At 41.9% G+C, this 72,089-nt stretch overlaps 2 protein-coding genes across 5 annotated transcripts in view; one reads left to right on the top strand and one right to left on the bottom strand.

Annotated features, from left to right (window-relative positions):
* The window catches only part of hook3 (hook microtubule-tethering protein 3), a 79,964-nt gene extending 66,851 nt beyond the window's left edge, over window positions 1–13,113 (top strand). Inside the window, exons 18-23 of one of the 3 annotated variants that reach the window (XM_055642662.1) lie at window positions 2,856–2,938; window positions 3,235–3,335; window positions 4,084–4,188; window positions 7,105–7,176; window positions 7,755–7,898; window positions 12,015–13,113. In XM_055642662.1, coding sequence (XP_055498637.1) covers window positions 2,856–2,938; window positions 3,235–3,335; window positions 4,084–4,188; window positions 7,105–7,176; window positions 7,755–7,895 — 502 coding nt within the window. In that variant the 3' untranslated portion in view covers window positions 7,896–7,898; window positions 12,015–13,113. Of the gene's footprint in view, window positions 1–2,855; window positions 2,939–3,234; window positions 3,336–4,083; window positions 4,189–7,104; window positions 7,177–7,754 lie in introns of all 3 variants that reach the window. The other 2 variants (XM_055642646.1, XM_055642656.1) reach the window with 2 other exon arrangements.
* Window positions 13,114–16,940: 3,827 nt separating this feature from the next.
* On the bottom strand, window positions 16,941–52,113 carry pigg (phosphatidylinositol glycan anchor biosynthesis class G). Of its 2 annotated transcripts, none has more exons than XM_055642758.1 (13): window positions 51,892–52,113; window positions 48,454–48,659; window positions 47,662–47,871; window positions 45,099–45,287; window positions 44,425–44,563; window positions 40,650–40,859; window positions 38,465–38,682; window positions 36,308–36,589; window positions 29,214–29,671; window positions 27,651–27,830; window positions 23,713–24,022; window positions 23,076–23,239; window positions 16,941–21,600 (listed from the first exon to the last, which is right to left on the bottom strand). In XM_055642758.1, the coding sequence occupies exons 1-13, from the start codon at window positions 52,043–52,045 to the stop codon at window positions 21,372–21,374; spliced, it is 2,949 nt and encodes a 982-aa protein (XP_055498733.1). In that variant the 5' UTR covers window positions 52,046–52,113; the 3' UTR covers window positions 16,941–21,371. The 2 variants fall into 2 exon arrangements, with proteins under 2 accessions (XP_055498733.1, XP_055498722.1); XM_055642747.1 differs by having other exon boundaries at window positions 27,639–27,830.
* Between the last annotated feature and the right edge of the window lie 19,976 nt (window positions 52,114–72,089).

Consider the following 72,089-nt stretch of genomic DNA (forward strand, 5'->3'; position numbering starts at 1 on the left):
CCTTGTGCACCTACGCTGCGTTCCCTCAATAGCAAGAATGTACTTCCTCAAATTTGGAGACCAAAACTGCACACAATACTTCAGGTGTGGTCTCACTAGGGCCCTGTACAACTGCAGAAGGACCCCTTTGCTCCTATACTCAACTCCTCTTGTTATGAAGGCCAACATGCCATTCGCTTTCTTCACTGCCTGCTGTACCTGCATGCTTACTTTCAGTAACTGATGAACAAGGACCCCCCCAGATCCCGTTGTACTTCCTCTTTTCCCAACTTGACGCCATTTAGATAATAATCTGCCTTCCTGTTTTTGCTACCAAAGTGGATAACCTCACATTTATCCACATTAAACTGCATCTGCCATGCATCTGCCCACTCACCCAACCTGTCCAAATCACCCTGCATTCTCATAGCATCCTCCTCACAGTTCACACTGCCACCCAGCTTTGTGTCATCTGCAAATTTGCTAATGTTACTTTGAATCCCTTCATCTAAATCATTGATGCATATTGTAAATAGCTGCGGTCCCAGCACCAAGCCTTGCGGCACCCAACTAGTCACTGCCTGCCATTCTGAAAGGGACCCATTAATCCCTCCTCTTTGTTTCCTGTCTGCCAACCAATTTTCTATCCATGTCAGCACTCTACCCCCAATACCATGTGCCCTAATTTTGCCCACTAATCTCCTATGTGGGACCTTATCAAAGGCTTTCTGAAATGGAACCAGCGTAGTTGAAAGTCGGACTCAGTGGGTATTTGGTATGCCTAGGAATCATTTTTACATGCGTATGTCACCCCTGCAGAAGAGTGCTGGATCATTGCGCATTGAAGGTCGTTTTGGTAACAGTAATGGTGTTTAAAGATGCAAGGAAGGATTGTTGTTCAATTTGAGCAGTATGCAGAGTTAAGGGCCTGTCCCACTGTGGCGATCTAATTCGCGAGTTTAGAAGAGTTTGCCCTCAACTCATACTCGCAGCATGGTCGACACGAGGCCCTAGGAGGTCTTTGCAACTCTCCTTCATGCTCGAGTGTAGTCCCTGCATACTCGAGACCTCAGCTAGGTTGCGGCGTTTTTTTTCAACATGCTGAAAATGCCCGCGAGTAAAAAAAGGACTTCATGGATGATTTTTTTACTCGTAGGTTTAGTCGACCTAGGTCACAGTAGGTCATAATGCTATCGTAGGTAATCAAAGGCAATCAAAAGTAAAGCTCATTGAGAAAAGAAAGATAAATAAACCGACTGGTAATGTTAAATGCCCGCTAAACTTTATTAAAAGTTGGCTGGCTTCTTAAAAGTGTCTCCACTCCTTCTCTCCCCTTCTCTCCCCTTTTCTCCCCTTTGCCAGCCGTCCTTTACCTTCCTGTTCATCGCGGGTGTGAATTTCAGGCAGCACTCACCCGCTTTCCCTGGCCCCCGCCTTTGCGATGTGTTTGTGTATGTGTGCAGACGGTCGATCTGGCTCGCGGTTTCATCGCTGACGGTCGATCCAGCTCAAGGTTTTTCAGGCATGTGCCCTCGAGCTTGAATGTTGAAGACAGTCGCTGAAACGTCGCGTTAGTGGGACAGGCCCTTTAATAAACTTTTAACATTGTGATAAATAGCCATCCCTGTAAATTCAGGTTTATACCGTTTAAAATAAACTCATTCAGTTTGTACCTCTAGTCAGTGAATGAACATTACATGATATTATTTGGAACAATATTGGATTGGATTGGATTCAATTTATTGTCATGATCTCATAAGAGACAACAAAATGGATTTTCCTTACAGTCATAAAAAAAACCCCACAAACACAGAAGCCCATGACACAACATCCCCACAGCGGCACAAAAGTTAGGGAAGGAACCAAAGTCGAGTCAGCCTCCTCGCTGATCTTCCCAGATGTTCACCCATGGTCGGGGGCTCCCAAGCACCCCGTAGTCGCCGCAACGGGTGGCCCGATGTTCAGGCTCTCTCGCCGGGAATGATTGAACCCCGACGGAGAACATCCTCAGCAGCCCGGGCCTCCAAATCAGCCACCTCCCACTGGAGTCCGCGGCTCCCGAAGTCCACAGGCCGAGCCGGGCGGAGACCCACGCTGGCGACCCCCGACAAAGGGTCGCAGGTCTCCGCGATGTTGGTCGGCGCCGCCCGCGTTGGGAGCTCCGCGAACAACAGCTCCGCGATGTCGATGCAGCAGGCCCAACACTCCGGAGCTCCAAACGGCGACCCCCAGTAAGGCATCGCCCGCCCCGCGATGTATCCAGCTCTGCGCCGCCGCTGCAGGAACTCTGGTCGGTCCAGGCAGGAAAGGCCACGCCAATCCAGTAGGTAGGCCGCGGCAGGAGGGGGAGCGAACAATAGTCACATCCTCTCCAGGAAGTGACTGAAGGACGGTACCCCCCTTACCGTACCCTCTTCCCCACCCCCCCACATAAAAGACAAATAAACCCCAAAAAAACGCACTTCAAACATAGCAGTGTTTATGTTTGAAGTGGACTTCAAGGCGGAGGCAGCCATGACAGCGCCACCGGATGTCCTCACCAATGTGACTGAAAATTTGGGAAATTGCAATTTGGATATTGCAATACTCTTGCAATACTCTTGCAATATAGACTAGATGGACACTGGAAGGTCAGTGTCAAGGAAGAAGAAAATCTTACACCAAAATGATGAAAAGCACATTAATGGTTGTTGGTAATATTTTCACTTGTGCAAGATGTGTTTTTTTTTTCTGGTGTACAAGCTCCTAGTGGTTGCTTCGCTTTCAAATACATTGTCAAGCCTATTCACAGTCTATTTATATATTTAAAAAGTCTGTTTTTCAACACCTTTGTTGTGTAATGTATGAGTGTTGAATTAATATGTTGGCTGTTTCAGGGAGAAGCTACATGAAGCTCATACGGAGCTTCAGAAGAAACGAGCCTATATTGATGACTTGGAACCAAAATACAATAACAGCTGTAAGTTTTTAAAGATGTAACCAAAACTGCTCTTTAAAAAAATATGACCATACTAACATTATTAAAGCACGATCTTCCTAAGATAAACGCCAGACATGTTGTTGCATCATCTATCTCTCGTATGCCATACTAATCTTAAAGTTGCCTCTGTACTCTTTCAGCACTGGCGAGCTAGATATGATTTCCTGCCTACTCTAGACGATGATAAGTAATTTAGTTTTAAAATGCTGTAATTTTGCGATGACTTAAAAATCAATTTAATCAGTTAATCATTTATACTCCCCTACTGTGTACAGCTCAAAAGATTGAAGAGCTTCAGGAAGCCCTAAGAAAGAAGGATGAAGATATGAAACAAATGGAGGACAGATATAAAAAGTACCTAGAAAAAGCAAAGAGTGTAAGTTCAATATTTCTAAATTTACCTGAAGTAATATGCAATCCTAAAAAAGAATATTTATTCATTTAAGAGGATTGTTAATGCAGTTTTGATTGTTCTCCGAATGTTTGTTTTGATGGGATTATAAAATAAGATTGTCCGGCTGTAAAATACATAACCAGGTTTCAGTTATATTGATGCAGCAGACTTATGCCCCTGTCCCACTTAGGAAACCTGAACGGAACCTCTGGAGACTTTGTGCCCCACCCAAGGTTTCCGTGCAGTTCCCGGAGGTTTTTGTCAGTCTCCCTACCTGCTTCCACTACCTGCAGCTTCCGGGAACCGCACGGAAACCGCACGCAAAGTCTCCAGAGGTTTCCGTTCAGGTTTCCTAATTGGGACAGGGGCATAAGTTTCCCAATCTTAAAATCAGAAGAGAGCAAGTGATCATTAACTTGCCTTTGGTCACTTGCAGATGATAATGTGATTGAGTGACAGAAGAATTAAAAGGCGTTGAGCTAGAACTGTATCATGTGGAGGGGAAATTGTGACACTGGTCAATGAGATAAGCAGAAGGAACTGGCAAGTGGCAGAAACTGTATTATCACATATTGGCTTGCATAGTCATGTGTATCGTTAACATGCTTCCTCTGTGGTTAGCCTTAATTCTGCTTCAGTAAGGTGCTTCTTTACCATTGAAATGAAATCCTTTCGCTGAACTAATGTCGCCAGGAAACAAAATGTTTTAATAAAATTATTCTCTCTTTAGGTTATCAGAACGTTGGACCCTAAACAGAACCAAGGAGCAGCCCCGGAAGTTCAGTCTTTGAAAAATCAGCTGCAAGAAAAGGAAAGAATGTTACATTCCTTATCGGTATGCTACTTTACTTTCTCCTAAATGCTATCAATTAACCGAACATTAAGTGTATTTCCATTTTCTTATCCGGCAGCAGCAGTGCACTGCAGACTACCTCTTGCACTTCCATGGACTTGCTTTCTAATTATGTATTTGTTGCACAATTGTGCTGTTCTCTTTGCAGATTTTTTTTATCTTTTCACTGTTTTGTAGAAATAATGTCATTTATCACAATTTTTTTTTGCATGTTGGTTGAGTCTGTTACTGAGATGCTGTTGCAAGAAAGATTTTAATTGTACTTGTACCTCACCGTACCTGTGCATATGTAAAAACTCAATCTTGATTTGACTTGACTTCTGTTCAGAAATTCTACAAACAACACCAAAAACAAACTAATTGATTAGTTTTTAAGAAGGAACTGCAGATGCTAGAAAATCGAAGGTACACAAAAATGCTGGAGAAACTCAGCGGGTGAAGCAGCATCTATGGAGCGAAGGAAATAGGCAACGTTTCGGGCCGAAACGTTGCCTATTTCCTTTGCTCCGTAGATGCTGCTGCACCCGCTGAGTTTCTCCAGCATTTTTGTGTACCTAGTTGATTATTTTATTGTCTCGTGTACCGGGGGTACAGTGAAAAGCTTTTGTTGATGATTACAGTCGAGCCATTTACATTATATAGATACATGATAAGGGAATAACATTTAGAGTCAGAGAGTCAATTTAATTGTCATTTGGACCCCTGGATGTCCAAACGAAATGCCGTTTCTGCAGCCATACATTACATACAAATAGACCCCAGACACAACAATAATTACATTTAACATAAACATCCATCACATAGCTGTGATGGAAGGCCAAATAAACTTATCTCTCCACTGCACTCTCCCCCCCCCCCCCCGATGTCAGAGTCAACGTCAAAGCCCCCCGGCTGGCGATGGCGATTGTCCCGCGCCCATCAAAGCCCCGCCCGGTGGTGCGGGGTCGCACACCGGGTCTTGGTTTTAGAGCCCCCGGTGTGCGCTCGCAGAGTCCGCGGCCATTCCAGCCGCGCGGGGCAGTGGTGTCAGGCCCCGCTCCAGGAGCTCTTCGACCCCGCAACTCGGGCAGGAGAAGTCGCCGTTGCAGGAGCCCTGAGAAGCGGTCTCCCTCCAGGGAGCCGTGGGCTCCCGGTGCCGTCGTCCACAGACCCGTCGTTGGAGCCTCCGACTCTCCGGTAGCAGCAGCAGCAGCAGCAGCAGCAGCAGCAACGACAGCAGCAGCAGCAGCGCTCCTCCTCACCGCTCCACCCGCTCCGGACTCGGCCAGCTCCGCGACGGCAACGGTGAGTCGACACCTGAGTCCCCGGCTTCTTCCTGTTGGAGGCCGCTCCTCGTTGCGGCCTCAATGACACCTGAGACCCGACGAGAAAAGGTCGGGTCTCCAGTGCAGGGAGAGATTCAAAAAGTTTCCCCCCCCACCCCCGCCCCCCCACACACACACCCCAACATAAAATAACAAAAACTACATAAAAACACAGACAAAAAATAATAAAACGCGGACAGGCTGCAGAGGCTGCTGCTGGCCAGAGCCGCGCCGCCTACCGGATGATAGTGCAAGGTAAAGCCAGCAAAGTCCGATCAAGGATAGTCCAAAGGTCACCGAAGAGGTCGATAGTAGTTCAGCACCGTTCTCCGATTGTGGTAGGAAGATTCAGTTGCCTGATAACCACTGGGAAGAAACTGTCCCTGAATCTGGAGGTGTGTGTTTTCACATTTCTATACCTTTTGCCTGATGGAGTAGGGGAGAATAGGGAGTGGCCAGAGTGCGACGTTTTGGATTATGCTGCTGGCCTTGCTGAGGCATAAATGGAGGGAGGTTGGATTGTGTGATGGTTTGGGCTGCGTCCACAATTCTCTGATTTCTTGCGGTCTTGGATGGAACTGTTCCCAAACCAATCTGTGATGCATTCTGATAAAATGCTATTTATGGTCCATCTGTAGAAATTGGTGAGAGTTGCAGGGGACATGCCGAACTTCCTAAGCCGTCTAAGGAAGTGGAAGGGTTGGTGTGCTTTCTTGATCGCTGCTTCAAAATGGGTGGTCCAGGAGAAGTTGTTGGTGATAATGACTCCGACTCCTAGGAAGTTGAAGTTTTCAACAGCCTCTACTTCGGCACTGTCAATGCAAACTGGAGTATGTTACCATTTTGCTTCCTGAAGTCGATCACTATCTCCTTTGTCTTGCTGACAATAAGAGAGGTTGTTTTCTCGACACCAGGACACAAGGTTCTTGATCTCCTTCCTATACTCCTTCTCATCATTATTATATATCCGGCCCACAATGGCGGTGTCGTCTGCAAATTTGAAAATTGAATTAGATTTGTACTTGGCTGCACAGTCGTGGGTGTACAAGGAGTAAAGGAGGGGGCTGAGAACGCCATTTGATTATTTGTTTTGTTCACCTTTGTCTACTATTGTTTGTATGACTTTTTTGCAGAATGGTATCTACATTTTTGTATGTATGTATATATATGTATATATATGTATATATGTGTATATATGTATGTGTATATATATATGTGTATATATGTGTGTATATATATGTATATGTGTGTATATGTATGTATGTGTGTATATATGTGTGTGTATGTATATATGCATGTATATATATATATTGTATTTGAAGAACAATTCATAATTTGAGGCATACCTAAATAAATAGTTCTATCTTTCTTTCCTCCCTTTCACTAAATGTGTCCTAACATTGTATTCAGTTAGAAAACTAATGTTTTCAATGATCTAGCGGATTGTATGCAGAATTCTTTCAGTTAAGGTACCTCATTTACCTTTGCTTGTGACTTATCAGTGCTTTAAATCAAGTATTTTGCCATTTAGAATGAGTCAAATATGTGTATTTGAACAAAATGCTATCATCTTTCAAATCATTTTGTTTTTTAGAAAGAATATGAGAAGACAAAGATTCAGAGAGAACATGAAGAGAAGTTAATTGTCAGTGCTTGGTATAACATGGTAAGAATACCAAAATGGAACATGTTTTGACAATAGACAATGGAAAAAAGATATATGAATGATGAATTCTCATCTTGGGAGATAGAGGGAGCATAAGGTGAAAAAGCTGAAAGCTGCAGCCCTTTTGTGCTCCTTAAAAACCAATGCATTTCATTTGCTCACATTCTCAAATATTTATCTAATTTTCCCTTAAATTTAACCACGACTATCTTACATTGCATTCCATTTCATGCTTCCATCCTCAATTTTCAAATCTTTTGCCTGCCATGTTTATTTTTTCTACTCTTTCTCAAGTGCATGGACCATCATTCCACAGTGTAGCTCTACCAGTACCTTTCACATAAAATGTTGGAAACACCCAGCAGATCAGGTAGCATTTTCGTAAAGAGAAAGGGTTAACTTTTCAGGTTGAAGTCTTTTTGTCAGAGCATAGTCACTGAACAGCCTGAGCCCAGTCAGTGACTCAGAAAGTGAAACATTAACTCTTTCTCTATCCAAAGATGCTGCACGACCTGCTGACTATTTCCAGCATTTTCTGTTTTTCATTCTACAGTTTGTTGATTTGTATTTGTTAATAGGGTATGGCACTTCACAAGAAAGCAGCAGAAGAAAGACTTACAAGCACTGGTTCAGGACAGTCCTTCCTTGCTAGACAGAGACAGGCAACAAGCGCACGGCGACCATACCCTGGACATGTTCAACCAGCTACAGCAAGGTAGAAGGTAAAACCAATGGCTTATGCACAAATCATATGCCGCACCATTTAACCCAACATCTTCAGCTACTTGTAAACTTCTGTTCACTTTCAGTTTATAAAACTTTTGAGCTAATATTTGTACTAAATTTGTTTATTTTATCCATGTGACATTTTATGCCACAATTGTAATATAAAATGATCAGTGGAATAATGTGAATGTTTCATGTTCTCATAAGGATAATTTATTCAGAAATGATTGAGAATACTTTTCTGTTTAACTTTATTTCCACATTTGTAACCTGACTTTGTCAGTATAAATGTTCATCCTTTTATTGACATTTGAAATATTTACCTTAAAATGAAGAGACTGTTAACTTTGTTGTTCTGTGAGGTAGGAATTCAAAATAAAGTAGGATGGTCAAGCCAGGGAACATATGATCTGTGATGGAATCATACATACCCTTTACTTGTTATTAGCATGACTGATTAAATGGCCTTTTCTCATTCTTACAACTTTGTCATGTTTATGTTGTGGTAAGCCTATTATGTAGAGATTAAACAAATAATACATTTTTTAACAATAAATGAATGCAATAACTAACTAGCTCATATGGTTAGCAAGTTGTCCGTTCCAACTCTAGACTCCATGTCTTACCAAAATGGAAACGTTAGTCATACTTGACCCAGCTCTTTTACATTGTGTGAACAGATCAGCACACCTACAATTCATCAGTAAACTGATGTTCTCATCAGTGTGATTGAGAAGAGCTGGGGTGGGAAATAGTTACATTCCCACCAGTCTAAGGATGTTATCAGACAAAATATCCTTTCCAGAGTAAAATGAACAACTTTATTATTTATTAAAACTGAAGACTATTGATACTTCTCAACATTGATGTATTTTGCATTGATATTGACTTAACAGATTTAAAGTATTAGTTCAATTGTTCTTGTTTTTAAATTGACAATGTTAAAGTACACATAATTAGTCATGGTACCTTTCTGGTACCTCATAGGAAGGTCTGTAGTCTTTAACATTTTTAACTTGTTAAATATCAATGATCACTTTCCCATTTTGAACCTATGACAAGTGCCAGGAAGCAGAGAAGGACAAAGTTGCTCTAAATAGCAAATCCATGCTTCTACTGAAGGATTAACATTTATGATGCATCTATTGGCTCATTATAATATTAATCAACCATGGATTATTCAAAGTTAATTTATTGAAAAGAATAATTGAAAACCTGACTCAACTTTCATGATAAACAATGTGTGTGAACTTGTTTCTTATTGTGCTGTACAGCACCATTTAGCCTTTCCTTTAGGTGTGATAACATTCTCAGTCTGTCAAAAAATTATGAAACCATTGTAACACTTCAGAATAAACCATCTGGTTCCAGAAGATGTTCTGCCTTTTAGTCAGTTCATCTCCATATCTTGCCTTTCACCTCTGCCTTTTCGTTAGAATCTTTCAATCTTTGATCTGATGTTTTCAATTGATCAAATCAGAACAATGTTTTTGCAGAGTTCTGTATTTCAAGTATCCTGAATGTAATGTAGTGTTGGCAGGGATCACAAATTACTGTTCAGCTCTAAAAATTGAAAGGATACTTTGCCAAACAATTGATAACTAATTCCTGGAAAAGTTTACAGTTTAAAATATGTTCTCTCATTTTAATCAACCCTTGAATACCACCATTTTCTATCATCTGTGGTTTCTATCATGAGAAAAGATCTTTGGAACAGCAGCAATCAAATCTATTACATGGCCCATTACAGTTCTGTTTGAAACAAGCAACATTTGTTGATGTTCTACCATGCCTGGTTGTTCTGAATATTAGCATTATTTAAAAGAACTTCTACTTGTACCTATTAAAATCATTTGTATTCATCTACTTTTTTTCTCTGTGGACACTTCTTTGTGACAATTCATTTTACACATGAACTATTCCTGCTTTGATCCTGGGCAAAATAATTAGTTTGGATAAGCTTGAAGGGACATGGGGGCTACACCTATTTACTAAGTATTATGTTCACTGAGTGAAAATGTGAATGTACCTTTCAGCACTGTTTCCCATGTTGAATACTATGTGACCTCTATCTCCTGCATCTGCATCTTTCCAACACAAGCACATCCTTTTTTTGTGTTGTGCTGCTGATTATTAATGTAATTTAAATACACAGACAGAAATTGTTTTGAAGACCTCAGCAAGTCGAGGCCCATCGGTAAAGAGAAATACAATTGATATACCAGTCGATATCCTTTCATGAGAACAAGATTTCAGATTTTCAGCATCATTGGTGATTTGCACATGCTTAACCACAGTGTAAATTGTCATTCTACCAGCATGTTATAAACCTTTATATCTTCCAAAATAATCTTGAATCTATCTTTTAAATGTTTGGTCACATCTGTAGATTGAACTGACATACCACTCATTAGTCTTAGATACATTTTGAAAAACCTTTTGTTAATTAATTTTCTGTTATTTCATACTAATACATTTGCAACAAGGTAATTTGCAAATTTTGAGTAATGTTTTCATTGCTTTTACTCATTGCCATAACAAATTATTATGTCTATGGCTTGTAATCTGATTTTATGGATGAATTTACAAGTCTCTAATTCTATACCTTGCACCGTCCCTCAATCTGATGTCATACCTCTTTCAATACTCTTCCTTTCTGGACAGTTTCTTCCTAGAACCCTGTTCTATCATGGATTTTGAAAAGTGCAGGATCAGTAAGAACTCTACCCCATCTTAGGTGGTCCCACAAAATGAAATAAATTATTTGTCAAATATTTCAGCTAAATTTGTAGCATCTTCAAAAAGGTTCATCTGATAGTTTCAGAGAATTAAATTATAGGCATACAGATTATCTTCAAGCCTACTTTAATTACATGTTCAAATAAAATCATTATAGTCTGAGAGATTTCAATAGCATTAGATAGTAGGGGAGGTTTCATACTTAACAATAAACTTAATCCAAAACAAATATGCAAAATAATTTTCAAAATATAAATAGGAGAAGCTATTCTTTCTGCCTCGTCATAACATAGCATTCAATTGTATTCAGAATTAATTTTGTACACAATTTAACATAATCTAACCACTCTTAATAGACAGACTCTTTCTTATTTTACAAATTACTGGCAACAATGATCTAGAGTGAAGTGTTCCAAATCCTACTTGCTCATTTAAAACAAACTACAAATATTTCTTTGATTTCATCTGTTTTTGAATTTGACCTTACTTTCATGAATCCTAGTTTAATTATGCAAGAACTACATAAATTCATCACTTGTATGAATTATATAAATTCCAAACTTAATTACATATTTGACTTCAATAATTTATTTTGACAGTCAAGCATACAATGATTTTATATGTTCTAAGGTTATAAAACTTAAATTACATGCTTGACTGTCATAAAATAAATTGACCGTTAAATATGTAATTTACGATTTGCATAATTCAACTTTAGGTTTCTTGAATGTAATGACATGTTCAAAAAGACACCATGTCAAATAAATATTTTCTAGTTTTAAGTAAACAAGTAAGAACTCCTATTTAAATGTAGAAAGATTTCCTGTTTTTCTTACAGAATTTAACGGTTAAGATATTTCAAGCTTTATGTTAAATCATTACTTTATTTTACAAATATACTTTTTAATTATGTATTACAATATTACTTAATTTCAGTTAGCCGAAAATATTAACTTGAAATGTATTAACATTTACATTATGAAAATATGTTTATGCTCTTCAATAGATGCATAATTCAAACAAAGTTATCTTCTGTAAGTTACTGATGTTAATTACTGATAAATGTCAGTAATAATTTTCATATCAACTAATTGAACCAATTAATTTTTGAACTAATAGTGATGACTATTTAGACAGCATATTAATACCAAAGAATGAAATAACAAGCATGAGCTAGATAGTGTGCACTGCAATAACTTAGTTATTGTCAGCATTGTCTTAACTATTTATGACATTTTATAGCAATGCCTAATAACAGTGTTTAGCAAACTCGGTTACAGTAGAACCTTCCAGTTTACATTTTTTTAGATTTTATTTCTAAATGATTTAGTTTCCTTTTCCTTTATTAATATATTTTTGTTCTTTGTTTCCAGTGACGTGATTGCATGATCTGCAGCATGACTTTCCAGCATTGACTATTCATTTGCATGAATTGAGCTTGAATGCATAATTTATTAACGTTCTGCTGATTGTTTTGTAACCCACCAACACTATGGATGTAATAGCCCCAGTCCTCCAATTTGTAAATTTGGATGTATGAATAGACTGAACTGGAAGGCACTGTGGATTAGCACACTGCCTTCTTCGAAATTTGCTATCAGACTAACAAGTCTATGCATGGTGGTTTTAAGTTTGGACATGCTGAATATGTTTAAATGGGCATAGGTTCATGGTGTACCAGGTCATTTATATTTGCTATTGGGGCAATTTAAGGTGCTATAAACCTGTTTGGCATAAGAAATTGAATGCTTTAATTGATCCTTTAGCATAGTGGTGTTCAGTTTGGGCAAATTAAAACAGTGGTTTCTCCAAATGATCTGGGATCGCTTGATGGACGGACGCATCAGCTATCCAAAGTGAACCCATGATTGTACAAATGCAATATTATTGTTCACCCTGAACTCAAAAATACTAGCTATTTTATAATAATGGACCTCTGATACCACTTTGTTATTTGCAAACCTGTTACTAATTACTTAATTATATTGACTATGGGCTCTCCATAATTACGCTTATTTAGTTTAATAACAAGTTCCTGTTTACCATCCAGTTTATTTTTTACTTGATTCTGCAAATGGAAAGAAAAGCCACATAATGCAAAATTTAAAGCTTTGCACAATATAGTATTATATTTATTTATCTTTTTGTATTTAGACGCAGTATTTCAGGACATAATCCATCAGGGAAACCTGTATTTCTGTGTCAAAAATATTTGAATCATTACATGGTTCATTATGTATATGAGTTGTCACAATGTTCTCCGTTTTGACCCCATTGTGTAGCTGGCAATCTATAAGCTGCTTATATAAATTATGTATATACCATAAACCAAAACTAAATTACATCTTCAGGAAAAGTTAAGTGAACTGTAAGATACAGTGAGTCTTTCCACAAAGTATCTTTGAATGCTACATGTGTTGAAAAGAAATGTACAGTTCGATATATTGTAAATAAAAACCTGGCAAGAGTTTGTGTTAATGTCCATGTTTTATCATTAATGCCACAGAGCATACAACTGTGGGAAGCAGAGTTAATTGTCTGATTGCTGGCTTAACAAGCATAATAACTCTTTAAGACAAACCAGAACATTGAATTAGAAGTGAGGAGAAAGTAATGCCTATATGAGTTGTCACAATGTTCTCCGTTTTGACCCCATTGTGTAGCTGGCAATCTATAGTTTCACTTAGCATTTACCAGAAACCACTGGGATTAAACCGCCTTCAGTCAATGCTCTGCGAAAATGGATATTTTTGATAACGTGGGATATCCTGTGTTGAATTGCTTTGTGTCAAAGAAGCACGTAAATATTCCAATTGATGTCATCCATCTATGAGGGGTGATCAGGTTAAGCAGTTTACTGTAAATCAAATGAGTCAACACTCCAGATAACATTGAACATTGGTTCCCAAAGGCCAAGTGCCTGCTGCACAATATTAGCAATTCAATAATCTCCCAACATTTAAATGCATAAATATCAGGAAACTTCAAACTTTTGTACATTTGAATCCAAATATCTATCGTGTGTTGACCGATTTCTAACAAATTTGTCACTACACTCTGCTAGATCTCATGCAGATTACAGCAGTGCATCATTAAATACCTGGAATTCCCCTGCATGTGGAACTGTGGAAGTGCCTTCAGAAGGACTGCAGCAATTCAAGGTGATTCACCACCATCAATTATGGATAATTTGAAAAATAGCTGTAAAAATGAATTAAAACATCAGATACAGTTGGTTTTGGAAATGGACAGGTCTAGATTCAGTTAGTTTTGAGCACCGATGCGGATGTTAATTAAATCATAAAGCCAAAGTGAAGCCCTTTAACTCCAATCAATCATTTTTTTTGTAAAATGGATAATGTGATGGTGTAGGTTTTTACATTTTCAGGTGATTACTATAGTGCAGCAGATTTCAAGAGAGTTAGATTTAGCTCTAAAGGAATCAAGGGATTTGGGGAAAAAGCAGGAACGGGGTACTGATTTTAGATGACCAGCCATGTTCATATTGAATGACGGTTCTGGCTTGAAGGGCCGAATGGCCTACTCCTGCACCTATTTTTCTGTTACTTCCACTGTTGCATGCAGAAATCACTGCAGATTTAGTCATACAGCACAGTAGGCCCTTCATTGAATACTATACGGACGCAAGTCACAATGAAATTCTTTGCTTGCAAGTCACCACATAAAAAGCGCTGACAAAGTTAAAATATCCTGGGCCAGGTCCACCCTTGTCCTTCCCCCCCCACCCCACAGCAGTTCCCCAACCATGCCCTCCTTTGTTCTCCCCGTTCCTGGCCATTCCCCCTCGCCAGGTCTTCCTTTATTCTTCTGCCCCCTCCTCCCTCGCCAGGTCTTCCTTTGTTCCCAGTGGCACATTCTCTGACTCCCATGTGGCATGTCCTTGACCGCCGGCGCCCTCTTCGATCGCCGCCGCCACCGTGTCCCCTCCTGATGCCACCGCGCCACTGACCCAGGCTCCTTCAGCCCAGGCTCCGCTGACTTGCAAGGCTCATCGACACACAAGACTCGGGCTCCAACCCGCAAGGTTCGCCTGCAAGTTCAGCCCAGCTTGTCTATGCCAACTAAGATGTCCCATCCAGACTAGTCCAATTTATCCACACCAGGCCCATAGCTCTCTAAACCTTTCCTATCCATGCACCTGCCCAAATGCATTTTAAATGTTATTGTTCCTCCCTCCACTATTTCATATGCATCTTATTCCTTCTCTCCACCACCTGCGTCAAAAAAGTTAATGTTTTACCTTTTAAACAGTCCTCTAGCCTCATTTTCTCTCATCATCCAGGGCACTTTACTCCTACCTGCATTGTTCTTAGCTCTAACTATCACACTTAAACATCCCACTTGCCAGATGTCCCTTTGCCTGCAAACAAGCTACTCCAATCACCTTTTGCAAGCTTCCACCCAATACCAGTTGGTCTTGCCTCTGTTTAGAACTTTAACTTGCAGATCAGCCTTCCATACCCATAACTAATTTAAACCTAATATACTGAAAGTGTATTCACTGGGTCCAAAAGCCCCAACCACTGACACTTCAATCACGTGCCTTGCCCAGTTCCTAACTAGGTAAAACTTTTTCCTCTCCCTTAATATTGCCCAGGGAAACTTTCCTGAATCCACTTAAATTCCTTCCCCATTTAAACCCTTGGGACTATGACAGTCCCACTCTATATCAATAAAGTTAAAACCCCTTACTATAACAACCGTATTGATCTTGCAGCTGTCTGCAACGTCCCAGCATATTTGTTCCTCTAATTCTCAGTGACTATTTGGATTGGATTGGATTCAATTTATTGTCATTGCACTTTTCAGTGCAACAAAATGGTTTAGCCTGCAGTCATTACATAGAATAAATAACAAACACTCAACACAGTTTAAAGTCCCAAAGTCATTGTCTCTTCCCTCCTTGCTCTCGCTCTGCGCTGAGGCAATCCAAGCTTCCGATGTTGTGACCCGGCCGGGTGATGGTAGGTAAGTCCCGCGGCTGAATCCGTACTCCGCGAGGTCGGTCGCAGTTGGAGGCCGTCAGCTCCGCGATAGGCCTCAGCGCAGACGGACATGGAGACGGGGGATACGGCAGGAAAGGTCACATCCACCCCCGAAGCCTACTTGGGGCCTACAGTACAATTCCAACATTCCCGTATAATTTTTCAGCTCCACCCATGTAGTCTCATTGGACAATTCCTAAGTAATATCATCTCAGACTAATTTAACTGTCCTTCCTCACTCCCTGCTGTGCCTGCCTTGTTTACTTAACATGCTGTCTTTGACTTGTATCAACTTCCCACCCACATCACTACTACATTGGATCCAGTCCTGCTGCCAATTTAGCACATGTAAGCCTGCCTGTCAGAACATTAGTCCGCCTCCGGTTCAGCTGCAACGCATCCTCACTTCTGTCCCAATGTGTAGGAAGGAACTGCAGATGCTAGTTTAAACCGAAGAAAGACACAAAATGTTGGAGTAACTCAGTGGGACAGGCAACATCTCTGGAGAGAAGGAAGAAGAGATGCTGCCTGTTCCATTGAGCTATTCCAGCATTTTGTGTCTATCTTCACTTCTGTCTTAGATGGAATCCCAATGGTCCCAAAATCGGAATTTCTGCTCCCAGCACAACTCGGCCACACATTAATTTGTCCTATCCTCACTAGCATTTCTTAGTGATTCCATATAGATGATGGACAGAGGCATCCTTATTCCTTACGATAGGATTACAATGTTAAAAAGAAATCAGTTCCCCAACTTGATGAATTTGTTCCTTAACATTGTTAATTCATGCTGCTAAATTAAATTTATAAACTTCAAACCGAGTGTCATATTGATAAAACTAAATTTAGTTTTAACTGGTTCATGTTCCCAGATAATGTGCCACAAATTTGAACGATCATCTTCAGAAGTAGGAAAATTTGCTGCAGTCAGCAATTTAAGTTTATTCCCTTGACTACTGCTGAAGTCTATAACCCTTATTTATTATATTGCAGGATTCAAAGTCTAAATTGGCCCTTATCTTTGATCATACCTTGTCAATCATTTCCCAAAGATTAATTTATAACCTTTCAGTTGACATTAACCTCAGACTGGCAATTGTTAGTTCCAAAGTGGATGCTGCTGTATGCTCTTTCAGGATATGGAACAAGTTATGAAAACAAATTGATTGTCAATCTGACCCAAAATGAAGGGTTTAACCGAAAATGGTCACAGGTGCTTTTTAATGCATCTTATTGTCAAATATTACAATTCATAATAGTGGCATTGATTATAGGCATGCAAAGAAAACACAATTCTGAAAAATAAGTCACTTTATTCCTCTGCATTAAAAAATAGATCAAATAATTGGTGTCATTATCAAGTAGTAAATTGGAAGAACAGATAAGATGCGTTTAGTGACCATCAATTCCCACCATCCAGTCTGAACACAGTATAGGTAGTTCTGCTAAAATCTGCATTTCCATTAACATGCATTGGATATAACGTATTATGAATTAGAGAACTCCATAACAAGAGAACCATTAAAAAGTTACCTTGGAAATTAACAAGAAGAAAAGCTAAAACATTAATCAGACAGTGTCTCTTAAGATAGCTGCTATTTTAACTGTGGTCGGCCACTGAAATTGACAAGTAGTCACTTTGATTGTGCAAAGATACTCTATTAATCAATGTAACATTATTTTTAAACAACAAAAATAATTATTGCTATTGAAAAGATCTTTAGTTTTGAATTTCCTGTGGGGAAAAATATCTTTGTTATTTTGAGTCTGAAACTCTCTAGCCCCAACTCCCTTTTCCCCCATTGACAATTGTCTTGAGATTTTCTATAACACGAGGTATCTTAGGAACGTAACTAACGTGTTATTGCACAACTACCAAGATTTGAAAGGAGTGTCTAAAATTTGTTTTAAATTTTTATAAAGTCTATAAAAATAATCATAAGGAATGCAAAGGGGACTGCAGATGGTGGAATCTTGAGCAAAATACAGTGCTGGAAGAACTCAGCAACCAGACAGGATGGATCTGAAACTTCTTGTCCATTTCCTTACACAGATGCAATCTGACCTGCTGAGTTCTGTCAGCACTCTAAGATTTTTGCAGAGACAATGTCACTGTGGTCCATCTACAAGCTCCAGTGTTTGGAAACTACAATCAATCACACCACAATCAAATCTATAACAAAATAAATCAGTCACCTTTGGATTTTATGGGACTACGTTTAAAATTATGGCTTTCAAAGTAAGAGGTCAGGTATATAGACAATAGGTGCAGGAGTAGGCCATTTAGCCCTTCGAGCCAGCACCGCCATTCAATGTGATCATGGCTGATCATCCCCAATCAGTACTCCGTTCCTGCCTTCTCCCCATGTCCTGACTCTGCTATTTTTAAGAGCCCTATCTTGAAAGCATCCAGAGAAACTGCCTCCACCACCCTCTGAAGCAGATAATTCCACAGACCCACCACTCTCTGTGAGAAAAAGTGTTTCCTCGTCTCCGTTCTAAATGGCTTACTACTTATTCCTTATTCTTAAACTGTGGCCCCTGGTTCTGGACTCCAACATCAGGAACATGTTTCTTGCCTCTAGTGTGTCCAAGCCCTTAACAATCTTATATGTTTCAATGAGATCCCCTCTCCACATCCACTGGCTCTCCCTTGTCCATTTTCTTAGTTACATCTTCAAAAAATTCCAGAAGATTAGTCAAGCTTGATTTCCCCTTCGTAAATCCATGCTGACTCGGACCGATCCTGTTACTGCTATCCAAATGTGCGGCTATCTCATCTTTTATAATCGACTCCAGCATCTTCCCCACCACCGATGTCAGGCTAACTGGTCTATAATTCCCCATTTTCTCCCGCCTTTCTTAAAAAGTGGGATAACATTAGCCACCCTCCAATCCACAGGAACTGATCCCGAGTCTATAGATCATTGGAAAATTATCACCAATGCATTCACGATTTCTAGAGCCACTTCCTTAAGTACCCTGGGATGCAGACCATCAGGCCCTGGGGATTTATCAGCCTTCAGTCCCATCAGTCTATCCAACATCATTTCCTGCCTAATGTGGATTTCCTTCAGTTCCTCCATCACCCCAGATCCTCTGGTCACTACTATATCAGGAAGATTGTTTGTGTCCTCCTTAGTGAAGACAGATCCAAAGTACCTGTTCAACTCATCTGCCATTTCCTTGTTCCCCATAATAAATTTACCTTTTTCGGTCTTCAAGGGTCCAACTTTGGTCTTAACTAATTTTTTCCTCTTCACATACCTAAAGAAGCTTTTACTATCCTGCTTTATATTCTTGGCTAGCTTACCTTCGTACCTCATCTTTTCTCCCCGTATTGTCTTTTTGGTTATCTTCTGTTGTTCTTTAAACATTACCCAATCCTCTTGCTTCCCGCTCATCTTTGCTACGTTGTACTTCTTCGCTTTAATTTTTATACTGTCCCTGACGTCCCTTGTCAGCCATGGTCGTCCCTTTCTCCCCTTGGAATCTTTCTTCCTCCTAGGAATGAACTGATCCTGCACCTTCTGTATTATTCCTAGAAACACCTGCCATTTTTGTTCCACTGTCATCCCTGCTAGTGTATCTTTCCAGTCAACTTTGGCCAGCTCCTCCCTCATGGCCCCATAGTCCCCTTTATTCAACTGCAACACTGACACCTCCGATCTACTCTTCTCCCTCTCCAATTGTAGATTAAACCTGACCATGTTATGGTCACTGCCTCCTAATGGCTCATTAACCTTGAGGTCCTTCATCAAATCCGGTTCATTACATAACACTAAATCCAGAATTGCCTTCTCCCTGGTCGGCTACAATACAAGCTGTTCAAAGAATCCATCATGAAGGCACTCTACAATGTCCCTTTCTTGGGGTCCAGTACCAACCTGATTTTCCCAGTCTACCTGCATGTTGAAATGTCCCATAACAACCACAGCATTGCTTTTACTACATGCCAATTTTAACTCGATTCAACTTGCGCCTTATGTCCAGGCTACAGTTTGGGGGGCCTGTAGATTAGTCCCATTAAGGTCTTTTTACCCTTACAATTCCTTAGTTCTATCCATACTGACTCCACATCTCCTGCTTCAATGTCATCCCTTGCAAGGGACTGAATTTCATTCCTCACCAAAAGGGCAACCCCACCCCCTCTGCCCACCTCACCTGTCTGTCTTTTCGATAGGAGGTATACCCTTGAATATTCAGTTCCCAGCCCTGGCCCTCTTGCAGCCATGTCTCAGTAATTCCAACATCATACTTGCCAGTTTCTAACTGGCCCATCCAGGAAAACGAGAGTTTGCTGGACAGGACCCACAGTGAGGTGGTCACGCCAAGGTTAGGGGAAGAACCAAGGTGTGTGACGGAGAGAAAGGGAGGAAATCGTGGAGTGCAGAAGACCCAGGTGGCTGTGCCTAATGAAAACAGGTACGCCCTCTTGGGCACTGTCCGGGGAGACGATGTTTCCAGTCCGAGCGGCGGACATGTCGGTGGCTCCAATCCTGGAAATGGGACTCGACCGGTGAGACCAACGTAGGGCAGAGCCCTAGTGGTGGGTGACTCCATTGTCCGAGGAGCAGACAGAAGATTCTGTGGCGGCAGACGAGATGCGAGGATGGTTTGTTGCCTCCCTGCTGCTGGGTTCAGGATGTCACGAGCCAAATTCTGAACATTCTCGAGAGAGAGGTGTTCTGTTCTCGAGAGACAGTGCCCCAACACGGTCATTTAGGAGCTGAAGCTGGACGCACTTGCCACAGTTGTAGCAGCTAGAGGCTCCACCTGTGTCCCTGGGCTCCCACATTCTGTCTATGTCTAACTAAGTTCAAGATTACTTTATAGAATCTTTCTTTTTGTATCCCTGTTTTTCATCAATCTCAATAGGACAGCATCAACTGTGTGTAATGTTCCATCAACACTGCACTACATCAGCCTTCAATGTTGCCTCAAAGCTCCAAAGTTGGACATGAACCCACAGCTATTTGACCTCGTATGGCCATTGTTAACGGACACCAAGCACAGTCAAAATGAACCCATCAAAATAATGACTGACATTTTATAAAACGATTCTTAGTTAACATTTAGTTAACTCGGTTAATAAAAACGACTTGGGAAATCTTCGAGAAACATTAAAACTATTGGTTTAAAATCACTAAAGACACAAATTTACATTGTTATTCAAATTCAGACTGATTATAGAAGCACATCATTCAATGGGCAGGAAACCAACCTTTGATAGCACGAACGGTCAACAGCTATTTAGCAGTCTGCTTTGCACTAACATAAATAAACTACAGCAGAGGTAGTAATGAAGAAAATGGAGACAATTCAACTGTAGCATGTAAAAGGGAACAGGATAGGTAACTAAAAGGAAATAATTTGCAGACCCAATGAGGACAGGGGGACACGGGCAAAGGTGGATTTCTCAAAACAACACAGACATCTGGATTGTGACCAGACAAAAGATATAGAATTGTGATTGTAAAGATGTGTGATAGACCAATCTGTTGTTGTCTTTTTAATGCTTAAAAGAGAAACTCCATCCACTCCTGACCATCTCTTTATGCCCCTACCCCAAGCACAGGGGTATATTTGTGAATTATAAAAACAGTAGAAAAGTGTAGGTTTCATTTGCATCACCATCAATTCAAATGTTTTCCTTTACAACAATTTGTTACATTACAGATTTTTTTGAAAAACACCACAAGCAAATTCAGTGCAATACAGTTTTTAAGATAAAGTTTTAAACATTCTTTTCTGATCCATTGCTGTGAACATGATACAAGCTGCTGCTGTCACTAGCGTGTGCATTCCTTCATAGAGTAATTTAGGTGAGAAAACACTCCATATAAATAGATGATAGCGTAGAGAGGTAATTAGAATAATGTAAACTGCTGCTGGAATGGCCCGCAACAGAATAAAACAGTAACAGCTGTGTCCAACTGAAGCAGAAGAATACCTGCCAGAAAAGATACAAGGATAAGAATAACATCTGAAATAAAACGACATTTTTTTTTAAAGTGGCACTATGAATAAAAACTTTACTCTTTTAATGTAATTATCCAAAAATGCAAAAAGCCACAAAGTGCTGTAGTAACCCAGCAGATCAAGCAGCATCTCTGAAGAAAAAGAATGGGAGATGTTTTGGGTCGAAATGTCATCCATCCATTTTCTCCAGAGACATTGCCTGACCTGCTGAGTTACTCCTGCACTTTTTTAAATCTTCTATCTAACTAAAAATGCACTTTGTTTTATAATAAGTATGTGTTTTCCTTTGATGCCAGGATCTTAAATCACCACAGGAAAAATCATAGCACTGATCCCAAATTCCAAAAGGCAATAGACAACAAATATTAGTCTACTTATTGTAATTGCACATTCTCCACCTGCTCCACAAATGAAATTCATGGATATCAAGAAAGCTTCAGTACACAGCGGGAGACACAGCAATAAAGCTGCTGCCTTACAGCACCAGAGACCTGGTTTTGATCCTAACTGCGGGTGCTTTCTGTATGGATTTTGTACACTCTCCCTGTGACCACGTTGCGTTTCTCCAGGCGCTCCAGTTTCCTCCCACATTCCATAGGCATGCTGTTGGTAGGTTCATTGGCAGATTTGGTAGGCCGAAGGGCCTGTTTCCAATCTGTAACTCTTAAACTAAACTACAATGGAAGGAACATTTGCTCTCAAGGACTAGTGTGAAAACATTTATAATTGAACTGAAGCCACTAAACTCCAGCAGGAACATTGAAAGGATGTCTCTGCCACAGAGGGTAGTTGAGGCCAGTTCGTTGGCTATATTTAAGAGGGAGTTAGATGTGGCCCTTGTGGCTAAGGGGATCAGGGGGTATGGAGAGAAGGCAGGTACGGGATACTGAGTAGGATGATCAGCCATGATCATATTGAATGGCGGTGCAGACTCGAAGGGCCGAATGGCCTACTCCTGCACCTAATTTCTATGTTTCTATGTTACTGATCTGAATTCAATTATGATCACCTCTGTTCAGTTTGGTTCGATCCAGTGGAGGATTTTCTCATCAGGATCCTACTCACTAAGTGATGATCAACATTGAAAATATTTTTCCAGTGGATAAATAAATGCCATCATATGGATCATATGTTCTGCTCATTAATGATCTTGGAGTTTTTAAAAAAATGAATGTATTGAATGGTGATAGTGTCAATGCATTTTAAATGCTCTATTGCAAAGGAAAAATAGCTCCACTGAAGATGGTTATAGTATTTAAAATTCAACCATTCATAAATGCACATTTAAACAAACTCAAAATTATAAAAAAACTATCCCAAAGAGAACCAGAATTAAATTACTCAATTTTGATGCCTGTAAAGTTCCAATTTGCAAATGAAAACTACTTAAATAACGTGAATGATGTTTGTTTCTTATCAATGCAAGAAAATCAAATAAGTCAGTACCTGCTTCTTTCTGAGCTCATATAACAGGTGAGGTGCACTGCCCACAGCAGAGGGCCAATATAAGTACCAAATATCGTTAGGAAGATTGCCGGTAGCTTCACATAGTCCTCAAAACCCACAAAACCAGCTGAAATATCCACAGTTGCGATGCTGTTTGAATTTCCCTGCAGAGAATTTTATGCAATTTTCATTTTAGCAAATAGGATTTTTATATCTCCACGTAAACCCACGGAATTTTTATTCTACTAATGACCTACTTTGGTGTCATAACATTGACATTGAAAAATTGCAACAACTGAAATAACACTTATCTGCATACTTTCAAAATGAAAAGCAATATTATAAATAAAGAATAGTGCACGTCACAAAGCCCTATTTTTAAAAATCTTCATATGTAGAAGCCTTACAATCTTTGAAATATAATTTCAAGTCAGGACTACTCACTGAACAGAGAGAAGGTACTACCTGAAATTAGTTCCACATTTCCAAAATGAAATTCCTTTTGTAATTAACAATAGGTACTAAATGTTCTGCTAATTCTGCTTTCTAAAACCCTAACGTTCATATCATCTTATTGGATCAGTATAAAACATTAGACTTGAAGGTCAGGATTAATAAAATAGCAAGAAACAGTTACCTGAAAATAAAAGGAGGCCTGGCCAAACCAGTAATATATGATGGTAATTTGTGCTGCATCATAATCCAATATCCGCCAAATAAATCTGGTCAAAATCATTTGAACCAAAAGGATAAACAATAACACTGGCAGGTTGTGAGGGCGCAGTAGTAATGCAGCCAAGAGCACGAGTCCATTGTATATTTCCCAGAGTCCCCGACTGTTTGTCACTGTGTCAGATGAAACAACTCCAGATTTCAGAAGGTCTTTAACTCCCGTGAAAAGTATGCCAAGTATAAATACGTAAACAAAACGTGCTTCGATAATACCCCTAACAAAAGAAACATGAATAAAGTGTTATATTTATACAATGTATGCTATAGTGAACGGCATATTCTCCTTACACAATTGTGTAATAAGACGATGACTTAGATTGAAACTTTCAAATTATTAACAGGTGAATAACCTATACATATAAAACCAGTATTGTTTCTTTAATGAAGGAAATGTGAGAAATCATAGGTGCTGTCAAATGATCCAGAAGATACACAAAATGCTGGAATTACTCAGTATCTCTGGAGAAAAGGAATAGGTGATGTGTCAAGATGTTGGGATGAGTCGAGTCTGAAGAAGGGCCTCAGTCCGAAATATCACCTATTCCTTCTCTCCAGAGATGCTGCATGACCCGCTGAGTTCTCCGATGACCTCTCTTGGACCCACAATACCTCTACTCTGATCAAAAAGGCTCATCAGCGTCTCTTCTTCCTGAGGAGACTGAAGAAGGTCCATCTGTCTCCTCAGATCCTGGTGAACTTCTACCGCTGCACCATCGAGAGCATCCTTACCAACTGCATCACAGTATGGTATGGCAACTGCTCTGTCTCCGACCGGAAGGCACTGCAGAGGGTGGTGAAAATTGCCCAACGCATCACCGGTTCCACGCTCCCCTCCATTGAGTCTGTCCAAAGCAAGCGCTGTCTGCGGAGGGCGCTCAGCATCGCCAAGGACTGCTCTCACCCCAACCATGGACTGTTTACCCTCCTACCATCCGGGAGGCGCTACAGGTCTCTCCGTTGCCGAACCAGCAGGTCGAGGAACAGCTTCTTTCCGGCGGCTGTCACTCTACTAAACAACGTACCTCGGTGACTGCCAATCACCCCCCCCCCCCCCCCCGGACACTTATTATTTATTTTTTATTCAAATCGTTTGCTATGTCGCTCTTCAAGGGAGATGCTAAATGCATTTCGTTGTCTCTGTACTGTACACTGACAATGACAATTAAAATTGAATCTGAATCTGAATCTGAGTTACTCCAGCATTTAGAGTCTGTCTATGGCTAGAAGATTCTTTACTTACTCAGACTCTGGAGAAACGGGACTGAACTCAAACTCAGCTGTATAGAATTAGCAAAGGAATTTAACAAACTAAAATCCTACAGGATGCCAGCAGGAAGAAGTGAAACTTCCAGCTACCCATGCAAACAGCTTTTCCTCTCCCAGTAGAACATTGGTTAGTTAGGTTATCCAGGCAGAGTAGAGTACCCTGGCCTTTGATGACATTCTCCATTAATGCACCACAATGGCATTCACTCTAACGGCCTATTAACACACCCAGATTGTTTTGTGGTTTGAGACATTTTCCATGCCTTCACATATTTTGCCCTGTGGGTTTACACTGAAGCAAGATTTTTAACAGTGTTAGTGCTGTGTGCTGCTTTACAGCACAACACAGTTTTAAATGCAGTGCCAAGTAATCAAAAATGCTCAACTTCAAAAAGTGACATTACGCATATACACACCTTGCCTGTTTTTATAGATAATGTGTCTATGACACCATATGAAAGGTTGTTCTCATGACCAGCTGATTATCCAGTTGCACTATTTCCACTCTACACAGAACAATCCTATTCCACTAGAGAATGTCAATTGTCCCATACCCCTTCACCCCACATTGAAAGCCCTTTTTAAGGAACATTTATTTCCTTCCCCTGGATATTAGTGTATTTTAGTCAGTCATACAGTAAAGAAACAGATTCTTCAGCCCAATTTGCCCATGCCGACCAAGCTGCCCCATCTACACTAGTCCCATCTGCCCATGTTTGGCCCATATCCCTCTAAAACATTCCTGTCCATGAATTTATCCAAATGTCTTTTAAATGTTGTTATCGTATCTGCCTCAACTACCCCTTTGGCAGCTCATTCCATATATCTCTAACCCTCTGCATGAAAACGTTGCCCCTCAGATTCCTGTTAAATCTTTCCCTCTCAGCTAAAACTCATGTCCTGTGGTTCTTGATTCACCTACACTGGGTAAATGACTGTACACCCACTCTATCTATTCCTCTTGTGCACTTCATCCTCTTGCGCTCCAAGAAATAAAGTCCTAACCTGCCCAACCACTCCCCATAGCTCAGGCACCTCAAGTGCTGGCAACATCCTCCTCTCCTGGAGCACCCATATTGAAGCAACGACCAAGAAAGCACATCAATGCCTCTACTTCTTTAAAAGGCTGAGGAAGTTCGGCATGTCACCAACTTCTACAGACGCACTATAGAAAGCATTTTATCAGGATGCATCACAGCTTGGTTTGGGAACAGCTTCATACAAGATCGCAAGATATTGCAGCAAATTGTGGATGCAGCCCAGACCATCACACAAACCAACCTCTCTTCCATTGACTCCATTTATACCTCACGCTGCCTTGGCAAGGCCAGCAGCATAATCAAGGACGAGTCGCACCCTGGCCACTCCCTCTTCTCCCCTCTCCCATCAGGCAAAAGTAATAGAAGTGTGAAAACGCACAGCTCCATATTCAGGGATAGTTTCTTCACAGCTGTTATCAAGCAAATGAATCATCCAACCACAACCAGAGAGCAGTGCTGAACTACTATCTACCTCATTGGTGACCCTCGGACCATCCTTGTTTGGACTTTGCTGGCTTTACCTTGCACTAAACGTTATTCCCTTATCATGTATCTATACACTGCAAATGGCCTGATTGTAATCATGTACTGTCTTTCTGCTCACTGGATAGAATGCAACAAAAGCTTTCCACTCTACCTCGATGCACGTGACAATAAGCTAAACTAAACATCCTCGTAAATATTTCAGCATTCTTTCCAGCTTTCCTATAGCAAGCTCAGATAATCAAAATTCCAAGCTTGATTTTTAGAATTTCTCTAAATCAACAGTGCATCAACCTATTAATCACTACCTTGGAGTTCGATCAATAAGATATTGGAGTAAAATCACCATTGACACAGGGCAGCACGCTGGCACAGCGGTAGAGTTGCTGCCTTACAGCACCACATAATCGGCTTTGATCCTATATGCTGGTGCTTGCCTGTACAGAGTTTGTATGTTCACCCCGTGACCTGAATGGGTTTTCTCCGGTTTCCCCCCACACTCCAAAGACGTACAGGTTTGTAGGTTAATTGGCTTGGTATAATTGTAAAATTGTCCCTAGTGTGTAGGATAGTGTTGGTGTGCGGGGATCGCTGGTCGGCGCGGACTCGATGGACCAAAGGGCCTGTTTCCACGCTGTATCTCTAAACTAAACGAAAGTTAAACACAAATGGCCTCCAATGTCTTTTTGTCCGAGTGGTCTATAACAGTATATGCAGATGTAAATCTTGTCAACTTAGCAAAATTGATTTTACTGCCAAGGATAATGCTGGGCAGTACACTGAAGCAATGAGTGTAGAATCAATTCAAGCCGCAAATGTGCTTAGTTTTGGTCTGGAATTTATCCGAATTATATAATTTCTATATCCTTATAATTCAATGAATTTTAAAAAAGCAACCTAAAACATCTCCCCATGATGACAAAAGGCTACATTATGCTCAATTTCAATTATGATTGTACATGGCTAATATATTTTTACAAAACACATTGAATTAGCACACATGGCTCAAGGCACACAGCAAATACCTGCTACAAGTACGTACTTGGACACATACTGTTTATCCAGCTTCCATGGAAAAACCACATTCCCAACTGCTGCACGATAGCAGTAAATTCCCACCAGCCCCAATGCAAGAGCTGCTTTGGAAACAAAGGAACCCTTCTTCTGAACCAAGACAAAGATCAAAAGCAGGGAAATTGCTGTCAATGTGGAGAGTTCTATTCTGTGATTGGAGCTGCAAAAGAAAAAGCATATCAATCATCAGTAAAATGTGTGATTGGAATTAATAATGGCCATTCTTAATCTCACGTTTCGTAAATTATTTGAATTTTTATTATTGAACTAGGCTTCTATTTTCATTCACAATATTGCAAGATTTCAAAAGGCCCTCATCTAACCTCTGACTGTGTGGTTGCATAAAATACCTAACATATGCTTTTACCGTGAAATAAGCTACTACTACAAAATGGAAAATGCTACTTCATTGTACCAGACTTATGAAACAATCAAAGATAGACACAAAATGCTGGAGTAACTCATCAGGACAAGCAGCATCACTGGATAGAAGGAATGGGTGACGTTTTGGATCGAGACCCTTCTTCAGACCACAGAAGGACCCGTCAGAAGAGTCTCGATCCGAAACGTCACCCATTCCTTCTATCCAGAGATGCTGCCTGTCCCGCTGAGTTACTCCAGCATTTTGTGTCTATCTTGGGTTAGAGTTAATATTGTTTTTAAGCCACTAACCAATGTTCGACATGTAAAATAAGGCAATGTCATTTGGTGCTATTTTTTGAACTGGATAAGAAATTGAAGGAAATTGCCCTGCACCTGTTGGATGAGTGACAACATAATGGGGATGGGTACAGAGCAGGAATTCAAGGATGATGGTGAAAATATTCATCATGCTTCTAATTTACTAGCAATTTCAACTTGGGTTGTGCAAATCAGCCAAGGCAAAACTAAACCAGAGGGAACAATGGCAGTGAAAGGCAAATTATAAATGGCAGAATGAGGTAGATCAAATAAAGTGTGCAGATGAACTACAAGATAGAAATGTATAATATAACACGTTGCAAGGAAATATAGATAATGCAAATGCTCCATGAATTTTGATAAGCAAATGGTTGGAACAAAGGCCAGACATTAAAATAGAAGGTGTGCGACAAAAGCTTCGAAGAGCTGTGAATTGTGAAGCCAGAGGAAGGAATGTGGGGAGGGCGAGGGGAGAAAAAGGTGCAAGCATGGGGGAAAGGAGGGGTGGCTTGAGATTTACAGGTCACCGAAAATTGAAGAATTCAATATGGGATTAGGTGGACATGGAATGGGGACTTCTGGTCACATGGAGGATAAACACTGATATGGACTATTTGCGTGAACAATGTGTTTCAACTCCATAATTAATACAAATAATAAATGTAATTATTAGTCCAGCACTAAGCACCCATGCATCAGATGTTTAAACTGTAACTATTCTGGATCGTCGAACCACTAATCATTATTAATCGCCACTTCTATCCTGTACAGTAGTTTTGTTATATACTATGGTTTTTAATAAAATTATTTACAAAGACTTATTAACCCAGAGAAGAATTCAGTATATTTTACATGTACCTACCTTGTCAGCCAGTGGCCGATGTCGGGCTTCTCAGCATATTTGATCCCTGTCTGATTTAGACTGCGGAGCAGCCGACAAAACACAAGGATAACCCAGGGACTCGATAATACCAACAATTTTTCAAAATTTCTATCGGACCGTGTATAACTTTTTGATTTATCATCTTTTGGGTCAAGATCGGAAGTTTCAAATAAGCCATGGATTGCGGTCTGCTGTTCATTGCAATCAATATCTTCTGGATTCCATTTTGTGGCTTTACCTTTTGGGTCACTGACAGCAAAATATTTCCGGCAGGTGTCTTGAAAGAACACCAGTAAAAGTGTGTTGACTAAAAAGAACCATGTTTGATGTTCTTCTTCTATAAAACTGCTGGAGGCCAGACTCACAGTGTGTCCAATGCTCCCAAGCAATAGGACCAGGTTCAGCTCTGACCAGCTGGAACAATCTACCGCACAACTCTGAGGGAAAGAAAACGCACTGGTCAGTATTAAATTATTGTGGATTTATTCAACAACTGTTGTTCAGAAATCAAAACAAATATCGTTCAAAATGAGCTAAGCTTTAGGTTTCATTATAGAAATTTGCGGGGGAAACTTGAAATAGTTTCAAGTTAAAATTAAAAATACTTTTAGCAAAGATGCTAAAAATCTGAAATAAAAGCAGAAAATGTCAGAAAAATTCAGATCAGTCAACACCTGTGGGACGAGAAACAGTTCATGCTTCAGGAGTTGAAGATCCTTTGTCAGAAATGGGAAAGAGAGAAAACTCAAGAGGGATAAAAAAATAAAGGAAAATCTCAAGGAGAGCGAGGTCAGGTTCGCAATGACGATACAGTGGGTCAAGTAGTCCCTGTGGAGGATGACGTTCAGTCTGAAGAAGGGTCCAGACCCAAAACCTCAGAGGCCCATTCCCTCCAGAGATGCTGCCTAACTCGAGTTCCTCCAACAATTTGTTTACTGCTTAAGACTGCAGCATCTGCAGTCTCGTGGTGTCACCATAGGGACAAGTTGTACAGGTCATCCAGCTGATGAGTTCATGAGGCAAGTAAGAGATATATTATAACAAAATCTACGAGACAGAAAAAGTTTGAGCGAGAATACAGACATAGGAATGTGAAAGGAAAGATAGGACGTGCTCAGCTGGGTAGGCATTGCTAAATGGGGGAGAGAGAGAGGAAAACAGATCCTATATCACAGAAGGGTGATATTACAGAAAAAGCCATCTCTGAAACAAAGATCGCTATACATATGTCTCCAGTTCCTGGAGAAAGTAAGTGGAATTGGAGGAGTTGTTCAATAAAAGGACAAGTTCAGCCAAGTGTGGGTTGGCAGAAGGATGCTGGTTGGGGTCTCCATTCAAGGAAGAAACTAAAGGTGTTCAGACCATCCTGATCGAGGATGGTAATGTGACTGGATGGTACGTCTGTGGCAAAGATGAGTTTGCTGGGGGCCAGGGAATTGGAAACTGTCAACGTTGCGGAGGAATGTCATGAATGTCGGTGGGAAGGCACTGGATCACTGAAGAAAAGATGGAATCGTGGTAGGAGGAAGCAAATTTAATGGGCAATTGCAGGCTGAAACATTTGGTCTGTCCAGAAACTCTTGCTTGTGGATCCTGATCAGGAGGTGGAATGAGGGCAATGAGACTATAAGGCTGCAAGCTCGAGAGAAAACTCGCCAGAGGGTAAATGGCCTATGACTGTCTGGGAGACAATGACCTGATGCTCAGGATTAGTGTCATTCTTCAGAGAGAAGCATGAAAAAGTGTCTGATGTTGGATCATTTTACTAGACCGCAAAAGCACTACCCAGAGTTTGATGCTGATAAAGGCTGCTTTTTAATGAATCGTGTTGTGGCATGATCAGAAGAGGGCCAATATGAGTGAATGAGGGGATCAAAAAACTACGAAGGTAGTCAATATCATATTGGCAGTTCAATAGCTCAGGTGGGTGGCGGAGAATAAAAGGTCAGAGACTGGGGTCCTCGTGGATCAAGAATCTTGGATGGAGGAGAAAGGGACCACCGACTGTCTGAATATTCACCGTCAAGAGAATGGGCAAAGACAGAGGTGAAGAAAGAGTTCATTGTTATGTTGGGTTTGGAATTCATTAAGGTGGAGTTGTTGGAGCACATGAGCAAGTCTCTTAAAAAGCTATTATTTATATTCAATTATAGTTAAATTGTATATTATGGTTTTATCCAGGCACATTTTTACCGTACTTGTTTTGTACTAATGATATCAACCTTTTAAAAACAAAGGTGTTGCACAAATGTGCATTTGCAAATTTGGTCAGAAAATACGATTGACTATAAACTCCATGTGTGATTTTAATTAATCCTCTTGTATACCTTGACTTGTCCCTTAAGTTTATAAAGTGTTTTTTATGGTTTTATGCTATGAAGCACATTCAGGTATCGCGTTAATTTTTCTCCAAACTGTCAATTCCAGAATGGAAAGTTGCGCATTTACCAAAATCAAAACATTCTAAGAAAATTTATTTGCAATGCTTAGAATTAAAATTACCTTGCGTGCTACTTCTCTTGAACATACCTATGTAAATACAGTAAACCCTCATTATTATCGACCTGTTTATCAAGGATTTTACTTCGGAGTCACGTGTGACTACGTGAAGAACCCCGCCAGGACGCATGCGTGACATATCGCTTTCACGCTTTTACACGACAGGGGGGGGAGGTTCCCCCGCAGCGGTAAGCTGAAACCGCACCAAGGTAAGTGACTTCCTGCGGTAGTTTTTGTCCCCGCGAGTAAAGCTGGGGGGGGGGAAGCTGGACAAAAGTTGTCCACAAGTGCTGCGAGCAAAGCAGCTGGAAGCACAAGCCCCATAAGGGATCAGCTGTGCCGACTTTTGGTCCCGCGCCGGCCAGAACACCACGGCCGGGCGGGAGACTATTCAGAATGGAAGTCGACTTTTGACAAGGAAACGGCAGGAGGTGGGGTGGAACGACGTTCCCCCTGTAGCGACAATTTAAACCAGGACCTGCAGGTAAGTGAAACTGCGGTCTTTATTCTCCCCATACTGTTTCCACAGGTGGGGAAACATGGAGAGCTGTGCAAACAACGGCAGGCGGCACAGGAATCACCCGTAAGGGATCAGCTGTGCCCGACTTCACTCCCGCACTGGCCAGATTAAACACCATGGCTGGGCAGGAGACTATACAGAACGGAGCCGTTGGCTTTGACGAGTCAAAACGGCAGGACGAGGGGTGGAAGGACGTTCCCCCTTAACGGCAAGTTTTAGGCCTGGACCTGCAGGTAAGTGATACTGCGGTCTTTATTGTTCCCATACTGTTCTACAGGTGGGGGAAACATGCACAAGGCAAAGAAGTCGACCAGAGCTGTGACAAAGCTGGCGGGGGAAGACCGCGGAGTTGCAGACGCCAGCAGCGGCCGGCGGCACAATTATCACCCGTAAGGGAACAGCTGTGCCCGACTTTGCCACCGCACCGGCCAGATTAAGCACTGCATCTGGGCGGGAAGGCAAGAAGAAAACCAAAAGAGTCGTTGACTGATGAGTCCAACTTTGGGCGGTCAGCGACCGTGAGCGCTGGAGCCGGTTGGAGCGGCTTATGGAGCCGAGCTCCAACATGACAGACTCCGGGAAATGGAGTCTAGTCACCGTGGGGATATAAAAAACACCCACAGTAGCAACGTAGGGCTGCACAGTGCATCTCCTTCGTCAGAGGGGAGTACTGGGGGGGGGGGTCAATTCTGGGCTGACCCTGAAGAGGGGTTTTGACGAACAAAACTACAAGTGTGCAGGGGGTGCAGGAAGGCAAAATCTACTGGTCATGGTGTCCAAATACATACAGTCAGACCACGATGGACACCACTGCAAAAATACTTGGGACCAGGAAACTGTGCATCCCTGAATATTCCAGTCGTGGAAATAGCATCTGGAAACATGTCGGAGCAGGTCTTAGGAAAGCCCTGGGGCTCATAAAGGCGACAACATTAAGGATCTCCTACAGCCAAAGACAGCACCCTTATGCACCCACCAGCAGATCAAGAGAAGCTGGTGAAAGCTCAAAGGCTGGGCATTCAGGACAGCGGTCTTTTAGACCATAGCCCAGACTGGCCTTTCTGGAAGATGCGCAAACCCCCAACCCAAAAACAAACCCAGGTGCCTCAACCTCCACGAAGACCACACAGAAGAAGCAAACTTCCACTGGTAACAATGGAGGTAGGTGGATCTGGTCCCTTACAAATTATAGGAAGAGTGGATAATAATCTGAATCTGAATCTAATACACACATTGTGGGAGATTACACTATTTTGGATACATGGTGTATATTAACTACAGACACTTATCCTAAGCAGTATCCACGGATATACCATTGAATTGTGCAAAAGGGGTAATGGGTAAACCCAACACGATTGGCTGGAATTTGTGTCTTATATCTTTACCAAAAACAAAATAGATGGTGACAGTCGTATCATCATCGAATTGACCAAATTGAATACATTGTACTATATATTCAGTACAAAATAGGAACTGGTAACTGCTAAAGGACTGATTTCCAAAGGCTACTCCATGGCTAGCATCGACCTAAAAGATGCTTACTATTCAGTGCCTACACGGAAAAATTCAACTGGATGGGGCAGCTCTGGCAGTATAGAGCTCTACCAAATACATAATCATATGATCATACTAATTGTGGGCATAACTTTGGAGTTGGCCTAACTAGCTGTAACAGCCACCATACAATGGGTGAAAACTGGGGTTATCATCCATCCAGTTAAATCTAAACTAACGCCTACCAACATAATGGATTATTTGGGGTTCAGGACAAGGCTACAGTCTTAACTGAGACCTGCAACAACCCCACTGACATCAGTGAATCGTCTATCAGATTGGTAGCAAGTATAATTGGCATATAGTGTCTGCCTTTCCAGCCACACAATTTGGACCTTTGTATTACCAAAAATCTACAAAGGGCAAAAATACGAACACTCAAAGTTAATACTGGTCATTTCGACAGACCAATAAGCCACCAATCAAAGCTTATGGAATTAAAATGGTGGAGGGATAACATTCGGCATTGTTCCAACCCTATCGTTATCAGCAAACCCTTAGTGGTGCTACAAACTGTGCCAGTGCGCTTGGTTGGGGTACTACCAATTTCCATCGCCATCTGTGGAGGTAGATGAAAGGCACAGGAGGCATCATTATCACAGACACTGGGCATAAACTACCTGGAAATGTGGGGTGCGTTCTATGGCCTAAAGTCAGACTGCTCTGGGATAAATCACCAGCATGTTAGACTACAGTGACAATCTGACTAATACAATTTGGTAATGGTGTATCCAGAGATGTGGGGCTCAGTTACAGTGCCATTAACTGCGCCAGAAGTGCCCTTTCAACATATCTATGGCGAGGATCAGAGCGTCATTCTGTTGGGACTCACCCCCTGGTAACCAAACTTATGAGGGGAATTTTTAATATCAATCCCCCAAGAACCAGGTACTCTCTAAATGGGATATGAGTATTGCCCTAACGTTGCTAAGGAATTGGTCTCCAGCAACAGCTCTGTCCCTGCAAAGACTGACGCATAAAACAGATATGCTGATGGCTTTAGTCACGGCACTAAGGGTACAGTCGTACATAAGTTAAGGCTAGACTATATGACTTCTTCAACAGGAATATAACGTTTCATATTACGAATTAGTCAAACAGAACAGACCGGGATCATCAGGCCTCAAAATAGAATTTAGGGATTACCATATCGTCTCTGTATAATAAGACAATTATTGTTCTTTATGGAGAACACCAAAAACATCTGAGGCTATGAGATGGCACTACTAATCAGCCACAAACAACCCACAAAAAAGTGTCGGTTCAAACTATTTCCAGATGGCTGAAACAGGTTTTAACAACAGCTGGGGTGGATACTAACATATTCAAATCTTATTCCACCAGGGCTGCAACTACATCGGCAGCTATGGAGTTGGATGTACCAATGAACCAAATCCTCAAGACAGCAGGATGGATCAGGGGAAAATGTTCCAACTATTCTACCACAAACCAGTAGTTAAACTGGAACTTTGCAGAGCCAATTTTAAGTTCTGTAACATAATTTCACCCCATAAATAGGGGCTATAATTTGTTGTTAACAATTTATCATGGATTTCAATGTTGGATTCATGTCTAAACATGTTAACACAATTCCTCCCACAGTCAATTAAGGCAGATGTGATGCATGGACTCATTTCCACGGCATGAAATCACAGAGCTTTGAAATCTTCATGTAGTCACTCACGTGACTCCGAAGTAAAATAGTAAGATGAAACGAGAACTTACCAGTTCGAAGTTTGATCGTTATTTTATGAGGAGTACGTTGAGGGAATACGTGCCCTCCGCTCCCACCCTTGATCATATACTCAACTGGTATTTTCTTCTCTAATCTTACTATGTTCAGTCATTACAGTTATCTGTGATTTCACACCGCTGCTTTGTAGAATGACACGCATGCGTCCTGGCGGGGTTCTTAACGTATTCCCTCAACGTACTCCTCATAAAATAACTATCAAACTTCGAACTGGTAAGTTCTCGTTTAATCTTACTATTTCAGTTACTTTAAGAATACAGGCTGCTAGTTACACAGTGGAGGGTATTGAAATTAACAAGGCATAGAAATTGACAAGCAATCACTTCAATTGACACTTAACTCTATTAAACAATGTAACAAACGGCCTTTAATAATCTTACGCAGTAACAAAAATACATCTTTAGTTGATAAAAAGAACTTTGTATTTGAAAATGTCGTTTTGCAAAGTGTTTGGAGTGAATCCCTTACTCGGTTAGAGAGCACACTCGGCAATAACTGGCAGCATTTCTCCCCCCCCCCCCATATGGTCAGTTATAACCCATTCCTTCTCTCCAGAGATGTCGCCTGTCCCGTTGAGTTACTCCAGCATTTTGTGTCTATATAACGAGGGTTTGCTGTGTAGCTTTGAGTCGGTCTATGTCCAAACCAGAACGCAATTCAAGCACAATTGCTAGCCTAAATTCGCCATTCTTGAAGAGTACTTAAAAACATTAATCATAGAAACAAACAGATAAGGTACATCCTCACCTTCTGTTGAGGTTTTCCATTAGCAAAACACTTCCAAAGAGTTGAAAAGAGCACACACTGCAAGGCAGATATCAGTATGACCACTGTTGCAACCAGCAGCCAGGATAGACTGCAAAAGTAGCAAGATGTTGAGGTTGATGTGCACACAACAACATGAACAGCTGCAAACATCAGACACAGCAGGTAGAACAGTAGTGAGTAGAATGGTGAAAACACAGGCACTTCAAATTCTGCAGTGCTGCCCAATGCCTCTGGGGTACATACGACAAGGAGGAAAATGACCTAAAAATAAAATATTTACATCAACAGTTAATGGATTTTCAATTAAAAATAAAGAAGTTATCATTATTAGTAAAGCCAGTCATATATGAGTCCCACAGCTTCCATTACTTTTAAAGTTCCATCTTGTGGCACAAGTGTTCAACTGCAGATGTGAAGGGAGATGAAGCCGTGTTAACTGAGAAAGTGATAAGGAGGACGTGGGATTTTAACCAAATGTGATGAGGAACTTAATAAGAGATTCAAGAGATGATGGCATTCCAAAGACACAATTAACAATTCTGCATCATACATTTCATGCACAGGTGCCATCACATTCAGGTTAACTACGAATGGTCTTCCTTTGATAGTGATTCTGACTAGATTCCTTTTATTTTAGTTTGGTTAAATATTTTTATTTTATTTGAAGAGTGTACATTAAAAAAAAAAAAAAAATCGTTGATTTTTTTTCCTCTATGCTTTTAAATGTTTCTGAAGCAGGCTTGATTCTCAAAGTCTGGGACTTCCTTTTCCTGTTTTGTGGATAGAGCTAATTCTGGCTTACCTGTAGGCTAACATTACCTTGTACAGGTGTTTGCTATTTTGAATCAGGAGGACTTTGCAATGCAAGTCAATACCTGGTAGATTTAGCAAGCTTGTATTTACCACATTGATCAGCATAGGCAGTTTACCGCCGATACTAAAGTTTTGGCCCGTTAGGTTTAGCTTAGAGATTCAGCATGGAAACAGGACAACCGAGCCCACGCCAACCCTCTATCAAACGCTATCCCACTTTCGCATCCACTCCCTACACACTCGAGACAATTTACAGAGTCCAATTAACCTACATCCACACATCTTTATGATGTGGGAGGAAACCAGAGCTTGAGGAGGAAACCCATGCTGTCACAGGGAGAACGTACAAACTCCACACAGGCAGTACCAGAGGTCAGTATTGAACCCAGGTCTCTGGTGCTGTGAGATAGCACAAGGACATCAAACATCATTAGATGGATGATGTTAATAAAGATCACGGCAAAGTAAATGATTTATCTTGACAAATCGGATTTATTGTCCAGCATGACAGGGAATCATTTAACCCTAACTTAGACCAGCCCTTGTCCTGCCTTAACTTTTCTGGTGTTCTGCACACACAACAACTTTCTAATTTGTTCAACAATCCTTTATAGTTGAACATTCTTGCTGTTCTCTTGCAGATAATTCACCGAATACTGCTGACATCCCCAATTCTTCAGTTTCTCCGGGTTCTTTTGCTACCAAATTCCTGCCCTTTGGTTATCAACATTCTTGCCAGAGGCAACAATCCATTCATCTTTTCTTTCAAACTTATGTCGTTATCATTTTATCTGTTCTTAATCTTTTCTGCATCAGTGAGAACAATCCAAATGTTTCCCTCGGACTATCTTTAATCAGACTTTATCTTGCGCAATACGCCGTTTCCTTCACCCTGTACCTGTACACTGTGGAAAGCTCAATTATAATCATGTATAGTTTTTCTGCTGACTGGATAGCACGCAACAAAAAGCTTTTCACTGTACCTCGGCACTCGTGACAGTAAACTAAACATCCATGGTACCTTTAAAATACATTCCTCACCTTAACACGCATGCACACATACAGTTTAACATTGTAAAATAAAGGTGCCTTAAACATGTTTTGTATATGCTATTTGCACAAACACAAGACCTAAACTGTTTTGGAGGTGTATGCCGGTCACAGATGGAGCTTTACCAAGATAGCAGGTGCTGTACTTTCAGTGTGAAATAATGCCTCAATCAAATTTGCAAGCCACCATCTACTCTATTAAAATTGTTTAAAAATAAACATGGACCAATGAGGGGAGGAAAGAAGAAATTAATATTATGTAACAGATCCTACCTCCACCACAATGATGGTTCCTACAATCATCGAGTACAAATCATACTGTGCCACAATTTTGGAAAGCGAGGAGCTCATGAACTTCACTGCATCCAAATACTGCCTCAACACCTTCTTTCCGAGGTTTGCAAGAGTCTCTGAAGTGTTACCTTCCAAGTAAAGTTTGATCCAAGAACCATGGGATTTTTGCGCTATTTGAAATAATTTGTACCCAGCATCTGCAAATAGATCAAAACAAAACACTATTTAGAGCGAGGGAATTTGTTACAATAAAATTATTCAACAATCTCAGATTACTCCATCTAAATTATGGTTGAATAAGTCCAGTAAAGCTCGATTATTTGGGGGAAAAAATTGGAATTTGCAAGTGGACTTTGGGACAGATTATATAGCAATGGGTAAAATTCCAATCCCCTTCACTTCCAATACAAATAATAATTCTTCTTCTTCCTTCTGCATCACGTATCCAAATATTTATAATGGTTAAAGCAAATTTAGTTTAGTTTAATTTAGAGATACAACGCAGAAACAGGCCCTTCAGCCCAGCGATCCCGCACACCAACACTATCCTACACATCCCCCACACCAGCCAATTAATCTGCAAACCTGTACGCCCTTGGAGTGTTGGAGAAAAACCACAGGTCACCGGTAAAACGTACAAACTCCGTACAGACAGCAACCCTAGCGAGGATCAAACCCAAATCTCTGGCGCTATAAGGCAGCAACTCTACCACTGTGTCTTTTTGACATTTATTCTGAGAAACTATTCCAAATGCAGTCTTCCTTTTACTTATCCAGTTTCTTTTTATAAAAAACCCTCAAGTTTGTTACGTACAACTTAATCTCCAACAAATCAACCTAAAAATATGGATTCCAAGATGCTATTTAGAACTTTGATGGTACTAACTGATCTTTGAAAAATATTTTGTGAACAAAGACATTATGGTGGCCACTTCGCAACCCAGGTTGTTTAAATAATGATTGTGAAACATTTGCTCCATCAGGGGTGCTTGAGGCCAGAAATGGAGGAATTTTCCCAAGAACTCTAGGGTTCTGGGGATGGAACTAAGAGACAGTTAAGAAGTGGGAAGCCAAATGAAAGATTTTTTTTTAAAGAATGAAAATATTAATTTTAAAGCTTTGGGAGGCAGGTAGTTGATGCAGCACAGTGATAATAGTCCATTTAGATTTCCAGTTAGCTGGAGCAGGGACTCAATCAACAGATGCAGTTTTACAGAAGATAGACACAAAATGCTGGAGTAACTCAGCGGGACAGGCAGCATCTCTGGCTAGAAGGAATGGGTGACGTTTTGGGTTAAGACCCTTCTTCAGAGTCAGGGGAGTGGGAGGTACATAGATAAGAAAGTGTGATGTTTGAAAACAGGACAAAGGGAATGGAGATCAAGGAAACAGTAGAATAGATCATGTTAGTCGGGAGAGTCAGGGTAGTGGGAGGTACTAGATGCAGTTTAACAAACCATGCTGAAAATGCAAATGTACAGGTTTTTGTATGCAATAAATTTGAATCAACTTGGAATAATGCAAAAACCTCAGGGTATATCGCATGCTAAGAGAAAGAAGCAGTGCCGTTCACAGTTCATGAAAATTCTCACTGTACACGCTCATGGAGACAGCTTCTTCCCAACAACCATCAGGATATTGAATACCATGAACTACAAACTACCTGGGTTGCACTAGGGATTTTGTCTTTGTTTTGCTTTTGCACTGTATTGGGTTAGGAGGGAGAGATAGATTAGCCATGATTGAATGGTGGAGTAGACTTGATGGGCCGAATGGCCTAATTCTATTTCTATCACATATGATCTTATTGGGTTATTTATTTATTGAACTTTGTGTTTATTTCATTATGTATTGAGTACTGTATGTACAACCTGTTTTCCTGTTGCTGCAAGTAAGAATTCCATTGTTCTATTTCGGGACATATGACAATAAAAAACACTCACTCTCTCTTGGATACCCAAGGTATCTCAATACTAACCATCAGCCAGCAATAAACAGGGAGGAATCAGCTTATTATTTTGAGGAGGAAATAATTTCAAAATGAGCCATTAAACTGAATTTTTTATCCTAGAACTATAGCTTTATTTTCAGTTTGAATTAATCTGAAGTCTTCTCCCTGGGTCATGAATTAAACTGTGTCTGAAACACAGCAGAATGGCCTCACCTTTCTCAAATGCAGGAATACTCTCTTGAATCAGTAGACTAAGTTGGTAGCCATTAAGATGCAAATATCTTAGCTGTTCTCGTAGAGATCTTTCCTCGAAGACAGATGGAATGAGATGTCCCAAATTGTTCCGTGGGATTGGTAAACCAAATCCTAATGCTAAAGTGGACGTGAGATCAGTTTGCTCGACGTATTCAGATTCAAATGACTCTAGATATTTGATAAGAGGAAAAAAAAACATTTAACTGGGAACCAAAAATAAGATCACACAAGATTAATTTTTAATTAGGTTAATTTCACAACAGAATCTTTCATTCTATAACATTCTAATTGGCAAAATTAATACAATCCTTCAGAAAAAGCAGAAAACTACAGATGTTGGATATCTGATAACCAAAATTCAGGAGATACTCAGCAAGTCAGGCAGCATCTGTGAAAAAAGAAAAACAAAATATTTGATGACGTTCAAAGCTGAAATGATAAATCTTTTTCCATGGATGCTGAACATTCCAGATTTTTCTGTTTTATTTCAGAATCGCCTTGAAGCACATTTTTGGTTTTATGAAAAATATGAGATGTAGCATTTGTTAAAGATTCAATACATTACTTTTGAATGTTACTTGTTTCCAAATTCTTATAGCATGCACAAGAGTTTCAAAAGTAAAATATCCATGGGGCAAATTTATTATAAGATATCTCTTCCTTTAATGGATTGTCCAAAATATTATTTAATGGAGCTAGGTTTGACCCGAGTGCGAAAACATGTCTTTGCTAGTTAGTGTTAGTCTCCGAGGTATTAATTAAGCAACATCTCCTTACACATTCAATGACTCACGGAATGACGAACTATTTCTAAAATTCACAATCAGGAAGTAGGACCATAAAAATTCTAGCTTGTTTTAAATGTGAGTACCACTAGTAATTTAAATGGTGGATGGCGATGGGTGAGGTGTTTGATGAGGAATTAGTGTTGAAGGTGAAGGGGCAAGTCAGAGGCTGTGAAAGATCTGTAAACCAACCTCCCGTGCCCCACTAACGTGATTATTTTAAGAAGCAGGTACCAGCGTGTACAGCACACACAAGCAAGGGGAGGCTGCTGGAGGCGAGGAATGGTTAGTTTACGGTGCCTACAGGATATGGTGTTGATGGAGGCAGCCTCGGGAAGTCCTACAGCAGCTGGGTGAGGGAGTGAATCGAGCGCGGCCTGCGGCAGCTGCATGGGGCAGCGGTGGCGGGTGCTGATGGTATCGCATTGGGCAAGGCCGGCCTCTACTTCATCCATCTAGTGCCACCAGGACAACTGGCCTTAAAGAGAGAATAAGAAATTGCGTATCTCCTTTGGCCAAGTTTGGACTTTTCAGAGGCTAAAAAGCTGCAAGGTGGCACCAGAATGTGGTGACTCTTTGCCTGCTGTTTGGCAAAAGGTTTTATTGCACACTTGTATGGTATGATTTGACTGGATAGCATGCAAAAACAAGCATTTCATTCTATCTCTGTAAACGTGACAATAAACAAACCAAACCAAGTTGGTTGGAGTTTAATTGCATAATGGTTCCACAATACAATGCATGCTAGAGTCAGGTAGCTATAGCACCTCTTACAAAGGATAGGATAGTTCCTAATTCAGGAAAACTGGATTTATGCAGATGAACAAAAGAGTCAGCATGGATGTGATGTGATGCGAGGGCCCACTTATGGGCTCCATCCCTATAATATTCTACTGGATTTGTATCATTCCACAGTGCGAGTTCAGCCCTACAAAAGATAGTTTTTAGCAATTTATCTTCCAAAACGGAACACATATAATCTAAGTTGGGTTTCTGCTAGCTCTCAATAAGAGAGATGTTATCGAAGGATCATAAATATTGTGCTAAGCAAATAAATTAGGTTTCAAAGAGGTCATACTGAACATTAAAATCCTTTTTGCCACCACTCCTTTGCCTGTTCTATTGTCGTCCTTCAAGCAAGATTTTCAAAGCAGAAGAATGAACTGTATGCACCATAGGGTATGAAAGTGTTCTGTTTACACATTTGAAATGAAATATCTGAAGTGAATCCAGGTACAATGCATTCCAACAAAAAACACTTCATGACCAGCAACAGAAAGTGACGTTTCCATTTCAACAGAACTCTGATTTCTTTAAAGTGTTTAATATTAAATTTGCCAGTCGAGTAACCACAAGATGAAATGAACCATATAACCTAAGAAGTCTCTGTAACTGTTTAATAGATCTAAAACACTGCTTTATCTATGGCTCCTAAAACACTGCTTTATCTATGGCCTCAAATTACAATGGACTATTTCAAACCAAATAGAATTAAGTGATGTAAATTAATAACTTTATGGAGTTCAATAAATTATCTCAGAATAATTTATCTCAGAATATAGACTATCCCATCGTTTAAGGAACAGTTAGACAGGTACATGGATAGGACAGGTTTGGAGGGTTATGGACCATGCGCAGGTAAGTGGGATTAGGGTAGCTGGGACATTGTTGGGCGAGTTGGGCCGAAGGGCCTGTTTCCACACTGTATTAATCTATGACTATAATAAATCAGCTCATCCCTGAAGCATCAAAATGGCAGGACTGAGATCAGGCTGGTGCTATTATCTGACAGGAGTTGGGGTATGGACAATTCACCATCTTCAGCAAAACTATCAGAATGTTGATAAGCAGTTGATAATAAAAGTATTTAAGAAGGAACTGCAGATGCTGGAAAATCGAAGGTACACAAAAATGCTGGAGAAACTCAGCGGGTGCAGCAGTATCTATGAAGCGAAGGAAATAGGCAACGTTTCGGGCCGAACCCCTTCTTCAGATAATAAAAGTATCACAGATGAAAAATGTTTAACTATACAGGAAAGACTTGGAATACTTTGACATTTTGGCAGTGCCAGGAACCTGGAGTGAACCCCTGCCCTCGACTGGAGCCCCCACAGCAAGGGAACAGTGATCTCCTTGCAGCACATCTCAATGAGGTGGAACCCACCATGGCAACGTGCAGAGGCTGCCTGCAAGTGGTGGTGCTGGGCAGGCTGAGGTGAACTACCCAGCAACTCAGCACTGTGGTATGCAGACCCTGGCCAGTACAGTGAGCGTGAGCCATTGCTGGAGACAGAAGCACTTGCTCCATGTGTTGACACACTGTCCAAATTCCACAGACTCTCATCATCTTTTGTTTATTAACGTAAAGAAAACCCCCAGAGGGAAGAAAGCTGGGAAGCCAAATAAAAGAGGGGAGGAGGAGGCAACAGCATCCATCACATCCATAGGAGATGATGAGAGACTAAAATCTGGGTCACTGCCAATGGCCCACACATATCAATGATGCACCATACTTCAATGTTGAAAGGCTTTGCTGTTCACCTCAGCCTGCCCAACAAAGGCCCTCACACCAAGCCATGCAACAATGTGATCACTTTAACCATTCCATCGTATTTGAGGTGCCAGCAAGGGTTGAGCTCCAAACCAGAACAATGCTGTTACTAACACATTTTCCGTATGAAGTGTAACAACTGTGTGTGCTGAATCTAGCAGTGTACTCACAGGACACATCTGGAGCGAGATACTGGTGCTGACCCGGACTAATTAAAATTACAATTGCATAGTTTGGGCTTTAAAACTCGAAGGTAAAGGACAATCAGTTTAAACACAAATGAGAACATTAAAGCGTATTAAATTTAAAAAGCATTGGAAAGGCACAAAGTAACAAAATGGATCAAGTACTAAAAAATAACTTTTACAATGGTCATTCAGAATTTCTGTAAACTCACTTTTCTTTCTGAAGGCAGGGCTAATAAAAACTAGTGGAGTGTTCACTTCATGACTTGACGATCCTCCGTGGCTACCTGTATCTGACATACCATGATCCCCACACAATATCAATAAATTAGGTAGAGGGGCTTCACCGTCCTGTAAATTATAATAGAAAAATATATATCTTTTAATCAATTTATGGAATATATTCACATCGCATTCCAAACAGGTTTTTAAATTTTAAAACATCTTACAAGGTTCCTGAGGTTCACAGGTGGAAATATTTTCTACACTTAAGTGCTCCATGAACGTGTTTCTTTGTGCAAGGATATTAATGTATAATACCCCCATCAAAACCCTAAAATGTCCATTACTGAAAAGAATGCACGGCAAAGAGCAGAAGATGGAAAAGACAGCAAGGGAAAATAAATGTAAGGGTACACAAGCTGAGATGGGATAAGTGAAGAAGCTTCATAATTTAACCTTTTACTTCTTGGTAGGTTTCTGGAGATACTCGCAGTACTGTCTTCAGAGATAATATATCATTTCCTGAGTTTTGTGCCCAAACCTGGACATCCATAGATCATATTAGATCAGACCAAAGTTCTATACAACTGACACACAACTTTTTTGTACTTTTGGATTCCTGCAGTTTCAGTTTTAATGCAAATTTAAATAAAACTTTACAAACCTTGAATACAAGTCCTGTATGAATCTTCTGAATAATATTATCCATTTCTGAGAGTTTTGGTCCAATCAGATGACTGTTGGGTCCGGCCAGATGGCCAATATGATCTAATCCAAGGTAGTGCAAAATTAATAGATCCCAGTCGTTTCTTTCAAGTACTTTGTCCAAATGTCGTGTTACATTTTCATCAACCTGCAAATATCTTTTTTTTAATAATTTTGAACCAGAGAGTTTTTAATAATGTTTAAAAACAATACACCACACAAGAGTAACGAACATTTTAGGGGGCATTATGAATCTCAAATACGAAACTATCACAGGGATTGATTAATATTTTAAAAGGAAGGTTTTAACTGACACCAATGACTTAGCCACAAATAAACAATAGGGTTTACAAATTATATTCTGGTGACCACAATACAAAACATTCCCAATGTGAAGGAAAGATAACCAAAAAGGACTCTTTTAAAATTCGGAATCTAAATCATGGTTCAATGGTCAATGGATGAAGTGAATGAATCAGTTTACATTTTAAAAAATTACAAGCAACTATAACCCATTCCTTTGTCTCTTGTATAAAGTTACATAATATTTGGAGAGGAATTTTTGAAATGTTTTCAAAAACACTAAAAACAAAATTGGACCCCGATACAGAATTGATCATTCTAGGTACGTCAGAAGCCTGCTCTGAGCTATCATTATTTCAAAGACGTTTCCTTAATTATGGCCTGATAATGGCGAAAAAACTAATACTCAAATTTTGGAAACATACATCAGTCCCTACTCTTAAGATGTGGATTATAAACATGTCCGAGATGCTACATCTTGAAAATATTAGACTTGTCTTGGCAGAAAAACCAGATCATTTTTCAAAGACATGGACACCATTCATTGATTTATTACAAGGATAGTATGGTACAACATAACTTTGGATTTAAATCTAATTACGGGTTCGGTGAGGTGGATGTGGAGGGATGCGAGGAAGGTATATCACCACTTTTTTCTTTCTTTCTCTTTTTGTCCTTTTATTTTTCTTATTTTTTCTATTCCTCTCTTCTTTCTTTCATTTATTCACTCTTTGGCTACACCACTTTGGTAGTCTAGGGGTTCTATCTTTGCACATCTCACTTTTTCTCTTTCTTGCGTTTTCTCCTTTCTTTTCTTCCAACTACAGTTAAAAGCTAAAAGTGAAGCTGTACAATAACTGTATTATTTCATATGCCGTTGGTTCTATTTTTGTACATTTGCTTCTAATAAATAAAAATTAAAAATTTAAAAATTTTAAAAATGACAATTATGTAGCAGCTTTTTAGTTTGGTTTAGTTTATTATTGTAACGTGTACCAAAGTACAGTAAAGCTTTTTGTCGCATGCTATCCATCAATTAAAAAACTATCTATGATTACAATCAAGCCGTCCACAGTGTAGAGATACAGGATAAAGGGTGTAACATTTAGTACAAGATAAAGTCCGATTAAAGATAGTACAAATGTCTCGAATGAAGTAGGTGGGAGGGCAGGTCGGTACTCTAGCTGGTAAGAGGACTGTTCAATGTTCGGAAGAAATGCCCCTCAATCTGGAGGTATGTGTTTTCAAATGTCTGTACCTCTTGTCTGATGGGAGAGGGAGAAGAGGGAGTGACAGGGGTGAGACTGGTCCTAGATTACGCTGGTGACTTTGCCGAGGCAGATTGAACTGTAGACGGAGTCTATGGATGGAAAGTGATAGCCTGGACTACGTACACACTTCGCAATTTCTTGTGGTCTTAGATGGAGCTGTTCCCAAACCATGCTGTGATGCATCCCTTCCTAGCATGCATGAATGAAACAACATTAAATGTGATGAATTCCACATCCTCAAGCAGAATTAAAGTGCTTTACAGCCATTAAGGTAGAGATTTATCCTGGTGACCAGCATTAAAACAGTTGCACATTGTATTCCGCTTCCAGAATTCAATCCCATCTCCTTCATATTCAGTGCAATTCTCAGTACAGGTTGTAACCATCTTACAAAAGCCCAATATATGTACAACCTATATAATTGAGTGAGCATTTGGCAGGCCGGTGGTATGGATTTGCTGAACGTTGTGGGGCTGCCAGATCTTCTGCCATTTGTAAATTTGGTCATGGCTGCAATTCCAATTTGCAAACTGGTTGTTTATGAACAGTTCATTGGAATAGAACCCTGCTGTAACTTGGGGAGAACCTGTACTGGACTGTTATGTTGGACTAGATTATATTTTCAATTCCAGGGACGATGTTAAACCAATAACCTTCCGACTGAGAACTCAGAATGCAACATTGATATTTATCTTGTCAGTATGAATCAAAGTATATCAATTCCGACAGGAATGGGTATAACATATTATTCCAACAAAACTTATACATTTAGATGAGTTATCAATTTTTGCTTGTCAATTACATTTTATTGTAATTTTTGGCAATTTCACACCATTCACTTGGTTAACATCAGGATTCATTATCAAACAAAGATCAGGAAACTAAAAACTCCTTCAGTGTTTGGACTGATACCAATCTAAGCATAAAACGTGACAGAAATATACTAACCTCAGTGTAATCAGACACAAAGAAGGATGTAGTTCCATCATGTTCTATAAATTGATCAGGAAACATTCGGATCCAAGTGTCATCACCGTAGAACATGGTTCTTTTTCCAGCAGCTTTTGCCTGCCAGATCAGATTGTCTTCCAGCAGAGTGGGAGAATTTAGGTTCATGATAATATCAATAAATCCAGGTATTTTACCAGTCATCATTGCCTGAACAAATTCACACAGTTCCAACAAGAAAAAAACGTTCAGTATTTTAGAAAATATGGAAACGTTTTGTATTTGTAATCAAAGTTGAAAAATGTTAGTTTTGACAACTGGAGCAGCTCTGAGATTCCATTCAAGAATGGTTCAGTTAGTTTCCGCTTAACATCAGATCTTCCTACACTATATTCTCCCACACCCCATTAATGTGCCACTTTGAGGAAAGTATTCCTTATTAACTAAAGAACGTGGCATCTCACTCATCTTCACAAATCTTTTCATTTATCTGCGAGACAACGCAAAGCAGAACATAGAACTTTGAACAGTACAGCACAGGAAAAGGGCCCTTCCACCCACCATGTCTGTGCCGAAAACGAGGCCAAGACTAACTCTTATCTGTCTGCACGTGCCCTTTATCTCTCCATTTCATGCATATCCATGTGCCTGTGCAAAAGCCTTTTAATTGTCACTCTTCACCAGAAACCTGTGCCGAATTTACATTCATCCCCACCCAAAGATGTATGCTTATGGCAATGAATTGTTCTTCAGCTCTGCTAACTGCAGCAAGTGTTTCTGTAAAAGTCTTACCTTAATTCTGGGCATGGTAACTGTTGGTGCCCAGGCCTTCGCAATGAAACTGTGTGATGAACCTCGCTCAACCAATTGTTGTGTATGTGGCATGAATTGCTTTCCTTTAGGTCCAAACACAAAATCTTCCCTCAAAGCATCCACCAGCATAATCACCACTCTTCCAAACAATGGAGATGGTAGCCCTGTCCGGTTTGATGCCAGGCCTAAACCAAAATGATCAACATATCATTTATTCACATATTTTAACTTTTAAACTTTTTTGGAACTCCCGAAAGAGCAAGCGCAAATCTTGGTAACTGATAGAGAGTGTAATGCTTACTTTATTTCATCTAATCTTTAAAGTCATGCCTAGTTTACTTTAGGAAGGAACTGCAGATGCTGGTTTGCACCAAAGATAGACACAAAATGCTGGGGTAACTCTGCAGGTCTAGTAGCATCTCTGTAGAAAAGGAATATGTGACGTTTCAGGTCTGGAATGTCAGTCTGAAGAAGGGTCTCAACCCAAAACATCACCAATTCCTTTTCTCCAGAGATGCTGTCGGACCCGCTGAGTTACCCCATCGTTTTGTGTATAATTTAATTTATTGTCACGAGCAACGAGGTAACTCTTGACTCTTGTACAGCGAAAAACTTTTTGTTGTGAGCTATCCAGTCAGTAGAAAGACTATACATGATTACAACCGAGCCGTCCAGAGTGTACAGTTACAGGATAAAGGGAATAATGTATAGTACAAGATAAAGTCCAGTAAAGTCTAAATCAACATAGTCCAAGGATCTCCAATGAGGTAGATGTTAGGTCAGGATCACTCTCTAGGACTGCCTAGTTACATGACATGGCAGCTGAACAATTAGGCATGCATTCAAAGTAACCAGGCTACAATTAACATTGCTGGAAATATAACCACAGAGTTTATACAGTGTGAAAACATGCCCTTCAGCCCAACTTGACCATGCTGGCCAAAATATGTATCTAAGCTAGTCCCATCTGTAGAATCCATATCGCTCCAAACCTTTGTTATTCAAGTACCTGTACAAATGTATTTTAAACAACGTAATTGTACCCAACCATTCTGCTTCCTCTGACAGCTTCTTTCATACACCCATTACCCTCTGTGTGAAAATAAAATCCCTCTCAGGTCCCTTTTAAAGGCAAATTGCCAAATGCCTTTCTTTCACCCAATCTACCTGTGTTATCACTCTCTGGAAACTATGTTCCTATACTCAGAGGTCTTTGTTCTGCAACACTCCCCAGGGTCCTACCACTTATTCTGCAAGTCATAGCCTGGCTTAATTTACCAAAATGCAACACCTTGCACAAGTCAAATTCAATTTACCATTCCTTAGCCCATTTCGCCAGTTCACCTAGAATCCATTGTATTCTTAGATAAATGTCTACACTGTCCACTACACCACCATTTTTTTGTCATCTGCAAACTTACCAACCCCGTTAGCAATATTGTCATCTAGACTATTAACGTAATGATAAACAAACTTTTTCTAACCAACTTCAGTTGACTTCCTTCTTCTGGGGAAAGGCTCAGATCTATCCAAGAGTAAAACACAAACAGGGGTGTCAGGGGTTATGCAGAGAAGGCAGGAGAATAGGGTTAGGAGGGAGAGATTGATCAACCATGATTCAGACTTGATGGGCCGAATGGCCTAATCCTGCTCCTATCACTTATGACATGACAAACCTACACCAAACCCTGGTGACTATCGCCACATATTACAAGGTAACTGTTAAGTTCTGGGCCTATTCGATATATTCAATGCATGTTCCGGCTATGCTGACCAAAGATACTTTGATGCTGACAGTCATAATGCCAGGCATGGAGTTGAAAGGACGAGGGGTACCCTTGATCACATCAAAAAATCCACTTGGAACTACACCGCAGGCCCTCCTCAGGAGTCCACTCAATATCTGTCAATGCATTCTTAAACTCGACTGAAAATTAATGTTTTTCCTACATTACATCAGTACTAAATATAGTTAATTAGTTGCAAAATACCTGGAGTTATTAAAGTATCACAAAATATTTTATCTGCTACCCAAACAAGGGATGGAACTTGATAATTCAAACCGAACACAATCCAGAAGCAAGCAAGCAATCCCCTTTCTACAAGACCTAGTCCATTAGCAGTAACTAATGAAGGCAAAATCACCCATGATCACCATCTATCTATGCCCCAGGTATGCTCTGCTACATATAATATGCAAAAATTGACAAAAAGTGCTAGAGTAACTCAGCAGGTCAGGTAACATTTCTGGAGATCATCGATAAGTAATGTTTTAGGTCAGGACCAGTCTGTTGAAGGGTCCTGACCAAAGATACTGGTCCTGACCCAAAATGGTTACCTATACATGGTCAGAGATACTGCCTGACCCATTGTGTTCCACCAGGACTTTTTAAACAAATAAACCAGCATCTGCAGTTCCTTGTTTCTGCAATATGCAATTTGCAGAACCACCACAGCATGTATTTTCCCTGCTTATTCTGATGACAGTTTACCGAGGGGTAGAGAGAGGGGGGTAGCCTGTACAAGACAGGGGTGGGAGGGGTGGACTGGGTTGTAGGGGGAAGGGGGTGCAGGAGTGGGTGGACTGGGTTGTATGGCGGTACCGGGGCGATGGGAAGGGGTGGCATGGGTTGCAAGAGGGGTGAGTGGACTGGGGTGTAGGGGAGGGGTGAATGGACTGGGGTGTAGGGGGGGGGAGTGAGCTGGGACTGGGGGGAGGGGAGTGAGCTGGGGTGTAGGGGAGAGTGAGCTGAGCTGGGGTGTAGGGGAGCGGTGAGTGGACTGGGGTGTAGGGGAGGGGTGGGAGGGGAGTGGACTGGGGTGTAGGGGAGGGGGGAGTGAGCTGGGGTGTAGGGGAGGGGAGTGAGCTGGGGTGTAGGGGAGGGGAGTGAGCTGGGGTGTAGGGGAGGGGAGTGAGCTGGGTGAGTGGAGGTGGTGGGGTGTGGGTGAGGGGGGGGGGGGGGAGGGGTGGGAGGGGGTGAGCTGAGTTGTATGGGGAGGGAGTGAGCTGGGGCGTAGGGGAGGGGTGAGTGGCATGGGTTGTAGGGGAGGGGTGGGAGGGGTGTAGTGGACTGGGGTGTAGGGGGGGGGTGGGGAGGGGAGTGAGCTGGGGGGTGTAGGGGGGGGGGTGAATGAGCTGGGGTGTAGGGGAGGGGAGTGAGCTGGGGTGTAGGGGAGGGGTGAATGAGCTGGGGTGTAGGGGAACTGGGGCAGCGTTGGGGCGGACAAGGGGGGCCACAACACACTCGGCAACCCCCAATGCTCGGCCACTGCAAGGAGCAGCGTCAGCTCCGCCCTTGGGCCGGCAACAGGCGAGCGGCAGCGGCAGTAGCAACAGCAGGGCCGGCCCCGGCAGCAACTACCCCAGCGGCAGTAGCACTAGCAGGGACGGCCCTGGCTCAAGGCCGCGGCGTTTACCTCCGGCTGGCTCCGCCGGCGCGGCCGATGCCCGGGCTTTGGCGGCGCCGAAAGTGTTTGCGGGAGCGGGGAAGAAGCCGCGCAGGAAGATGGCCATCCCGAAGAGCTGCAGCAGGAGGCCGCAGACGGCGAAGAGCGATGAGCGCAGCCTCATCTTGCCGGGCCCGCACTGCGCTGCAGGTGCGCTGCTGGAGAGTGGTGGAGGCGGGGCAGCAGCTGCATCGCACTGTGTGGGAGGGAGGGAGGGAGGGGCGGGCAGGGGCAGGAGAGGCGTTGCACTGGCGCAAGGGACAGGTGAGAGATTGCATTGGGGCGAGGGGCAGGAGAAGCAATACATTAGGGTATGGGGACAGGTGAGGGATTGCACTGGGGCGAGGGGCAGGAGAGGCATTGCACAAGGACAAGGGGCAGGTGATACATTGCAATGGGAGGGGGTAGGAGAGGCATTGTACAGGGGCATGGTGCAGGTGAGAGATTGCACCAAAGATTATAGAGGAGCAGGATTTTTGGATTGCACTGCGGCGAGGAGCAGGAGGGGCATTGCACTGGGAGGCAAATATTATAGAGGAGCGAGCAGGGGGCTGAAGAGCAATTGCACTCCGACAAGGGAGAGGAGAGAGATTGCACTGGGAGAAGTGGGAGAACCGTTGCATAGGAAGGAGCGAGCAGGGGACAGGAGAGGCATCACACGGAACAGCGAGCATGAGCAATTGCACTGGGACAAGCAGGTGAGAGGTTGCACTTGGACAAGGTGAGAGAAGTGGGAGAGCCATTGCACAGGGAGGGGCGAGCAGGGGACAGGAGAGTGTCAGATCCTCGACTGGATCCGAATATAATAAACACACTACAAGGACACTGGACAGTGTTTCCTCCTCCTTCACATGTTATTGTGCGATGGCCGTGCTCTCATCTATCACAGCTTCTGCAACACCTTTGTCACCTTCACTGATGCAAGCCGTCAGACTCGCCGGGGAATGAGTAGCAATGAAACAAAATTTTGAGATTTAAAAAATCAAGTCTGCAATTTATCTCATCAGATAAAGCATAAAAAGAAGTTTAATTTGACACCTAATTCACTTTCATATCTTCAGTATTAAAAAAATTATGGCCATTTCCATACTGAAATTAGCATCTTGCTTTTCCATTGACTTAACTCAAAAGCTGTGATCAAGGACAGTCAAAAGCCCATACCTTTCTTAAAAATTAAGAGAACTGAATGAAAATTTCAGTTATTATAGATTGAAGCATTCTGAAACAAATATGAAACAATCTTACTTGGATGACCTGAAATTAAAGCATATAATTAGTTAGTTACCCAATTGTAGTTAATTACAAATTTTCAATTACTAGATCTAAACATCTATCCATTTCTTAAGAAAAAGTTAACATTTTAAAATAACCCAAGTGTTCAAATAGCATTCTCACAATAATTCACAATATAACATGATTTTTAAATCTCATGGTCATGAATTTATAGGACAAATGCAAGGAATTTAGTGTTTAATTCCCGTAAATTAATGGTCATTTAAATCATCTTCCGAGTGGGATTTTGTGGAACGCGCTGGTTTTGAACGTTGCGGTTGCGGTGAATTTAAACCTCAGATAGGCAGGAAAAATACTGCCGGTTCGTATTTTTACATAATGACATTTTCGCAACGTGAAATTTTGATTAAAGGCATCCTTAGAAGCAAGTTTATATATAAAATAAACGGCTTTCCTTTACCTGTCCCGATGTTGTAGATTTCATTATTGCACAATCTCTACTTTAGTAGTCAATCATAACTATATGGACTCTCCTGATGGGAGTGGGCCTAGAAGATCTACTGCACCATCTTCCCATGGTCCTGTCGGCAACAATGTGCTTCATATTGGCCCAAGCAGATTGGGTCTGCTGACCATCTGACGTGCATGTCGTTCCACATCTTTTTCCATCCCTGGCCACTATACTTTGATACAAAGATTTTGTTTAGTTCCAACAACTGTTAAATGACATTCATGAGTCAATGCAATCATCCTTGATCACAGCTTTGTTGGCACTAGGATCCTGTTTCCTCTCATCACACACCTTCCAATTGTGCATAGTTCATCACTGATAGCTGTGTATGTCCAGTGTGTATATTCCTCTTTGGATCCACTCTCTAATATCTTGTAGATCTGCATCCTTGTCCGACTTCTTCTATTTCTCTTGTTCTCATTGTTCTTGGTGTAGAGCGTACTGCGACAAATTGTACAAACGATTCTGCTTCTGTCTCCAATGTAGACCCTTGCGGCTTGTCTACCTTAAGATTAACTAGTAATTGTTTAATTCAGCTTTTGAAGCAGATATGGCGGAATAAAATTGTTTGTGTTCAATGTCCTTGGAGTGTGTTTATTATATTCGGATCAAGACGAGGATCTGACAGAGAGCCATTGCACAGGGAGTGGTGAGGGGGGGGGAGCAGGAGAAAAATTGCACCGGGGCAAAGGACAGGTGAGATATTAAACAGGGAGTAGCTGGCTAGTGATAGCACAGGGAGAAGAGGGGCAGCTATTGCACAGGGAGGAGGGAGCAGACATTCAACAAGGAGGAGTGAGCGAGAGGCAGGTAAATTGCAGAGGAAGAAACGAGCGATGGGCAGGTGAGAGATTGCAAGAGAGGAACAAGCAAGGGGCAGGGGAGTGATTGCACCTGGGCAAGGGGGCACGTGAGAAATTGCACAGTGAAAAACAGCAAGGGGCAGGGGAGCGATTGCACAGAGGGGTGAGCGAGGTGCACGTGAAAGACTGCTTAGGGAAAGGCAAGCAAGGTACTAGCCAGAGATTGCATAGGGAGGGCTTGAGACTGATGTACCAGGATGGGACAAGGAGCAGGTCAGTCACTGCACAGGAAGGATGAGTGAGGGACTCCGCAGAGATTGCAAAGTAATAGGGAGCAAGGGGGCAGGCCAGAGACTGCACAGGAAGAAGCAAGCAAGGAGAAGGTAATTTGTTGCACAGTAAGAAGTAGGCCAGACATTGCACTGGGAAGAGCAAGTATAGCATATCAGACATAAATTGCTGTCAATCTGAGACCAAAACAGAAATGGTGGAAGCACTCAGCTGATCGTGCATTATCTGTGGAAACACAAAAGGAGTTATTGAGGGTAGGGAACACAAAAACAGTTTTTACCCCACTGCTATAAAGGCACTAAATGTAGCTGCCAAGGAACGCAGGGGCGATACATACTAAGGGACTGTGGTACACTGTGAAATCGACAGAAGGATGTAGGGTTGGGTGTTTATGCGTGCTATTTTCATGATATTTATTTTAGTTATTTATCTTTTTTTAATATTTAACCTTGTATGTATCGTTAGCTTTTAGAAATGTTTGAATGGTGCACTGACTGGCTGACATTTTAAAATTTTGTTGTACAAGGTTCATGTTACAATGACAATAAAGAAACTATTCTAGATCCAGGTCGAAGACCCTCAATGATAATCTTTTATTATCACGTGTACCAAGGTACAGTGAAATTCTTTTGTGCACACAGGTCGGTAATGTGACATAACTCATTACTGCCATACATAAGTACAATCCCCGATTAAATGCAGAATGTACAGAAATGGATTCCATATGCAAGAGTCCAATAAAGGCCTGTTGCAGCCGGTGCCTCCTTCCTCCATTTTGATCACCAGGGAACTGTCGTCCCTCTCATGCCCGGCCTGCAGCCTTCGTGCCCCAGGAGGAGATGCCTCCCACAGCCGACCTTGAGGGCGTGGAAGGTAAGACGACCAGTTCTCCTTACCGGCTCTTTGTCCAGCATAGAAACAAAGAAAGAAACATAGAAAAATAGGTGCAGGAGTAGACCATTCGGCCCTTTGAGCCAGCACCGCCATTCAATATGATCATGGCTAATCATCTAAAATCATTACCCCATTCCGGCTTTTTCTCCATATCCCTTGATTGCTTTAGCCCTAAGAGTTAAATCTAACTCTCTTGAAAACATCCGGTGAATTGAAATCCATTGCCTTTAGTGGCAGAGAATTCCATAGATTCACAACTGGGTGAAAAAGTTTTTCCTCATCTCAGTCCTAAATGGCCTACCCCTTATTCTTAAACTGTGACCCCTGGTTCTGGACTTCCCCCAACATCGGGAACATTTTTCCTGCATCTAGCCTATCCAATCATTTAAGAATTTTATATGTTTCTATGAGATACCCTCTCATCCTTCTAAATTTCTGTGAATACAAGCCCAGTCGACCCATTCGTTCATCATATGTCAGTCCCGCCAACCCAGGAATGAACCTGGTGAACCGCTGCACTCCCTCAACACCAATAATGTCCTTCCTCAAATTAGGAGACCAAAATTGCACATAATACTCCAGGTGCAGTCTCCTTGCTCATAAACTCAAATCCTCTCGCAATGAAGGCCAACATATCATAAACTTTCTTCACTGCCTGGTGTACTTGCATGCTTACTTTCAGTGACTGATGTACAAGCACACCTAGGTCTCGTTGCACCTCCCCCTTTCCTAATCTGACACCATTCAGATAATAATCTGCCTTCCTGTTCTTGCCACCAAAGTGGATAACCTCACATTTATCCACATTATACTGCATCTGCCATGCATCTGCCCACTCACCTAACCTATCCAAGTTGCCCTGCAGCCACATAGCATCCTCCTCGCAGCTCATACTGCCACCCAGCTTTGTGTCATCCGCAAACTTGGAGATGGTACTTTAATTCCCTCATCTAAATCGTTAATATATATTGTAAATAACTGGGTCCCCAGCATCGAGGCTTGCGGCACCCCACTAGTCACTGCCTGCCATTCTGAAAAGGACCCGTTAATTCCTACTCTTTGCTTCCTGTCTGCCAACCAGTTATCTATCCATGTCAATACCCTACCCCCAATAACATGTGCTCAAACTTTGCACACTAATCTCTTGGGTGGGATTTTTTGTAAGTCCTGATACATCACATCCACTGGCTCTCCCTTATCCATTCTACTTGTTACATCCTCAACAAATTCCAGAAGATTAGTCAAGATTAGTTCCCCTTCATAAATCCATGCTGACTTTGACTGCTTTCCAAATGCCCTGCTATAACATCTTTAATAATCAACTCAAGCATCTTCCCCACTTCCGATGTAAGGCTAATTGGTCTATAATTCCCCATTTCTCTCCCTACTTTCTTAAAAAGTGGAGTTACATTGCCTCCAGTCCACAGGAACAGATCCAGAGTCAAAAGAACATTGGGAATTGATCACCAATGCATCCATGATTTCTAGGGCCACCTCCTTGAGTACTCTGGGATGCAGACCATCAGGCCCTGAGGATTATCTGCCTTCAGTTCCAACAGTTTACCTAACACCATTTCCTTACTAATGTGGATTATCTTCAGTTTCCCCTCCCACTTGATCCTCGGACCCCTAGTATTTCTAGGAGATTATTTGTGTATTCCTTAGTGAAGACAGAACCAAAGTACTGATTTAACTGTTCTGCCATTTCCTTGTTTCCCATTATAAATTCACCTGTCTCTGATTGTAAGGGACCTACATTTGGTTTCACTAATCTTTTCCTTTTTACATATCTAAAGATATCCACCGTCAACCCTTTAAATATAATTTGCCAGTCTATCCTAGCCAATTCACATCTCATACCTTCTAAGTGTCCATTCTTCAAGTACAGGAACCTAGTCTCTGAATTAACTGTGTCACGCTCCATCCTAATACTGAACCTAATGCATCCACCGCTGTCGCTGACTTCCAACACTGTCTGGTTCCCAGACTTCGGGGGCAAACAGAAGACGAGCCTCGGATGTGGCTCCCACTCCAGGTGGGTTCCCTGGCTCTGCGATGGGCGAGCCATGCCTGCTGCCGTTGTGTGGCACTGGCAGAATTGACAAAGAGTTTTAAGTTGCAGCTCTGGAGACCCGTGTTCGATTCGGACTACGGGAGCTGTCTGTACGGAGTTTATATGTTCTCCCCCTGACCGTGTGGGTTTTCTCCGATATCTTCGGTTTCCTCCCACACTCCAAAGACGTATAGGTATGTAGGTAAATTCGCTGGGTGTAAGTGAAAATTGTCGCTAGTGTGTGTGGTATCGTGTTAATGTGCAGGATTGCTAGTCCATGCGGACTCGGTGGGCCGAAGGGCCTGTTTCCGCGCTGTATCTCCAAACTAAAATCTACACTAAGTTGTAGACAAGTTGGGAGCATGGGTAGCGCCAATAGAAAAACAAATAGATTGAGCCCCGGCTTGTTGTGAGGATGAATTGTTAATGCCAGCAGTTGGATTCGGAAGGTGACCAAGAATTGTGATGTGTTGCATATAGTGGACAGAATGTGCTAATGGAAAGGGAATGCAAAGGCTTTATTTTTCCCTTCAGTTGCCCTTCTGAACTGCTACTTTGTCATGTTCTAACTGCCAGATCAATATCTCCCCACAACTGTGACCTCAACCTACCAGGTTTTCTCTTTAACCTTTTCACCACCAGCTCATTTACCCTGCAATTCTTTCTTTCCCTGTACAAAAAAAGGTCCATGGTCTGCAACATTCAATTTATTTCTCTTTCTATGGATGCTGCCTGACCCGCTGAGTGCTTCCAACATTTTCTGTTTTCATTTCAGATGTGGCATAGGATGGGCTGAGTACGAGAAACAGACAAAAGGCCAATCGGATATTGCACTGGGAAGAGCTCAGTTGGAGCCGATCAGTTATTGTAATGGAGGTGGGGAAAGTGGGACCTTTAGCAAATTGCAACTTTAGGGGCTGTAATTTGGGTGTCATATATTGCATAGAGTAGGGAGGAGAAAGTGGGAGAAGAGAGATGGGGGTGGGATAAAGCCTGGCAAGTGATAGGGGGATACAGGCAAGGGGATGGTGATTGACAGATGGGTGACAAAGGCTGGAGGTGAAAAGGAGACAAAGGGTGCCAGATAAGGTGAGAAGAGGAAGAATGGAATATAAAGTTGAGGGAGGAGAGGCGGGGAGGGGTGGGGGTGGGGAGAAGGGGTGGAGGGAAGGGAAGAAATGGGGACGGTAAAAGGTAGAGGGGAAGGGGAGAAAGGGGGAGGTGGGGCAGAAGTGAAATAGGACTTGAGGATGGGACATGAGTGTGGGAAGGAGGGGAAAAGAGCAGGGTGATTGGTTGGGAGAAATGAGTGTGTTCCAGGGTGGGACAATGGGAAAGAAAGTGGGGTATTACTTGAAATTGGAGATTCAATTATCATACTTTTGGGTTGTAACCTACCTAAGTGGAACACAATGTTCCTCTCCCACCCTTTTATTGATTGCAATGATCAAATAATGCAATTCTGAAATATTTCATATTATTGTGATAAATTAATACAGAAATACTATAATCTTAAGTTGGATTTATCCTATCATAGAATAAATCTTATTATTTTATTGAATGATTCATGTAGATTAATAAAGAATGGAGAGATTAATTTATTTTATCTTACAATTCCTCAGTGACCCTTTCAATAATGGCCGAGGGATTCTGCTGCTCGATCCACCTTCTGACTAGCAACAGAATAAGTTGCACATAATTACTGCCTGTACCTGGGATGGGCAATCTGACTCGATGTCATAGACACTTAAGATAGACACAAAATGCTGAAGTCTCAGCAGGTTAGGCAGCATTTCTGGAGAAAACAAATAGATAACGTTCCGCCCTGAAATAACACCTATTCCTTTTCTGCCGAGGAGCTACCTGGCATGCTGAGTTATTCCATAATCTTCTGTTTATCTTCAGTTTAAGCCAGCATCAGCAGTTCCTTCCTACACATTTTATCCTGCCACTTGTCAGCAAACCTAAGATAGTTTTTGTAGATGAGGCCATGCAGAGAGCATTAAATGCAATATACGAGGTTGCAGGAGGTGCAGGTAAATATTTTTTTTATTTGATCTTAAAACCTTTTTGATTCAGAAGCCAGAATGCTGCAAAACAAGAATTCAAATTGGTTTTACTCGCAAGGGTTATTTCAGTGCTGGCATTAAGTCATTTTGGTCCAATGGGTGAACACATTGTCATTGTCAGACTGCGATCAATGTCCTTCAAAAAGTGTAGTGTAATTTGTGGAGTTGCAGCCTATGTTCTAATTGGGCAGCATTCTTGCTTCTGCCACAAGAGGGCTTTAGGTTTGAGCAAACATTAGAAATTTGAGCAAAACAAAAACTGACTGCATCACAGATGCAGCCCTGAGGAAATGCACCAATCCCTGAAAGACATTCAGAGATGTTAAACTGTGGCCATGTCTTTCTTGCCCAGTTGTAGATTTCATGCTCCTTTTTCATTGAAGACCAAGGAAGTTACTCCCTGTGTGTCAGTCAGAAATGTATTCCACAAGCACTAAAATGTGTTCATATTTAAGTATAGTCAATTCAAAGGATGCAAAGGACATTTATTATCACATACACCAATTGATGTAGTGAAATTTGTCTTGCCGTGCAGCACACAAATAAAGTTAAGACTCAACATTAAAGAATTTTACAATAAACATAAAACATCCTTCCACAATGGTTCCCATTGTGAGGGAAGGCACAAAGTCCAGTCCCCATCCCCTTGTCCACTCATAGTCGGGTCTGTTGAGGCCTCTGCAGTCGGCGCTATGGCGGTCCGATGTTTCAGGCCCGGTCGCCGATGGTACTCCAGCGTTGGGAGAACCCTCTCAGCAGCTTGGGATACCTGGAACAGCCGCTTCCTTATTAGAGACCGCGACTTCCGAAGTCGGCAGGCCGCGCTGGATGGAGCTCCACCACTGGTGGTCTCAGCGAGAGATCCCAGGCTCCCAATGTTAAACAGGGCTGCCAACTCTCACGCTTTGAGCATGAGACTCACGCCCTCAAGCAAATTCTCACGCCCTCACGCTGATCAGAAATTTCTCACGCTCAGTGGTGAGACATTTTGTGATCAACAAAAATTTTCAAAACTCGGTTAAACTGCATGGTCCGCGGGTGTTGGAGAGCCGGGGCTGAAGGAGGGATGGGAGCAGAACCAGCGGCGGGAACAGTGGGGAGCCGGGACTTGCGAGAGAGAGAGAGATGAGAGGAGAGACAGAGAGAGAGGGGAGAGTGTGTGGAGAGGGAGATATAGAGAGGGGGAAGCGAGGGGTAAAAGAGAGAGAGAAGAAAGAGAAGGGGGAGAGAGAGTTAGGGGAAAGAGAGGGGGAGAGAGGTGGAGAGAGAGGAAGAGAAAGAGGGGAAGAGTGAAGAGAGAAGGGGGACAGAGAGAGAGTGTGGAGAGAGAGAAGGGAGAGGGAAGGGGAGAGAGAGAGTGAGAGGGGGGGAGAGGGGGGGAGAGAGAGGGGAGAGGAGAGGAGGGGATGAGAGGTGGGAGGGGGGGGGGGAGAGAGGGGATAGAGAGGGGAAGAGAGAGGGGGTTGAGAGGAGAGAGAGAGGAGAGCGGGAGAGAGGGGAGAAGAGGAGGAGGGGGGGAGAGAGAGAGAGAGAGTCTCTGTGCCGAATTTGCCCAGGTGACCGGCATGGATCAGGCTGCGGCTCGGTGCACCCTGGAGGACAACCAGTGGTTGCTGGAAGTAAGTACCAAGTACTGGGTAGAAACAGTGGAAGATAGTGGACTTCAAATGCGGGTGGTTGGTGAAAGCATCCTGCTTGCCTGCTAGATTTTCACTTACTGTAACTGCAGGAAAAATGTTCCCGATATTGGGGGCGTTCAGAACCATGGGTCACAGTTTAAGAATAAAGGGGGGGCCAGTTAGGACTGAGATGAGGACACTTTCTTCACGCAGAAAGTTGTGAATCTGTGGAATTCTCTGCCACAGAAGGCAGTGCAGGCCAATTCACTGGATGTTTTCAAGAGAGAGTTACATTTAGTTCTTGTGGCTAATGACATCAAGGGATATGGGGAAAAAAACAGGAAAGAGGTGCTGATTTTAGATGAATAGCCATGATCATATTGAATGGCAGTGCTGGCTCGAAGGGCCGATGGCCTATTCTTGCACCTATTTTCTATGTTTCTATGCTTGAGTATATGGCAATAAAACTCGATCACTTGATTTTGAAGCATTCATGCATGGTGGAGGTATAATGTAGTCATAGAGTGATACAGTGTGAAAACAGGCCCTTCAGTGCAACTTGCCCACACCCGCCATCTTGTCCCAGCTATGCCACCTACTTTTGGTCCATACCTCCAAACCTGTCCTATCCATGTATCAGTCTAACTTTTTCTTAAATGTTGGGATGGTCCCTGCCTCAACTACCTCCTCTGGCAGCTTGTTCCATGCACCCAAACCCTTTGTGTGGATAAAGTTACCCCTTAAAAAGTTACCTCTTAAAAATACTTCACACAAAAAACATTGAAATCATACTTCTACAGTGCATTAAAACATGATTTTAATACATCAAATTTCAAATAGTTCCTACCCTGGGAGGGGGAACACCCTTCTTCCACACCCTCTCCACGCTCGGTTGCTCCACTCCCTCACCAGGTACCCCCAAAGCCAGTGATCAGTGATCGCACAGCCTCCCCCCTTTCAAAAATGCTCCAATCCAATTTAAAGCATATATATTGTATTCAAGTGTAAGTTAAAAGACTCGCTACAGTATGCACCATATTGCACAATTTCAAGCTGAAAAATGCAAATGTTCCGTACCAATGTACCGTACCCCCTCTCCCCCCCCCCCCCCCCCCCGGTCGCTATACTCCCTCGGGATTGGTCTCTCGCAATTTCTCACTCCCAACTCTCACCCAATGTTGACAGCCCTGGTTAAAGTTCAGCGCCGCCGCCAACGGCTGGCCGATCCACAGACCCGCAGTTCCGCGATGTTCACCTGCGGTCTCAGCATTCCGGAGGTCAAGCATCGCCCGCTCCGCGATAGCGCTACAGCCGCCGCTGAAGCCGTGGTCCTGGCCGGTCCCCTCAGGAAACGCCGCTCCAGACCCGTTGGTAGGCCGCGAGGACGGGTCGCAGATGCAGCCCGGAGAAAAGCTGCCTCTCCGACGGGGTAGGGACCAGGAAGAGCAGTTTCCCCCTCCCCCTCCCACATAAAAAAGAATAGACCTCCAAACAAAACAATTTTGAACACACTAAAAATAAAAGAAAGAAGTGAAAAGACAGACAGCTGCAGGCTGCTGTGTCCAATTGTGCTGTGTTTCCTGCAGTGTTACTACAGTGTCCAATCTCATTGCCTTTGAGTCCCTGAAGTTGTGAAAGATTCTTTAATGCTTTTTTTAATTAGCTGAATTACAAATAAAATTAAACCTGATTTTCATCACTGTTCATCATCTATGATCAAATTAAATTAATTACTTGTTAAATTAAATCACCAATTTTATTACTTTGAGAATGCTGTACAGATAACAGCAATATTGTTTTTCATAGATGAAATATCATCTTAGCATATGTTTCTTTTATTTTGGATTCTAATTGTCCGCGGGTCGATATGTCCGGATCGAGGTGACGGTGGAGTGGGCCACTGGAGTCTCTGCAACAGCCTAGAGCTCGACTGGATTAGACACTACTCCAAGAGGCCGAGAACGGTGTTGAGATGTGGCCTGCAGCAGCACAGAGCAGCAGGACAGCAATATCGCCAGCCAAACCGACCCTGCAACTCTGACCCAGTACCGATGCCAGGACAATGGACCTTCATGGCCAATTTGAGACTCTACAATTTTAACAACTTTGGACTTTGGGCAATCATACAAAATGGCATCAGAAAAGTGGCAACTCTTGTGTACTCAGTGCAACCTATTATTCCTATACTCTTGGACTTAAGTATGATTGTGCCTACGTAAAATAGGATTTGCTCCACCATATGCAAAGGAATGTAACGGTATCTAGGTACATGTGACAATAAAGTATAATTGAACCATTGTATCACAAATTTATATTTGTCACAATTACAATGTACTAGATCCACTACATAAATAGGTTTTTTTTTATAGCATACAGGTTAAGATGATATGTTAAATCTGATACTTGTAATGCTGATAAATTATTTTATATCATTTAATTGCTGCATTAAAAGGAACGTTAATAGTTAGAACTGAAGGAATCAGCATTGTATGAATTGAATGCTGCTTGATAGAATACCACAGTAGGTGGCAGTAATGCCCATTGATTGATCTCTAAGGCCCTGGATAAATGGATGGGTCAGAATTTGTTGACAGAGTGCTAGTACTCACTGTTCATTTTCCTCCACAGATGTTGTCTGACCTGTTGAATGTTTCTTGTATTAATATTAAAATTTTATGCAAATTTTCATCTGCAACCTTTTTTTATTTTTCATAATTTTTTTCATAAAAGCAGGAAAATTGTCCAGCAATTTGCAACTCTCAATGTATCTCTCCCCTTACCACCCACACCCCTCCTCGACAGGTAGAAGTTACCTGTTAATGCAGCCAGGCTCGCTAAACTCACTGAAACAAAATACAAACCGAAGCGGAACTCAGCAGATTGGACAGCATCTGTGGGAAGAGAAACAAAGTAAAAGTTTCAAGTGGAGAAGAGTGACTTCCACCTGAAATATTAGCTTTCTTTCCATTTTCTGCTGAGCATTTCCAGCATTATCTATTTTTATTATTGTGTTATATATATGTTATGATGTATGTTTCTACAATGCCACTCATTCTTTCCTGTCCTGTAAACTTCAACATTGAACACCAAGAGGTTCAAATAATTCAGTATATCATCGAGCATAGTCGGACGATGAATGTCTGCCAACGGACACTGCAGGATATACTGTAGATCATTTACAGATGGTAGATGATACTGTAGAGATGTTACAGATGGAATTTAATTCAAGCAAATATGAGGAGTTGCACTTTGGGAGGTTGATTGTAATGGGAAAGCATGACCCTTGACAGCATTGATGTGCAATGGCATCTTGGGATCCAAGACCATAGCTCCATGAAAATGGCAACAGATGTAGAGTGGTAAAGAAGGGGAATGATATGTGTGTCTTCATCAGCCAGGCATTGATTATAAGAGCCAGGAAGTCATGTTGAAATTTTATGAAACTTTGGTCTTCCTCTTGCGTATGGTGAGCACAGCCTAAAGTTGTAGGTCAATTTGATCTATTTGTTTGTGCACTTCGGGTTGCTTGCAGTAGTCGAAACAGGGTGGGCCACGTGACGGTTGCAATCTCGCACCTCAAAACTTTGCTTAGGCTCCATTTAGAGTATTCTATGCAGTTCTGGTCACCCCATTACAGGAAGGATGTGGAGCCTTTGGAGATGGTGCATAAAATGTTTACCAGAATGTTGCCTGGATTAGAGGGAAAGATTGAATAAATCCAGATTATTTTCTCATTAACATAGAAACATAGAAACATAGAAAATAGGTGCAGGAGTAGGCCATTCGGCCCTTCAGCCTGCACCGCCATTCAATATGATCATGGCTGATCATCCAACTCAGTATCCTGTTCCTGCCTTCTCTCCATACCCCCTGATCCCTTTAGCCACAAGGGCCACATCTAATTCCCTCTCAAATATAGCCAATGAACTGGCCTAAACTACCTTCTGCGGCAGAGAATTCCAGAGATTCACCACTCTCTGTGTGAAAAAAGTTTTCCTCATCTCGGTCCTAAAAGATTTCCCCCTTATCCTTAAACTCTGACCCCTTGTTCTGGACTTCCCCAACATCGGGAACAATCTTCATGCATCTAGCCTGTCCAACCCCTTAAGAATTTTGTAAGTTTCTATAAGATCCCCCCTTAATCTTCTAAATTCTAGCGAGTACAAACCGAGTCTATCCAGTCTTTCTTCATATGAAAGTCCTGACATCCCAGGAATCAGTCTGGGGAACCTTCTCTGTACTCCCTCTATGGCAAGAATGTCTTTCCTCATATTAGGAGACCAAAACTGTACGCAATACTCCAGGTGTAGTCTCACCAAGACCCTGTACAACTGCAGTAGAACCTCCCTGCTCCTATACTCGTCCTTTTGCTATGAATGCTAACATACCATTTGCCTTCTTCACTGCCTGCTGCACCTGCATGCCTACTTTTAATGACTGGTGTACCATGACACCCAGGTCTCGTTGTATCTCCCCCTTTCCTAATCGGCCACCATTCAGATAATAATCTACTTTCCTGTTTTGCCACCACCTCACATTTATCCACATTGTACTGCATCTGCCATGCATTTGCCCACTCACCCAGCCTATCCAAGTCACCTTGCAGCCTCCTAGCATCCTCCTCACAGCTAACACTGCCCCCCAGCTTTGTGTCATCCGCAAACTTGGAGATGTTGCATTCAATTCCCTCGTCCAAATCATTAATATATATCTTAAATAGCTGAGGTCCCAGAACTGAGCCTTGCGGTACCCCACTAGTCACTACCTGCCATTGTGAAAAGGACCCGTTCACTCCTACTCTTTGCATCCTGTCTGCCAACCAGTTCTCTATCCACATCAATACTGAACCCCCAATACCATGTGCTTTAAGTTTGTATACTAATCTCTTATGTGGGACCTTGTCGAATGCCTTCTGAAAGTCCAGATACAACACATCCACTGGTTCTCCCTTATCCACTCTACTAGTTACATCCTCGAAAAATTCTATAAGATTCGTCAGACATGATTTCCCTTTCATAAATCCATGCTGACTTTGTCCAATGATTTCACCACTTTCCAAATGTGCTGCTATCCCATCTTTAATAACTGATTCTAGCAGTTTCCCCACTACCGATGTTAGACTAACTGGTCTGTAATTCCCTGTTTTCTCTCTCCCTCCCTTTTTAAAAAGTGGGGTTACATTAGCTACCCTCCAATCCTCAGGAACTACTCCAGAATCTAAAGAGTTTTGAAAAATTATCACTAATGCATCTACTATTTCAGGGGCTACTTCCTTAAGTACTCTGGGATGCAGCCTATCTGGCCCTGGAGATTTATCGGCCTTTAATCCATTCAATTTACCTAACACCACTTCCCGGCTAACCTGGATTTCACTCAGTACCCCCATCTCATTTGACCCCCGGTCCCCTGCTATTTCCGGCAGATTATTTATGTCTTCCTTAGTAAAGACAGAACCAAAGTACTTATTCAATTGGTCTGCTATGTCCTTGTTCCCCATGATCAATTCACCCATTTCTGACTTTGTTTTAACTAATCTTTTTCTCTTCACATATCTATAAAAGCTTTTGCAGTCAGTTTTTATGTTCCCTGCCAGTTTCCTTTCATAATCTATTTTGCCCTTTCCTAATTAAGCCCTTTGTCCTCCTCTGATAGTCTCTGAATTTCTCCCAGTCCTCTGGTAGGCTGCTTTTTCTGGCTAATTTGTACGCTTCATCTTTTGTTTTGATACTATCCCTGATTTCCCTTGTTATCCACGGATGCACTACCTTCCCTGATTTATTTTTTTGTCAAACTGGGATGAACAATTGTTGTAGTTCATCCATGCTGTCTTTAAATGCCTTCCATTGCATATCCACCATCAACCCATTAAGAATCAATCGCCAATCTATCTTGGCCAATTCACGTCTCATACCCTCAAAGTTACCTTTCTTTAAGTTCACGACCCTTGTTTCTGAGTTAACGATGTCACTCTCCATCCTAATGAAGAACTCAACCATATTATGGTCACTCTTGCCCAAGGGGCCTCGCACAACAAGACTGTTAACGAACCTTTCCTCATTACTCAATACCCAGTCTAGAATAGCCTGCTCTCTCGTTGGTTCCTCTACATGTTGGTTTAGAAAACTATCCCGTATACATTCCAAGAAATCCTCTTCCTCAGCACCCTTGCCAATTTGATTCACCCAATCTATATGTAGATTAAAGTCACCCATTATAACTGTTTTACCTTTGTTGCATGCATTTCTAATTTACTGTTTGATACCATCCCCAACTCCACTACTACTGTTAGGTGGCCTGTACACAACGCCCACTAGCGTTTTCTGCCCCTTAGTGTTTCGCAGCTCTACCCATATCGATTCCACATCCTCCAAGCTAATGTCCTTCCTTTCTATTGCGTTAATCTGCTCTCTAACCAGCAACGCTACCCCACCTCCTTTCCCTTTCTGTCTATCCCTCCTGAATATTGAATATCCCTGGATGTTCAGCTCCCAGCCTTGGTCACCCTGGAGCCATGTCTCCGTGATCCCAACTATATCATAGTCATTAATAGCTATCTGCACATTCAACTCATCCACCTTATTACGAATGCTCCTTGCATTGAGACACAAAGCCTTCAGGCTTGTTTTTACAACACTCTTACCCCTTATACTATTATGCTGAAAAGTGGCCCTTTTTGATTTTTGCCCTGGATTTGCCGGCCTGCCACTTTTACTTTTCACCTTGCTACCTATTGCTTCTACCCTCATTTCACACCCCTCTGTCTCTACGCTCACACATTTAAGAAACCCTTTCCCTTTAACTCCATCCTCCACTATCCCATTCGACACCCCACCCCCCTTATTCAGTTTAAAACCACCCGTGTAGCAGTGGCAAACCTGCCTGCCAGAATGCTGGTCCCACACCTGTTAAGATGCAATCCGTCCCTTTTGTACAGTTCCCCCTTACCCCAAAACAGATCCCAGTGATCTAAGAATCTAAATCCCTGCCCCATGCATCCATGCTCCAGGATGGATATAAAATTAGGTGAGGCATAGATAGGGCAGATAATCAGAATATTTTGATCAGGGTGGAAATGTCAAAGACTAGGGGACATAGTGTTAAGGTCAGTGGGGAAAGTTTAAAGAAACTATAGTGCTGAGTGAACTCACCGACCTGGCCAAGCAGCATATGTGGAGGAAATGGTCAGAGGATGTTTCTTCAGTTTCTTGTACCTGTAAATTTAAAGATTTGTGGGACAGGTTTTTTTTACACAGATAGTGATCAGTGTGTGGAATGTGCTGCCAGGAATGGTAGGAAGAGCAGATAGGATAGAGGCATTTAAGAGGCTTTTAGATATGCACATGAATATGCAAGGAATGGAGAAATATGGATCACATGCAGGTAGAGGAGATTAGATCAACTTGGCAACATGTTCAGCACAGACATTGTGGGCTGAAGGACCTGTTCCTGTGCTGTGTTGGTCCATATTCTATGTTTGAGATCCACAACAGTGTTTTCTGGACTATTAGATTGTTAGGGAATAAAGAGTTAATTTGCCTGCAAAAGTGCAGTAAATATGAATTTCATTGTTCCATTGTTGAAGATGGCACATTCAGGATGGCATTGGGAACTTTGAGTCCATTCGTTAGGACTTCAACTTCCCGGGTATGCAGATCTCTGAAGATCTGTTCTGGGGAAAGAACATTAAACCACTCACAAAGAAAACTCATTAATGGCTCTACTTCCTCAGGAGTTTGAGGAGATTTGTCATGTTGCCAAATGCTTTATGAAACTTCTACAGGTAGAGAGCATGCTGATTGGCTGCACGACGGCCTGGTTTGGTAAATTGAACGTCCAAGAACGAAGGAGTCTGCAAAAGTGATGGACGTTACCCGTTCCATCACAGGTATTGGCCTCCCCACCATTGAAGAGATCTACATGAATAACCACAGCTTCAAGAAGGCAGCTAATATCATCCAAGACCCAGGCCACACTCTTAACTTGCTGGTACAATCGAGGGGAAGGTACAGGAATCTGAGAACTAGGTTTAAGAACAGCTACTTCCCATCAACCATTAGGCTCTTCTTGTAAGCTAGTACATGAGAATTAGCTTTTGTGAAGGTGGGTCTCCAATAACGCTTTACCTATTGTATCACCACATATTTTATTGTTCAGATTGGCTCGTTTTGTAGGATCTATAACCAAGGTGACGTACCCTTTTAAAAACAGACCGTCAAAACTGTGCAAACGGAGGCTCTAACACATTGTGTACGTGTTAGAGTGTGGGATGCAAACTTCCCACAGTGAATTCCTGATTGGAGTTGTGTCATCACGGTGAGACAGCATGCATCTTTACTGAAAGCATCCAAGGGAGAATCACATTATTCTTGTTCATCTTATGGCTGTAAGTCTGCAATCAGAGAGAAAGGAAGATTTGTGTTTATATAGCACCGATCACTGCTTAAGGAGATTTCAAAACACTAATGTATATTTTTGGAATTACTGTCTCTGTTTCGTTTTGTAAATTAAGAAGACGAAAGATTAGACAAACTATTGCTAAATAGAATTAACATTAAATAGCTCTTTCTCCCTCTCCCCTTCCTTCCTCTAGCTTCACAATTCACAACAAACCTTATGTCTCACACGTTCTGCCCTTTCATCTTTGGCCTTTGTCCAACCATCAACCTATCAGAGCCCCCCCTCCTCTCCCCGCTCACCTGTATCAACCTATTACCTGCCACAGCGTTCAGCTCTGGATCACCTTAACAATAAAAACACCTATGTCAATATGTTCTTTATTAACTACAGTTCAGCCTTCTATACGATAATACGTAATTAGTAAGGGAGTCGATTAGTAATAGTGTCAGGGGTTGTTGGAAGAAGGCAGGAGAATGGGGTTGAGAGGGAAAGATAGATCAGCCATGACTGAACAGTGTGGTAGTCTTGATGGGCTGAATAGCCTAATTCTGCTCCTAGAACATGAACTAGTAAGCTCATCCCTAAACTTAAGAACCTTGGTCCCTGTTGCAACTGACTTCTGGATTTCCTGACAGGCAGACCTCGCTGAGTTAGAATTGGTCATGATATTTCTTCGACCCTGGCCCTCAACATTGATGTCACTCAGAGTTGTGTGCTCAGGTCCTTGGTCTACTCCCTGTACATCACTTTGTGGCCAAATACAACACTAACTCGATCTTTAAGTTTGGTGATGATACCACTGTTGTCGACCGGATTAACAACATCAATGAGGTCAAGTACAAGAAAGAAATCAAGACCGTTTAATCAGGACAACAACGGAGCCCTTAAAGTCAGCTACACAAAAGGGTTGGTTGTTGACCTAAGGAAATGAAGAAGTGAACACAATCCTGTCATTAACAAAGCAGCTGTAGACATGATCAACAGCTTGCTAGGTATCTATATCACCAACAATTTAACTTGGACCCTTCACATTGATGTGAAACTAGAAACCTCATCAGCATATTTACTTCCTTAGATATGTGAGAAGATTCAGCATGTCCACAAGGATTCTCTCAAACATCTAGAGGTGAGTTATAGGAAATACCAGACTAAGTGGGACCCAAGATCACACGGGAGGGCTGGTCCCCCAACACAATATTCCTCCTCTCCACCAATTCCAATATTGGTGGCCAGTGGGGGGGTTTCTGGAGCGCTAGTATGGGTGTTGTGGGCTGAAGGGACTGGTTTCCAGAGGGCTAGTATGGACATGGATTCTTGGGCTGGCGGCTCAGTCACTCAAGCCTGTTGTGCTGGCAGCTCACTCACTCACGGCTGGTGGGCTGGCAGTTGACTCACGGGTATTCCTTGAAATTCCATTTCAAGCAGGGTGCACGGCCACCAAATACAAGTGCAGTTTCTTACCACTTCAAGCAGGGTGCAAGGCCACCAAATTCAAATGCAGTTTCATGCCATTTCAAGCAGGGTGCAAGGCTACTAAAGACAGCGAGCCGTGACCCCTCCCTCCTCCATCTTGCAGAGACTGAGCCACGCCCACATTTCTGGGTTTTATAGTCCCTCCCTCTCCCACCAGAAGGGGCGTGGCCTTCATGGCATGATTGACAGGAGAGAGAATCTCAACATATAATAATTATTTTATTTTTTATCAATGGGAAAAATCCTCTGCACTTGATGAGTGGAGGCGGACTCTGAGTGAGATGGCCAAAAATCACAAGCGTACGTCGTAGTGTATTTTCTAAAATCAATATAAAGCGCAAACAGGAAGTGGTCAAGATTAGACTTTTAATTATATTGAAGGCAAGGCAACTTTAATTAGGCAACACAGCTTTAGCATTTCCAAACCTAAGGCAACACAGCTTTAGCATTTCCAAACCAAAGGCAACACAGCTTTAGCATTTCCAAACCAAAGGCAACACAGCATTAGCATTTCCAAACTGTATTTTCAAACCACATTAAGGGCACTGACAGGTCAGTAAAACCACTCACAAGTTTAGTAGACATGTGTTCAGTGTTATTCACAGCTCAGACTGAGAGACGTGATCCTCTCACTCCCCCATCTTGCAGAGACTGACTGAGGCACTCAACACTCAACATATAGTCCCTCCGGAAGGGGCGTGGCCTTCAGGAGAGAGAATCTCAACATTTTTTAAACACTAATAACACTTTTATTTTTCATCAATGGGAAACATTATTTTGTCCTGTGCAGCAGAGAGGGAATCTGAATAGGATGACCAAAAATCA

Source organism: Leucoraja erinacea, chromosome 1 (genome assembly GCF_028641065.1).
Source record: "Leucoraja erinacea ecotype New England chromosome 1, Leri_hhj_1, whole genome shotgun sequence".
Lineage (NCBI taxonomy): Eukaryota > Metazoa > Chordata > Chondrichthyes > Rajiformes > Rajidae > Leucoraja > Leucoraja erinaceus.

Bases quoted from the DNA above. Each gene is read 5' to 3' on its own strand.
- pigg (XM_055642747.1), bottom strand. From the start codon at position 52,045: ATGAGGCTGCGCTCATCGCTCTTCGCCGTCTGCGGCCTCCTGCTGCAG. The intron at 44,564-45,098 runs GTTTGTAAAGTT...TATAATTTACAG, and splicing joins ATACAGGACTTGTATTCAAG to GACGGTGAAGCCCCTCTACC. The intron at 40,860-44,424 runs GTGAGTTTACAG...TCAAATATCTAG, and splicing joins CCCTGCCTTCAGAAAGAAAA to AGTCATTTGAATCTGAATAC.